The sequence below is a fragment of the Setaria viridis genome, chromosome 1 (assembly GCF_005286985.2).
Source record: "Setaria viridis chromosome 1, Setaria_viridis_v4.0, whole genome shotgun sequence".
NCBI lineage: Eukaryota > Viridiplantae > Streptophyta > Magnoliopsida > Poales > Poaceae > Setaria > Setaria viridis.
In genome coordinates, this window is record NC_048263.2 from 17,176,092 (window position 1) to 17,248,180 (window position 72,089).

General features: G+C 45.8%; 2 protein-coding genes across 2 annotated transcripts; one reads left to right on the plus strand and one right to left on the minus strand.

The window, feature by feature from the left end:
* The first annotated feature begins 21,685 nt into the window (after positions 1–21,685).
* On the plus strand, positions 21,686–29,279 carry LOC117852815 (probable 4-hydroxy-tetrahydrodipicolinate reductase 1, chloroplastic). Its single transcript, XM_034735094.2, has 8 exons — positions 21,686–21,958; positions 23,206–23,443; positions 23,829–23,962; positions 24,059–24,133; positions 27,986–28,087; positions 28,677–28,786; positions 28,883–28,970; positions 29,066–29,279. The coding sequence occupies exons 1-8, from the start codon at positions 21,746–21,748 to the stop codon at positions 29,132–29,134; spliced, it is 1,029 nt and encodes a 342-aa protein (XP_034590985.1). The 5' UTR covers positions 21,686–21,745; the 3' UTR covers positions 29,135–29,279.
* Positions 29,280–29,790: 511 nt separating this feature from the next.
* On the minus strand, positions 29,791–35,291 carry LOC117852802 (monocopper oxidase-like protein SKS1). The gene is made up of 6 exons (XM_072291361.1): positions 34,889–35,291; positions 34,495–34,789; positions 34,218–34,353; positions 32,366–33,092; positions 32,200–32,278; positions 29,791–30,195 (listed from the first exon to the last, which is right to left on the minus strand). The coding sequence occupies exons 1-6, from the start codon at positions 35,149–35,151 to the stop codon at positions 29,974–29,976; spliced, it is 1,722 nt and encodes a 573-aa protein (XP_072147462.1). The 5' UTR covers positions 35,152–35,291; the 3' UTR covers positions 29,791–29,973.
* Between the last annotated feature and the right edge of the window lie 36,798 nt (positions 35,292–72,089).

Here is a 72,089-nt window from a genome sequence, read left to right on the forward strand (position 1 = left end):
CATTTGAGGAACGTTGGTATTGCAGGTTCAATGGACATGATCTCTCGAAGGGCGAGCTTCTAGGACCGCTTAGTAGCAGTACCCGGTGTGCCACCAAAGATGAAGTTGATGGTGTTGTATGGGTTCTAGAATTTTCCATTGTCACCATCATCTTCGTCTTCCTTGGTATTGCCCTTGTCTTTAACACCGGATGGTTCGGCAGGTCATTCATAACTCTGCGTAGACTGAAACAATCTATCGCAGAGTGTTTGTGGTATGGATGGCATGAGCACCGCTTCTTTAGGAGCTCACTGAATCGGGTCCTGTCTTGATTCCTGCAGCCACCTTTCTTTGATGACTGTGACATTGCCGCGACAGTATTGTCTGGCTTTCGCTTGCGGTTTTGACCTCCCAAGTAGTTATTTCAGTTGTCATTGTTGGGGCGATCGTTGTTGTTCTTGTCATTGCGTTGGCTATTGTTCTGATTATTATTGTGCTGGCCCTTGTTGCGATTGGACTCAAACCTCTCGATCTCCCTATCTTCTTCATCTGCCTACGCCTGTACCATGATCTTGAGAGACTTGACATCAGCGGGGCGTCTTCTCCTGAAGTCCTGGAACATCCGGCGGTCATAGAGGCCATTCTAGAAGCAATCTATAATGTCGCGCTCCATGGTGTCCACAATTGTGGCTTTCTTGTCAAAGAAGCGACGTAAATAACTCCACAGGGTCTCGCCTTCTTGCTGTTTAACTTGAGACAAGTCGATCCTGTTGCCAGGATGCTGCATTGCCCCTGTGTAGTTGTTGGTCAACGCCACCTTGAGGTCCTTCCATGTGTCAATGGAGTTCTTATCCAATGATTTGAGCCATGTGAGTGGTGCCGCCTCCATGCAGATGGGGAAGTAGATGACTTTGGTGTCGTTGTTTCCCCCAGCTTTTTTGCATTGACAGCGAGTAGCACCAGAGCCATTGGACTGGGTCCTGCTTGTCATCGTACTTGGTGATACCCGGGGGTTTTAATTTTTTGGGTAGAATTATCCTCCTCACCCGCCTGGAAAAGGCGGGGAACCTATTGGAATCATCCCCTGGGTGTTCGACTTCTTGCTCACGCTCGCAGAACCGTTCGTCAATGATGGTACGGGCATTGTAACTGGCATTGATCTTGTTGCGAAGATCTTCTACTGGGTGTTCAAGCTCTGGGTTAGGCCCACGGTGGCCACGGCCTCCCGAGGGTCAGTACCGACTACCCTCTGCTCCAGCTTAGCTTGGTCTCACACCTCCAATTTGACTTGGTCTGGATGGAGTGCGTCTATGGCTACTGCCATGTTGACTAGACTAGGATGGGGAGCGTTGAACTGAATGTATCGGGTTCTATTGATCAAGTTGTTCGTACGCGCGCTCTGCTAGTTTAGCCAATTATCTAGTGTACTTATCCTGTGGCATTGCGCGGGTAATGAGATCAATGGACGCGATGGTGACAAGGGGAGTACAATGTTGACATGATTGAACTGCTTCAAATGCATTGTCCAGATTCATGGTTGGCAGGCTTGCTACAATGCGGTGGTGGCGCTCTGCTCTTGCAGCGTTTCTTGCTCACCGTTGAGTTCTTTGAGCTTCAGTATCCTCTTCGGCAATGTTGCGGTGATCTCATCCTGTAAGACATCATCCGGGTGACATTCATGCCGCGGATTTCTGTCCGGTTGCTCTTCTTCTTCACCCTCTTGTCCAGCGATAAGAACGAAGAGCTCTCATTCCGGAGAGTAGCTTCCCGAGCTTGAACTGATGATCTCCGTGGAGCTGCCTTCTTCGTAGATGGGCGATAGAGGAGCTCCTTCCGAGTATGGGAGGGTGTCGAGGTAGGCGATAAGGCATGAATCGTCGTCCTTAGCAAGAGTAGGTGGATTCATGTTAGGCCAGTAGATGAATCTGCCTTGTGGAGTGATGTGATTACCAGGCCCTGCTGTGGACCTGATAAAGGGGTCTCCTCATACGGGTCCGAGTAGTAGTTGAGGTCCGTGATTGTATCCATTTTGGATTGTGATCTGGATAGGACCGCTTGATAAGCAGTGCTCGCGTTGCGGAGTCCGAACGAGAATCGACTCGAGTAGTAGTCCAACTCGCACGATGGCTTATGCGTCGGCTCGTGAAAGTCAATCCGTCTAGAGGGAGAAGTCGAGTTGTACTCGGATTCATCCCCCAGCCTGTGACTAAGTCAGAAATTGAAAATTTGTTGAATTTATCGACGGGATCCTTCAGAGCTTGATGTTGGAGCTTGATGGCTTGTTGCTTCTTCTCTGACGCCGATGCAATGTGGCGGTGGAAGTTTCCAGTGCCTTTTGTGACGCAAACTCAGGAGCCGAGGATGAACGTCGTGCCCACTTCGAACACGACATTTGGCTTGATGATGACTTGGGTCATTGAGTTCATGGGACTCGCCGAGATCAGGAACTCGAAGGTAAACATAGACACACAATTTAGACAGGTTCGGGCTGCTAGATTGCGTAGTACCCTACATCCTGTGTGTTGGTTGGATTGAATTGCTTTGGAGGGGGTCCCTGCCTCATCTTATATTGGGGCAGGGTTACAGGGTTACAGGTCAGTTGATTTACAAGAATACTAGTCGGATTCAACTAGGCGAGTTCTATTCTAATTGCTACAAGTACTTTTCCTAATCCTCAACTAGTTCCTATCTTGCCACGTAGACTACGTTGTCGTGCGCCATAGCCTGCATGTTAGATACGTCTCAGTGTTTAGCCCTCTATTTATGACTGTCCAAACCTTCTGGTGGCCCATAGATGTATGTACGACACTAGCCCCCAACACTGCCAAACTGGTCCCGGCGGCACTAGAGCCATCTGAAGGCTACCGCCGTCTCGAGCTTGCCATCCCTGGACAAACGAGGTGGAGGTCAGAAGGACGATGCGTCCACCTACAATCTACACCGACACTGGCGACCCCTTCACCGGCCCCTACACCAACTAAGATGGCCGGATCCTCACACGCCATCACTGCCGGTTGATTACTCAACTCCATTACTTAATTGTGTTCATGTTAGAGGTGTAAAGATCCTGTTTAAGTTGAGTTTAAGCAATGTAAATTCCTACAGATACTCCCTCATGTCGTGTTTACTTGATGTTTCACCTTATGGAAACAGCTTGTTTTTTTGTTTAAACGTCAAGTTTAGTTAACTTGAGATAGTACTACTTAATACTCCAGCATTTTTGACTAGTCATTTGTTTAGCATTTAGGCTAATACTATTGTATAAGCATGATGGTTGCAGAAATATGTAAGTGTTTACAAATTGCTCTAAACATTGTTTGTTATTTTGCAAATACTAAGGATTTACTAAGCACAGCATTTATTTGTGTAGGCTGGTACGCTCGGATCATCAATGCGAGAGGAAACCCCAGCAGAATATTGAGTAGGATTGCTTATGGAGGATTTGGTGCCTGTGCAATTACAGGTGGTGGCGACAACGATGGTGGCCTTCTGAATGGAACTACAAGTACTGGCAACAATGATCATGGCTTGGCAAATGGAACTGCAAGTGGTGGTGGCAATTACTCTCCTCCTCAAGTGGACGTACTTTCCACACTTTTGGTCATGCATAGCCTGGCTTGTTTATTTGATGCACTATGATGTTGAACTCATGCATGTCTTGGGATGATTGTTTAGATGCATTGTAACACCAACTGAGCAAACAATTTGGTAACTTTTGGTATGCCCATGTGGCGCTAACTGTTTTTTTACATGTCTATGTAATTTTATGGTAGTAGTGCAGCAGTGATCAAAATGATGTTTGTTGAAAGAATTCTTTTTCCTGCAGTAGTGAATTCAGAATCTGAATTCAAATCTGAAGCAGCATTCTATTTCAATGTGAATTCTACTTCAAACAATTTCTCTAGAAAAAAAAAACCTAGGGCATTTCCTATTTCCCATCTAAAATTTCCCTAGGAACATTTCCCTACCAAAACCCCTAGGGAAACATGTTCCCTACCGTTTATAGGACATTTCCCTAGGATTTCAACCCTAGGCAAGTGTACTATTCCAGTAGTGTATACCATTTGGGTAAGAATCACTCAAGAATCAAGACAAGGAATATGATAAATTTAGGACCATGAAGTGCACTTGCAAAGATTTTTCTTGAAAATATATTAGACCTATTAAGTTTTTTTCTTGAAAAATATATTAAATCAATTGAACTGTATAGGTACAAGGTCAAAGGCTATCATTGTCGGTGAACTCAAAATATCATCTGGTTTTAGTTGTTTATTAGTGGGACCTGCTCATTTAGGTTCGATTACTTGACTTATGGGGCTTGCAATTATGGTTAATTATTCTTTAAATGGAAGATGACATGCAATTGATTGTAGGGATGTCTGTGTGGACTTTGTCAATGTCAAAATATGCCCTACATACTCTTATATGTGCTCATAAATATAAGGTGCATATGCACATGTTCTCTGATGACTGACTTTTCAATAATATGTTTTGAAGAAAAGCCATTCATCAAAGATTGCACAATATTATAGATTTATAGTAGAGTATAACCGTGGTTAATCATGTACAGTTCGGTTGAGTGTATAAGTGTGGCAGATCCACTTCGGATTACCTTGATTAAAGCACAGTTCGGTTGCCTGACATGCGACACTCATGCCTTAGTCAACATAATTCAAAGTGCCGTCGGATTTCATCCGATTAAACCACTTAACAGGACCGAGTTTAGCAAACTCACACGAAGGTGAGTGGTTCCAGAGAATACAACAGATCCACTGAGTTAAATAACTTTGACCATTTAGTTCGACATCACAACAAAAATCAGGGTTTTACAGGATTCAAAAGCAGCGAAAAGGTAAAGTATCGGAAGCTAGCGCCAGGGTCGGATGTCCCTGATGAGGCCGATCAAGACATCAGAGATCCCTCTCCTCGCCGTTCGAGGAAGGTCCCACTAAACCGTCCAACCCGGAGGGAGCTAGGACGACCAAGTGCCAACGGGAGCAAACTCAGGAGCTGCGGCTTCACCTGAAAAGAAAGCCACAAACAAGGCTGAGCTGCTAAGCTCAACAAGACTTAACCGACCGGTGGTAAAACTACTCCACCACGCCTAGACGTGCAAGGCTCGTTGGCTGTGGGGTTTATTTGCCAAAAGCGACTATGTTAGATCCTTGCTTTCAAGTTTTAGCTCAAATTCTTCGTTCATTAACCAGTCTACATTGGCATCTTATTCTAAGCAAACATGGATCCAACCTTATGTATATAAACTCATCATCAAGACCATGTCATCATCAAACTCCTTCATTACTTAGTGTAGCATAGCGATCAAGCAGTCTCAAACTGTGAGAGGCAGACAAATCGATTCGGGTTTCTTAACCATGCATACTGAACCTAACCTCACGACATCCACGCACCACAAGGGTCGCTTCCTGTGTCGGCCGTCCCCATCAATTCCCGGGCACGTGTCAGGTCCAAACTTCCCTTGGCATGCAATGCTCCACAGTCCCGGCCTCTACCGTACTGTGACCGCACTTGCACCCACATGATGCACCATGGGAACCTCATTCCAGGGACAGTAGGGGTATAAGCCACGCCCTAGTTCAATCAGGTACTAGGCTTCCCCATCCCATAATAGGTATGATATTAGTACTTTCAAATACTTGATCACGAACACCACCACTATCGGGCCTTAACAAGTTCCATAGACAGACGGGACGATCAGCCGACCACCAAAGAGTTAACCAAAACCCTGCCCAGTCCATCATCCTTATAGTTGTAACAGAAGGGAAACAATCAATTCCTATAACTCGCGAGTGACAGGAAATCACTCGACTTTTACCGCTTTCCTATTTAAGCATAGCGACTACTCGGTCCAACAGCTAGTGTTCAGATCAGGGAACTATGTCATGCATCTAAGGTTGCAAACAACTCCTATATGTAAATGCACAACCACAAGAAAGAAGGCATGCACAAGTTTGGGGAAAACTTTGGGATTCATGCTCCGGGGCTTGCCTTCAAGCGGAGGGGAGGGAAGCGGGTCTTCAGCTGGTGCGACTTCGGCTTCTGGAACTGGTAGCTCAGCTACAGCTTCGTCTTCTGGCACCGGGTGTAGTTCGTAGACGCCGTCAGCAAGACGAAACTCTACACGCATGCAATGTAGGGATTAGTGTTTAGACGGTTATTTCAACAGCAACACTTGCAAGTCTTAGCCCAAAAACTTGTAGCAAAGCTATGGAAAGAGTGTGGGGTTTCAAGCTTCAGTGGAGAGAGAACAAGACCAAGGGTTAGATTGGGAGAAACTTATGATCTGACCCTTAAACCTTAAGGAATAACTGTGTTTGGGGTCCTCAGATCTATTACAGAGAAGTCCCCGAAATCTTACACAGATACCCTCGGGTCAAGGAAAAAGATACATCCGAGTCCTCGGGTGAGGCAGATAGGGGTCGGCTAACAGACAGGGTCGGGTGAGACGGAAAGAGGGGTCGGGCGAACAGCTAGGGTCGGGCGAACCGGTAAGGGGTCGGTAGCTTACCTTCGGTTTATAGGTGAAGCCTTTTGGGGTCGGGAAGGAGTAGATGTGGGCGGAAGGTCTTAAGCACTAAGGCTTTGTTGGCGGCGATATCCGGCGGTGCTCCGGCGGCAGCGGAGCTTCTTGTGAACAACAAGGAAGCTCTAGCACAACACGGAGGAGCAGGCGGCTGGGTGGATTGGGGAGGTGCGGGTGTTGAGCGGGAAAGAGAGTTTGTCAAGAACTTAGGTGGCGGAGCTCAAGCACGAAACAGGGGAAACAAGGCAGCGAGGCAACAAAGATGAAGGGGACTCCAGTAGGATTCTGGCATTCCCTTTTATAGCTGCGCGGAGAGAGAGGGAGTTGGAGTAGCACGAAGACCGGAAGAAAAGGATGGAGTGCGCTACTATGGTGGCGACTGGGCGGCGATGGGCGGCGGAACAGGACTTCGGAGATAGCGTCCTCGGCTATTGGGCACTGGAGACAAGGCGGCGCAGGCACGGTTTTGCCGGTGGTTGAGATTTGGCGGAGGTGGGCGTCGTCGTGCGGCGGATCTGATGGGTGTGACAGGGGGGACGGCGCGGCAAGCGAGGTTGCACAGGTAACAAGACAGGCGGGCTGCGACTGTGCGGGCGAGCGCGAAGCAGCACTTTGCCGGGCACAGTTCTGGCAAGGCGGAAAAGAATTGTTACGGCCGGAGTCGGGGTTGGCGATGAAAGAATCGTCGCGTAGCGCATTCGGGGCGGCGCGACTGTGGAGAGGCGGCAGAAAAGCCGGAAGGCATCGGGCCTTGCAGCAGGGGATCCGGCGAGGTGATGATGGGCGCGAGCTGCGAGGCAGTTTGGACGCAGCAGGCGGCAAGCTCTGCCATAGCGGCGTCGGAGCACCAAGGCACGGTTGGCCAGGGCGCGAGCGAGACGAGGCGCTGCAGACAGGGGTGCAGAGGGGCATCTGCGGCGATTGGGGAGAAGGGCGCGGGAAACCATTCGGTCGCAACCGGTGACTGGGCGAAGCGGCGGGCGTCGGAAAAGCTGAGCCACGCAGCAGGAGAGCTCTGAAGCGATGCAGGCCGCTCGAGTGCGTCTGCCTCGGGGGATCTGGGAAAAAGATTTGTGGGTCCACCTGTCCGTCCTTTGGTCATTCTCGGTTTCTCCTCTGCTTAAGACTGAAGGGACACTGCCTTGGGGAACTCAGAAGGAATCGATGGGGTGGGTCGGGGTCTCAGGGGTCGGGACTTAGGAACGGAGGTGGAGCACTCCTGCTTGGGAAGAGCTGAGACAGAGGAATTTGGGGGACTCGGATTAAGATTTACTCGAAAGATTTGCCCAGGGTCGTTACAGCCTACCCCCCTTAAAAAGAATCTCGTCCCGAGATTCGGGTGTAAGAGCGACCAATGGGGGTGTGCAGTCCTTACCTCCTTGGCTGGGAACAAAAACCTTGGAATAGCTTGTTCAGATATTCTTCTATTTCCCATGTTGCTTCATCCTCTGTATGGTTATTCCATAGGATTTTGTACATTTTCACCACTTGTCGTCGGGTGCGTCTCTCCTTGTGATCAAGAATTTTGGCCGGGTACTCAGCATAGGTCAGGCCGGGTTCAATTTGAAGTTGCCCTTGCTCTAAGATCTCGGCTGGGACATGGACACATTTTCTTCAGTTGGGAGATATGGAAAACATCATGTATGGCCGAAAGCTGTTCTGAGAGTTGGATCCGGTAAGCAATGGGTCCGCAAATTTCCACAATCTCATAAGGGCCAATGTAACGGGGAGCCAATTTCCCTTTTACTCCAAACCGTTGCACTCCTTTGGTCGGGGAGACTCGAAGATACACATGATCACCAATATCAAATCGCAGGGGTCTTCTTCTCCGGTCGGAGTAACTCTTCTGTCGAGACTGGACGGCTTTGAGATTTGCTTGAATTATCTTTACTTGTTCTTCTGCTTCTACTATTAAGTCAGGGCCATAGGTCTGTCTTTCGCCAACTTGGGACCAATTCAACGGCGTCCGACATTTCTGACCATATAGGGCTTCAAATGGTGCCATTTTCAAGCTAGTCTGGTAGCTATTGTTATAGGAGAACTCTGCCAATGGTAAGCACTTATCCCAATTTTTGTCATAATGGATGACACAAGCTCTCAACATATCTTCAAGGATCTGATTTACCCTTTCGGTTTGACCATCGGTTTGAGGGTGATAGGTCGAGCTACGAATGAGCTTGGTGCCCATTGATGCGTGCAGCTATTCCCAAAAACGCGCTACAAACTGAGCTCCTCGATCAGATATGATCGTCCTAGGCACACCGTGCAGGGAAACAATGCGGTCAAGATACAACTCCGCATATTTCTTGGCCGTGTAGGTGGTGTGAACCGGAAGAAAGTGGGCAGTCTTGGTAAGACGATCCACGATCACCCAAATGGAATCATGCCGCTGAGATGTAAGGGGCAGTCCAACAATGAAGTCCATGCTGATGTCTTCCTATTTCCAAGAGGGAATGGGTAGGGGCTGCAGGGTACCTGCTACCCTTAAATGACTGGCCTTGACACGTTGACAGGTGTCGCATTCTAAAACAAACCGTGCAATCTCTGGTTTCATTCCACTCCACCAGAAGATTTGACGGAGATCATGATACATCTTATTGCTGTCGGGGTGGATTGAGAACTTGGAGAGATAGGCTTCATCTAGGATTTGCTTTCTCAGATTGGGGTCAGATGGTACAACCAATCGATTTCCATAATACACTCTCCCATTCTCGTCCTGTCGGAATTGCTTATGCCCTTCATCTTTCAAGGAAATCTTCCTTTTGATCCGCCTTACTCCCTCATCCTCTAACTGTGCCGTCCCAATTTGGTCCTCCAAAGCAGACTCAAGGGAGACGTGTCCGAGGGTTCCATGGGAAACAATTTCCAAATTAAGTTTTCCCACCTCATGGCATAGAGTTTCTGTGAAGTTGGTTGCTGACAAGCAATTGCAATGGGTCTTGCAGCTAAGAGCATCTGCTACTACGTTGGCCCTGCCAGGGTGATAGTGCACTTCCAAATCATAATCCTTAATCAGCTCTAACCATCTTCTTTGTCGCATATTGAGATCGGCTTGAGTGAAGATGTATTTGAGGCTCTTGTGATCAGTGTAGATGTTGCAGTGGGTGCCTATCAAATAGTGTCTCCATATTTTTAAGGCATGTATCACTGCTGCCAACTCAAGATCGTGGGTCGGGTAGTTCAGCTCATGAGGTCGTAACGCCCGTGAGGCATAGGCAATGACTCTGTTGTCTTGCATAAGAACACACCCAAGTCCAGTGCCAGAGGCATCACAGTACACGTTAAGCGGACTAGAAGGGTTAGGTTGAGCCAAAACCGGGGCTGAGGTCAGCAAGTGTTTCAAGGTGTGGAAGGCTTCTTCACACTTGTCGTTCCACACAAATTTGACCTCTTTCCTCAGCAGCTCAGTCATTGGCTTAGCTATCTTGAAGAAATCTGGAATGAAGCACCGATAGTAGCCTGCCAGTCCAAGAAAACTTCGGATCTGGTGAACTGAAGTGGGAGGCTTCCAATCCATGACCTCCTGTACCTTGCTTGGGTCAACGGCTATGCCATTCCGAGAGATAGTGTGTCCCAAGAACTTGACACTATCTAGCCAAAACTCACACTTTGAGAACTTAGCATAAAGCTGATGATCCTTCAACCGTTGAAGAACCATGTGAAGATGATCGGCATGTTCTTCTTCGTTCTTCGAGTACACTAGGATATCATCAATGAACACCACCACAAACTTGTCCAACTCGGGCATGAACACCGAGTTCATGAGATACATGAAGTAAGCGGGGGCATTGGTGAGTCCAAAAGACATAATCAGGTACTCATAGAGTCCATATCTTGTGGAGAAGGCAGTCTTGGGAATGTCACAGGGTTTGATCTTGATTTGGTGATAACCAGAATGAAGATCAATCTTGGAGAATACTCTTGCTCCAGCTAACTGATCAAACAGGTCATCAATGCGGGGAAGGGGATACTTGTTCTTGATAGTCACCGCATTGAGGGGTCGGTAGTCCACACACATGCGTAGACTCACATCCTTCTTCTTCACAAATAGGGCTGAGCAACCCCAAGGTGAAGTGCTAGGTCGGATAAAGCTTTTTTCCAACAGATCCTTCAGCTGGTCCTTTAACTCGGCCAGCTCAGTGGGTGGCATCCGATAAGGTCTTTTGGAGATAGGGGCGGTGCCGGGAATCAACTCTATGGAAAACTCCACATCTCTATCGGGAGGCATGCCCGGCAAAACATTGGGAAACACGTCGGGGTACTTACAGACTACAGGGATGTCCTTCAGTCGGGTTTCCATTGCGGGATACGCACAAGAAGTTACATCTTCTTGGTGAGGCAAAAGGACAACAAAGGGGCTTTGGTGGGGTGAGTTGACGTGGATAGCTCGGGCTGGGATATCTAACACAACCTGGTGCCTAGTCATCTAATCCATTCCTAGGATGACATCGATTCCCTCCAGATCGAGAATAACAAGATTCTCCTTAAAAAGGTTTAGGCCTAGCTGGATAGGCACATTGACACTCATCCTATCAGATGTGATTACCCCACCCGGGGTGGATTTCCTAAAAGATCCTCTTGTTTGGCATTCCTTTAGCCCATGTTTGTCACTAGTCTTTCTTCCAATAAAACTATGTGAGGCTCCTGAGTCAAACAAAACTAAAGCTGGAAGACTGTGAATAAGAAAGGTACCCGTCATTATCGGTGCACCTTCAGGAAGCTCTGCTGCAATGGTGAAGTTCAGCCGACCGTGGCGAACTTGCATCTTGGGCCTCTTCCCTTTATTGAGCATCGCATTGCTCTGCCCCGAGCGCTGATTCTGATTCCTGGGGCAATCCTTGGCAAAATGCCCCATATCGCCACAGGTAAAGCACCGGTTACCATTTGCTAGGCGCGGTGGCGACGGTAGGGTCGGCCGTGGTGCCTGAGGTTGATAACCCTGGAAACAAAGTGCTACCGAAGGCGGGGGTCGGGCAACCCATCTTCCCGGCTGCTGGGGTCGGCTGGGTGCCTGTGGTGGAACCATTCTGAAACGTTGTGGAGGTGGGCTGGGTGTTGGCAGTGGATCCTTCCTCTTCCTCTCGGCTGCCAGAGCCTTCATGCAGTCCTCTTGTGAGATGGTCAAGTTGACCAACTCGTTGTACGTATTCACCCTTATTGGGTTTAACCTTTCCCTGAGCTCCAAGCTTAGCCCTCTGTGGAACATGTCCCGCTTCTTCTCATCTATGTCCGCATGGTATCCAGCGTACCGGCACAGATCATTGAAGGCCTACGCATAGTACAGGACATCTCGATTTCCCTGGGTAAGGGACAGAAATTCGTTGAGCTTGCATTCCAGGAGACCTTCAGGGATATGATGGCTCCTGAACGCCGTCTTAAACTCTTCCCAGTTGTCGACGTGGTCGGCCGGCTGCATGGCATGGTATTGATCCCACCAAAGGAGGGTAGAACCACGCAGTTGCTGCGCGGTGAACCGAGCCTTGTTCTCCTCCGGGAAATAGGCGGTGAGGAGGGAGAATTTGGATTCGATGGCACGAATCCAGGCGTCAGTGTCGAGCGGGTCTTGTGTCTTCTGGAACAGAGGGGGTTGCGTGCTCAAGAAGTCCTCGTAACGAGCAATTTGGGGTGGTTGATGGGCTCTTCCCCCATGGGGCTGTTGTTGTTGTCCTTGTACAATGTGCCTTAGCAGCTCAGTTTGAGCCGCTAGGAGGGCTTCCAGCGAAGGTGGGGGCGGAGGTGGAGGTAGATCCTGCCTCTGCTCGCTACCGCTGGGCACCGAGCCAGATCAGGTGCGATACGCCATCTGCAAGAGTCAACGTTCCATTAATTTCATATCCTCACAAGTATTCCAATTAGGTGGGAACGTATAAGTTAAATCCTCGAATGCAACCCTTGCCGTCAAGGCAACACAACAACATGTCTTTACTAAAGAGATACACACTTTCTCTTGTCATCTTTAATTAGCAACTATCTTAGTTCTGCACACACTTCGGGTGAACCATAACCATGTTCCAGGAGTTCCATCATATCCGATCTTAGGCCAAGGGGTCGGGCTAAGCGAGATGGTGAAACCAGTGGTCGGTGAAGCAAACTGTTCCACACGGGGTCAGGCGAGGCGGAGTGCTGCCTCGAGGAGTCGAGCGCATCCGACCTTGCGACTCGGGGTCGGCCAAACTTTGAACAGACCCACCGAAAGGGGTGTGTAGTTACAGCAAAAACTCCCACAACTTGGCTTCGAAGGCGTGTCGAAAAAGGGTCAAAAGTCAAGTCAAGATCTGATTTCACTAAGAGCATTTCATTGTGTTTCCCCAAAGCACAGGAGGAATACTCAACTCAAGGCTAACCTATTACATCACTATCCAAAACTTAGGTTGCCGAGGAGTACAACAAAAGATTAGCTCCCTACAGCTCTCAATCTATGAGGGTACACTGTGAGTCGGGGAAGGGGCGTTGCCATCCTCAATGTCCATGTTGGCCGCTCCCATTACTTCCTCGGGATCTTCTTGTTCATCCAGCTGCATCTCAAGGGCGTGTATAGCATCAAGTTTCACGTGGTGCTCGTCCAGATGAGCATTAGCAACTGCTAGCTCCATCTCGACCTCCATTTTCTCTTCGGAAAGATCGATCATGCCATCCACAAGATCCGTCACTTCTCCCTCGAGTTCAGAGATTCGGTCTTGCATGTCATGGATCTGGATGCCTCTCTGGATGAGTTGATATGTCTGTCCCGCCAAGTCTCTCTTGGCGACGTTGAAGAGCCCTTGGGTATCTATGGCTATCCGAGCCAAGACAGCCATTGCTCGGCCCTGGAGCTCAATCAACCGATACAAGGCTGACATGCATCTGGTGGTGGTGGAGATGGTAACCATCGAATGGGAGGCTGCCAACACTTCCATGTTGTTGACACGATCCAGCCACGCCGGGTCTAGCCGATCCCTAGAGGGGAACAAGCCGATTGGGTCCAAGGTGACCTCCAACGGGTGTAGTTGACAGAATTGGGTGAGGATCTGCAGAGCAGCTGATTCCCACGTATCCTCCAGATTGTGCCCGCAAGTCGAGACTCCGAGCTGGGGCCACTCGGGCTGCACAGGGGGTGGAGGTACCACCACCTGCACGTTGCACCTCTGTACCCCGTGCTCCTGGTACATCCGTCCCACGTACAAAGGCGGGGACTGATACCCGAACCATCTTAAGGTGTCCCATAGAATAGCAGGAAAGCCCTCAAAGTGTAAGCACGCCGAATGGGAAATGCCGTCAGCGCCATACAGCACGTGTCCTGGAGCAGCCATCTGGAACCAAAATCGAACCGACGTGAGATAGAAACTCTAAGAAGAACAGGTCGGACAGAAAAAGTACTCGGATTTGACCAAGCACAAGCTGGAAGGAAGCTAGAAATCCTTAAAACCGAAGAAGGGCTTTAGCCAAGGCAAGGTTGCTTAGAGAGGTGGGTTCACAGATTTTAGCTCATGTCGCATGCACGACCTACTTCGCCCTCTCAACCCAAACAACTGCCAAAACCTTGGCCTTACGCAGTCAGTGCCGATGGCAAGGCAACCAGTACGTCTCTCCCTATAATATCTAGTCAGTTTCTAGTAGCGTCTCCTAGCGAGCGCAGTTAGTGTACCTGCAGAAAACACAACCACATGAACCTTTCGTGCCAGCACCCACGAAAGCGTCCCTAAGCATTACCGTTTACTATAGAAATGGCACCCATGCGTTTAAGGCTGCATGGACAACGCAACAACCGTGGAAATAGGTCCCTTTTGAATGGAACCATATAACCCTTCGCATACTCGAGATGCGGAATCAGCGCACATTTAATAGGCGTGGGCGAACAACCGTGATGATAGGCTCATTGGAATCGAACCACACCACCCTTCGTATGAATTAACACACGGAACCTGCACACGTGTGATAGACGTGGGCGAAACAACCGCGATGATAGGGTCCTTTGAATAGAACTCCCTATCAACCCTCGCATACTCGTGATGCGGAACTCGGCACACGTATGATACACGTGGCGAAGTGCTGGGGAGGGTTAGCAAGATAACCAATAAGTATTAGCCACCTAAAAACAACCCCAAAATCCCCTAGGGCCTCTCGTACTAAACACATCCTTAATGATCGTACGAGATTTTTCAACATTTTTCTTGCAACTTTTATTTAAAAGAAAGTGTTTAGAACCTATTGTTTTCTCTGTGCTAAACCAGCTCTGGTACCAGCTGTGGCAGATCCACTTCGGACTACCTTGATTAAAGCACAGTTCGGTTGCCTAACACGCGACACTCATGCCTTAGTCAAGATAATTCGAAGTGCCATCAGATTTCATCCGATTAAACCACTTAACAGGACTGAGTTTAGCAAACTCACACGAAGGTGAGTGGTTCCAGAGAATACAACAGATCCACTGAGTTAAACAAGTTTGACCATTTAGTTCGACATCACAACAAAAATCAAGGTTTTACAAGATTCAAAAGTAGCGGAAAGGTAAAGTAGCGGAAGCTAGCGCCGGAGTCGGATGTCCCTGATGAGGCCGATCGGGACATCAGAGATCCGTCTCCTCGCCATCCGAGGAAGGGTCCCACTCAACCGTCCAACCTGGAGAGAGCTGGGGCGGCCAAGTGCCAACGGGAGCAAACTCAGGAGCTGCGGCTTCACCTGAAAAGAAAGCCACAAACAAGGCTGAGCTGCTAAGCTCAACAAGACTTAACCGACCGGTGGTAAAACTACTCCACCACGCCTAGACGTGCAAGGCTCGTTGGCTGTGGGGTTTATTTGCCAAAAGCGACTATGTTAGATCCTTGCTTTCAAGTTTTAGCTCAAATTCTTCGTTCATTAACCAGTCTATGTTGGCATCTTATTCTAAGCAAACATGGATCCAACCTTATGTATATAAACTCATCATCAAGACCATGTCATCATCAGACTCCTTCATTACTCAGTGTAGCATAGCGATCAAGCAGTCTCAAACTGTGAGAGGCAGACAAATTGATTCGGGTTTCTTAACCATGCATAGTGAACCTAACCTCACGACATCCGCGCACCACAAGGGTCGCTTCCTGTGTCGACCGTCCCCATCAATTTCCAGGCACGTGTCAGGTCCAAACTTCCCTTGGCATGCAATGCTCCAGAGTCCCAGCCTCTACCGTACTGTGACCGTACTTGCACCCACATGATGCACCATGGGAACCTCGTTCCAGGGACAGTAGGGGTATAAGCCACGCCCTAGTTCAATCAGGTACTAGGCTTCCCCATCCCATAATAGGTATGAGATTAGTACTTTCAAACACTTGATCACGAACACCACCACTGTCGGGCCTTAACAAGTTCCATAGACAGACGGGACGATCAGCCGACCACCAAAGAGTTAACCAAAACCCTGCCCAGTCCATCGTCCTTATAGTTGTAACAGAAGGAAAACAATCAATTCCTATAACTCGCGAGTGACAGGAAATCACTCGACTTTTACCGCTTTCCTATTTAAGCATAGCGACTACTCGGTCCAACAGCTAGTGTTCAGATCAGGGAACTATGTCATGCATCTAAGGTTGCAAACAACTCCTATACGTAAATGCACAACCACAAGAAAGAAGGCATACGCAAGTTTGGGGAAAACTTTGGGATTCATGCTCCGGGGCTTGCCTTCAAGCGGAGGGGAGGGAAGCGGGTCTTCAGCTAGTGCGACTTCGGCTTCTGGAACTGGTAGCTTAGCTACAGCTTCGTCTTCTGGCACCGGGTGTAGTTCGTAGACGCCGTCAGCAAGACGAAACTCTACACGCATGCAATGTAGGGATTAGTGTTTAGACGGTTATTTCAACAGCAACACTTGCAAGTCTTAGCCCAAAAACTTGTAGCAAAGCTATGGAAAGAGTGTGGGGTTTCAAGCTTCAGTGGAGAGAGAACAAGACCAAGGGTTAGATTGGGAGAAACTTATGATCTGACCCTTAAACCTTAAGGAATAACTGTGTTTGGGGTCCTTAGATCTATTACAGAGAAGTCCCCGAAATCTTACACAGATACCCTCGGGTCAAGGAAAAAGATACATCCGCGTCCTCGAGTGAGGCAGATAGGGGTCGGCTAACAGACAGGGTCGGGCGAGATGGAAAGAGGGGTCGGGCGAACAGCTAGGGTCGGGCGAACTGGTAAGGGGTCGGTAGCTTACCTTCGGTTTATAGGTGAAGCCTTTTGGGGTCGGGAAGGAGTAGACGTGGGCGGAAGGTCTTAAGCACTAAGGCTTTGGTGGCGGTGATATCCGGCGGTGCTCCAGCGGCGGTGGAGCTTCTTGTGAACAACAAGGAAGCTCTAGCACAGCACGGAGGAGCAGGCGGCTGGGTGGATTGGGGAGGTGCGGGTGTTGAGCGGGAAAGAGAGTTTCTCAAGAACTTAGGTGGCGGCGCTCAAGCACGAAACAGGGGAAATAAGGCAGCGAGGCAACAAAGACGAAGGGGACTCCAGTAGGATTCTGGCATTCCCTTTTATAGCTGCGCGGAGAGAGAGGGAGTTGGAGTAGCACGAAGACCGGAAGAAAACGATGGAGTGCGCTGCTATGGCGGCGACTAGGCGGCGATGGGCGGCGGAACAGGACTTCGGAGATAGCGTCCTCGGCTATTGGGCACTGGAGACAAGGTGGCGCAGGCGCGGTTTTGCCGATGGTTGAGATTTGGCGGAGGTGGGCGTCGTCGTGCGGCGGATCTGATGGGTGTGACAGGGGGAACAGCGCGGCAAGCGAGGTTGCACAGGTAACAAGACAGGCGGGCTGCAGCTGCGCGGGCGAGCGCGAAGCAGCGGTTTGCCAGGCACAGTTCTGGCAAGACGGAAAAGAACTGTCGCGGCCGGAGTCGGGGTTGGCGATGAAGGAATCGTCGCGTAGCGTATTCGGGGCGGCGTGACTGTGGAGAGGCGGCGGAAAAGCCGGAAGGCATCGGGCCTTGCAGCAGGGGATCCGGCGAGGTGATGATGGGCGTGAGCTGCGAGGCAGTTTGGACGCAGCAGGCGGCAAGCTCTGCCATAGCGGCGTCGGAGCACCAAGGCGCGGTTGGCCAGGGCGCGAGCGAGACGAGGCACTGCAGAAAGGGGTGCAAAGGGGCTTCTGCAGCGATTGTGGAGAAGGGCGCGGGAAACCATTCGGTCGCGGCCGGTGACTGGGCGAAGTGGCGGGCATCGGAGAAGCTGAGCCACGCGGTGGGAGAGCTCTAAAGCGATGCAGGCCGCTCGAGTGTGTCTGCCTTGGGGGATGTGGGAAAAAGATTTGCAGGTCCATCCGTCCGTCCAGCGGTCATTCTTGGTTTCTCCTCTGCTTAAGACTGAAGGGACACTGCCTTGGGGAACTCAGAAGGAACTGACAGGTTGGGTCGGGGTCTCAGGGGTCGGGACTTCGGAACGGAGGTGGAGCACTCCTGCTCGGGAAGAGCTGAGACAGAGGAATTTGGGGGACTCGGATTAAGATTTACTCGAAAGATTTGCCGAGGGTTGTTACAATAAGTGGGCTAAGAACGGACACTACATGAAGAGCGTATGTGGGCTAAGAGTGTAAATTGCAATTATGCATGTTCAGAACCTTAAGGGGTACTAGGTTAATTCTAGAGTAAACAATTTGTTAGGTAGGTGCAAATTTCTCCAATAACTTGTGAAATGCTTAATTTGGTACAATAACTTGATCTTATAAAATACTCAATTTGGTGTAATATAACAGGGTAATTTAGTGCAGCCGCATTCCAAACTTTGATTAAATATATTCATGTTGGGACAAATTATTGAGCATTATTTGGCCATTGATATTCGCGTCACAATGGCAATGCATTTGGCATTTAAGAAATTGATGTTATGTCTTCATATTAATTTTTTTTAATACATCTACTTAATTTTGATTAAGAATATTTAATTTCATGTTGAATATTGATAAGTACGTCCTTGCTATTTCTACATGTTTGATTATATACATTGTTCAGCTAAAAAAAATAATATGTTAACAATATATTTTAGGAGCTTGGCATAATATTTTTTAATCTCTCGTGTACATGTCTAGAAAGGAAAAAGGAGCCAAAAGAACATAAACAAACATGATTCTATACATGATTCTATACAATTGTTGAATACATGAGAAAAACGTAAAACAAACCTAACGTTGACTTCAATCTTTCGGTAATGCCAATGGTGTAATTCTAGAATTTAATTAAATTTTAACTAATGAATAAATAAGTTCCATACAAGATTGAGAAACAACAAGCTGATCATAATTAACAACTTTTATGGACAAAGATCCAGAATTATTGACCCGAAGAAAATGCACTGGTTCTATCTACTTTTCTATCTACTTTGCTTAATACGTTGCCATTGTAACATTTGTACTGTAAATGCACAAATTTTTCAAGTTATTACACTAAATTGAGCTTTTTACAGCACATACTGTTAAGTTTTTTACTAAATTGAATATTTTACAAGTTGTTGGACCAATGTGCACCCATCTACCAAGTTATTGTACGGTGGGTGCAATTTACTCTTACCTCTAAGTGCTCAGCTGATAAATACTTCCTCTCAGTCCCTAAATATAACGAATTTTAGAAATTTCAGGACAATTTAAGGGAGATAGAAGAAGTCAAATATAGCACGTGTTTCACATATTTGAATTTTTTTATTAGCCTAGACCGGGGAAATTAGGAATTTATGCTCAATCTTTTATAGTTGGGGATAAATTTCAAACACTTGATCCTTTATATGTGAAGATGTGGGAGTATATAGTAGACAATGGGTTGTTTAGAAATTTTTTTGCACGATATAATTTGCATCCCATGTTTAAAACATGGATAAGGTGCTTATGCTCAAGAATCTCATCTCATGTTGCTTCTTCTGAAAATGTGTATAGAAATGGTGTGATGGAGAATAACGAGAGGAATCAATTGTTTAACCACAGCTGGAATGCGTTGAGAGGAATCAATTGTTTAACCAAGTGCTAATATTGTGATTGAGTCTATTGTGAACTTACTAATAGCTCAACTGGTTAGATTTTTTTTTAACGAGAGACTGTTCATCGGGTTCGAGTCCTCAACTAGTGTACCTAAACGAGTGCTTGCATATTTCGAGATTTGTTTTAGAATTAACAACTCTATGCTTTTTAAGTGGTTGGCAAGTGGCGGAGCTGACTCAGAAATCTAGGTGGGGCAGATTAGCATGCACTGATGCGCTGCCGCCGTCCACGCCGCCACCACAGGCACAGGGGGCGTTTGGTTCCCTTTGCTTATTTTTAGCACGTGTCACATCGAATGTTTAGATACTAATTAAGAGTATTAAACATAGACTATTTACAAAACCCATTACATAAGTGGAGGCTAAACGGCGAGACGAATCTATTAAGCCTATTTAATCCATCATTAGCAAATGTTTACTGTAGCAACATATTGTCAAATCATGGACTAATTAGGCTTAATAGATTTGTCTTGCCGTTTAGCATTCACTTATGTAATGGATTTTATAAATAATCTACGTTTAATATTCCTAATTAGTATCTAAACATTCAATGTGACGGTTGTAAAAATAAGCAGGAGGAGCCAACCAGGAACGGCGGACGGCCGCGCACTCGCCCCTGCGCCCGTGACCAACGTGTCGACCGCGTCACGTGCGTCGCGGCAGGAGGCAGGGAGACCGCAGAGCAGTTAGGATGGATGGATGGGCTGGCCAGTGAAATGTTTGATGGCTCGGCCCACAGTGAAGCCCAATTGTGAAGTACCGGTTCGCTGTCAGTGCCGTCCTATGGCTGTGTGTTTTCTCACTTCGATATCTATGGCGGACGGAGTCATGAGGACGGGCGGCTGGCAAATCATAACAGACATCCGCGGAGAAATCAAACAAAACGAGAGCGCCATACCTTGCCATACCAGCCTCTCCGCCCTTGAGTGCGGGGGTTCAGGTAGCTAGGCAAAATACCTATTTTGATCCCTATATTTTATATCGAGGGTCAAGTTCGTTCTTTAACTTTTAGATTGGTCAATTTAGTCCCTCAATTTTAAAAAAATCAAACTCGTCCTTATACTGATGTGGTACTCTATATTAGCATAAGACTAATGCAAAAAGTCCCTTTTACCCTACATATATGTGCTCATACTCCCTTAATACACACAACCAATATATTTTTTTTAACTAACACAAAATATGATTTCTAAAAAGTGTATCTACTCGTACTCTTTAAAGTCATTCATGTACTCATACGAATTTGATAGACAAAATGTATGTACTCGAATAAGTATTTACTCATATTCTTTTAGTATATATATAACTTCGTTAGATCATGCTTTTTTTTCTCAAGAGAATATCGTGCTATTTGTATATGCTGGACATCACGTGATTTCACCACCATCATGTATTCTCTGTACACAAACACATGTGGCAGATACGTTAGGTGCCTCCGATGAGGCCGTTAGATCATGCTGAGGATGTTATATATAAAACAGATCATGCTGGTATTAGACACAAGGCCGGTCTTGCGCTGCATGTAAATGTACGTGTGCCTCACCTGCACTTGCTTCCAGCCATGCATCAGCATTTGTCTTGCCCAACTGCCATTGGCCAAATCTTTTTTGTCCGGCTAAATTGTGCAGAAATGCACTGCTCAGCAGGAGCCCGATCAGGTGCCCAGGTTGCCAGTCCTTGGGTCCGCCCCTAGTACGTTATACATGCGTGATAGTATTCATACTCCTCTGACAAACATATATATCCTCATATTTATTTTGATCATACAACAAAAAATGAGAGAGAAAAGAACTAAGAGTAAAAAGGACCTTTTGTATTAATTTCATGTTAATATGGAGCCCCATATAAACACAAGGTCGAGTTTCACCTCAAAAATAAAAGTTGAAGGATTAAATTGGTCCTGAGGGATGAAGTTGACCCTCTGTGCAAAATTCAGGGAGCAGAATAGATATTTTGCCTTTTCTAAACACTCATGCACACGGTCACACAGAATTTACAGCAAAGGCGAAAAAAGTCACTAAAACAGTCAAAATCAAGTTTTTTTGTTCTAGAAGAGTCAAAATCGTGTAAAACCCTAGTCTGGACTCTCTGCTGCCCCACCAGGCCACCACCATCCTATAGGTTTGGCGTAGGACTCCTGGTGCCCCGCGCTCACCGCCGTCGCCGCCGCCGCCGCCGCCGCTCTCCCTCCCTCCCTCCCTCCCTCCCTCCCTCCCTCCCTCACTCTCCCATCCCATCACCAACCACAAGCCGCACTCGCAAATGCTCTCCGCTACCATCGCCGCGCACCCCGCCGCCGCCGCCACAACCCTGCGGCAACGGCACTCGCTCCGCCCTTGCCAGCCACTATGCGTTCCCATCGGCGTGGCGGCGCCGACGCGGGGGATGGCAACGGCGAGGCCCTCCGTGGTGAAGGCCCTCGCTAGAAAGAACATCAAGGGCGTCCCCGCCCCCAAGCTCTCCTTCCCGATACTGGTACCGTTGCTTGGTTTGTCTCTGCGTTGGTGCTGTGGGTTGATGGTTCTGATATGTTTCATTTAAGTATGTTATAATCTCGTGTTGGGATCGGAGGGGGAGGACAAAACGGTAAAATACTGGGCCAAATGATGACTATTGGAGTTTGTCATTGCGTTATAGGGGATGCTTTGCTCTAGTTCAGTCAATATATGATATAGTCACTGCTTGTTCTGATCATGTGTTTCAGTGAATTGATGGAGTAGGCAGAGGTGTTGTTAGTTTGATTTTTGGTACCTGACGTGATGGTAAATGGAACTAAATGCTAGGTGTATCTTATGCATTCTGAATTTCAGCACCATACATTGGGGAGGCAATGTTTCAGAGCCAATACAATCAATTTGAACTGTACATAGTCAGTTGAATTATATTTAATGCAATTATGCAAACATCCCATAGAAGTCTCGTCGCGAAGGATACCAAATCTTCACACTAATCATGTGTATTTAGTTTGATGGAACTTAGTTGCACCTCGAACTCTTTGGTTGATTGCTATTTATGTAAAAAAATTTATTGTGTCCCTAGCCACAATGGTTTAGCTATTGGTGATTACTATTTTGACCCTAGTCAGTAGGGGAAGCCCCAACCTATTTTTTTAATTTTTTTTTATTTCAGACCAATTTAATTTGCTCCCACAAGGAGTCGAACCCAGATCTATTGGATGCTACTCAGGTGCTCTAACCACTAGGCTAGAGGCCCTTTCACATTGATAATTACTATTGTATAGTTTATTTCGTTTCAGCCATTAGTTGGATGAAAAGTGCGGTACATGGATGATACCAGAGTTGTGTTAGTATCCCACTGAGCTACATAAAAAAGTTTGTCGATGCCATTGTTGGCCATATGGCTTCTATTTTGATCCTTCATGTTAATTTCCTACGTACAGTGCTGAATTTTGTTGAACCTATGCAGAAACCGTTTTTTGAATAAAAAATTGATGTACCTTACCAAGAATCTCTGGCCTTTAAGGTGTGGTATTATAAAATTTTATCATTATAAGGTTTCAAAAAGGAAATCATTAGTTTATCAAGAGATGCGTGGGTTTGCAGATAAACTGAAGATTAATTCTTCATCAGATCACTTCTGGTGATCAGGGTTTCAGTAAAGCCCGTTGTATTGCTATACATTCTACATGGCTTGAGATGCATATGTGTTACTGTGTTGTCGCAACTGTATCTCACTTAAAATAGCTCTATTTATCTGTACAGGTGAATAGTTGTACTGGAAAAATGGGGAAGGCTGTTGCTGAAGCAGCTGTATCCGCTGGTCTTCAGCTAGTTCCTGTATCATTCAGTGCCATGGAGGTCCCTGATGGAAAGTGTGAAATCTGCGATAGAGAAATTTGTATTCATGACCCATCTGAAAGTGAAAAAATTCTCCCTTCCATTGTTAAGGAGTACCCAGATCTCATAGTTGTCGATTACACTGTGCCTGATGCTGTCAATGGTGAGTGTATTAGTGATTGCTATTGACAATAGGTCTTTATCTTCTTTGGTTAATATGCTCTTGAACAATTTCTTTTATCCGTAGCCATTTCTAAAATTTCTTATGCTTAACAATGTTGCTATTAGCAAAAAAGAGTACTGTTTCATTAAATCTGATATTTACTGCCCAATTGTGATATTGTGAAAATCCTTGAGAAGTGCAATTTGTAACTATATGTTAAATAATTTTGGAAATGAATGAGGATCCAGGGAGCTTATATATTATTGTGTGGTAATGCCCACAGCCCATGAGTATATTTTGTTGCCATTGTGTGATAATGCTTAAATGTTTTTTGTTCATGTATGTTTGCTATTCTTCCTGCTGTTGATGTTTATTTGGTATGCAGCCAATGCTGATCTCTATTGCAAATTGGGTTTGCCATTTGTAATGGGCACAACGGGTGGAGATAGGCAACTGCTGCACAAAACCGTGCAGGATGCGAATATTTATGCTGTGATATCCCCGCAGATGGGGAAGCAGGTACAATTATTATGATCATGTGGTCAACACTTATTATCATCATCACGTGGTCAACACATTCGAACTGTTCTTGATATAACTTCTTTATTTTTTTAGGTTGTTGCTTTTCTTGCTGCCATGGAAATCATGGCAGAGCAATTCCCAGGTGCATTTTCAGGTTACAAACTGGAGGTAATAGTTTGATGTCTGCCTTGTAAAGATTACATTGTTAATTGTAATCATTCTGCTAAAATGATTTGATGTTTGCGTTCACTCTGCTAAAATGTTTTTTTGTTCCTTATGTGCACCGTAATTTGATTATAATAATGTGCAATGGTATCATCAAAGACCTACTATGATTCTTGGGTTTGTGACTGTCCAGATGATGCCGGTAATTCAAATGAATGTACTAAAAGAACCTAGTAGCCAATGCAGTGGAAAATGTACCAAAGGGAAAAAGGCCATTGTCTTAAAACTGGAGCACAATTGCGAGGGGAAGTAGACACGCTTATGCAGATTATTAGTGGAAGTTTGTAAATGCTAAACATTTAGTTCAATATTGTATGCTAAACCTAGCAGCCCGACCTCGCCGATGGCGGCAGCCGAACCACAAAGGCAGGGATAGAAGGGGCTAACCCTAATAGACTGATATTCTCAATGCTTGCCTTCCATTGGTACAACTCATCTCCTTACATAGAGAGGATTACTTAATGCCTAAGTAAGAAATCTAATCTTATCCTTAACCCTAATGGGCCTGGCCCAATCAGCCCAGCCGAACTGCCCATGACACTACTCCGCCCTTTTTCCAGCAGCTCGTCCTCGAGCTGCAGCATGAACACCGTGACAATAACTCGACTGAACACAAACCTATTACCTAAAATCAAACCTTTTACATCTCAGCTTGATTACTTATTTCTTTTTTTTTACTAAAAAGAGAAGCAGACAAGAACTTGAATTTTGTTGCTCTGTTATTTCATCCCGACGGCAGCTTGTGGGGCTCCATCTGGAAGAACATAGGTGCATAACACTTCCGCAGCTTACCAGCCCACAACCCTTGCCCTGCTCCTTTGGTCGGATGAGACGGCCGCCGCCGCCGTCAGTCGCACTCCACACCGGAAAGTGTGCCCCCTGCTGTAGCAAATTGACGCGCAGAGGGCAGTATCTTGCATCGAGCGTCGAGAGCCAGGAGTGACGTCTCCCGGAGAGAATGTCCTCAGCGGCCAACATGGATGCGAGCCTGCAGCGGACAACATCGCGTGCCGCTGCAGCTGATGTGCACGCTCGGCGACAGCCGCACCAGTGACCTAGTGCCGGAGGGCAGTGTCCGGCATCGAGAGCCTGAAGGCAGACGCAGGCAACCTTGCGGTGGCCAGTGCCAAGGTAGAAAGCTGCAGGGAGACAAGTCGCAGCGTAGCTCGAGCAGATGTGGAGTCGACGGAGAAGCTAGTGATTGGTCATCCCAACCTAGTTGTGGCGTTGCGTGAACGGGCGGTGATTGGTGCGGGTGGACTGGAGATGACCCCACGGTGAGCCAAGCCGGAGACGACTCCGAGCAGGGGGTCGATGGCTCGCCGATTTGAATGGGCAGTGCAGCAACATCTCGTGGCTGGACGCTCGCAAGATCTGCACCTGACATCAAGACCTACGATGCTCGCGCCTTCAATCTTGCCAGGAAGCCACGTGTTGCTGCCTGTAGCTGCACTGCGGCCATCTGCTGCTCACGCTCCATCATCTTCTTGGCTAACGCCGCCATCCGCTGCCACATTCTTCACCGCCGTGGTGATGTCGGGAAGCGTGGAGATGTTGGCGACGGTGGTGGTGAGGGAGGCCACATCTAGCGGTGAGGAATCCATGGACACGTAACCAAAGCTAACTGATACCAATTGTCACATGCAGATATCCAGATAACCCTGAACCCTAGCAGCCCGACCTCGCTGAGGGCGGCAGCCGGACCTCAAGGGGCTAACCCTAATAGACTGATATTCTCAATGCTTGCCTTCCATTGGTACAACTCCTCTCCTTATATAGAGAGGATTACTTAATGCCTAAGTAAGAGATCTAATCTTATCCTTAAGTTAATCCTAATGGGCCTGTCCCAATCAGCCGAGCCGAACTGCCCATGACAGTTAATCTTTGAAGTTAATTAGAGCTAAACATGCCGAAACTGTAGCCAGCTGGGTATGTTAAGCCCATGGTAACAAGTCTTTATGTTCTACTTGCTTATTCTAATAGAGTTAAATCCAGCAACAGAGCCAGAATTGTTGGGGTTGCTTCTCAGGTGCAAATGCCCTAGTTTTTCAAAACGGTTAAAATTCTTAAAAATAACATACTTGGACCTCTTAAAAAAATTATAACATATTCATAAGTTTCAGATGAGGTAATGTTATATCTCAGTAATGGGATCGATTTTGAATCTGAATTTTGTGTGGATATAGAACATGTCTTGATCTGCAACGCATGTTTTTTTCCATTTTTTTTTATAACTTTGGGTATGATATTTTAGGAATTTGCACTATTTTCAACCTTTAGCACATTGCACCTGAGATGCAGCCCGAACATGTTGTTGACTGATGGGGTCTGTTCTTTGCATACATAGATTTGTGGCCTCCTCTTTCTTCTGCCCTCCCACCCCATTGTCCCTTGTGTTGTTCCAAGTGCATATCTATCTCTCAACTAGAATATTATCTTTTCTTTTCTTTTCTTTTTCTGTATAGTACCATGATCATCTGGCCGTTGTCAAACCTGTTGACCCTTGTTAGAGTGGGAAATAAACCAGGCCCTCTACAAATATCTTTTTCCCCTTCATTTGCAAACATAAAAGTCTAGAAACCAACATGGCAAATGAACGTTACATGGACACGGGTGTCAGTGTCCAACTCCGGTGTATCTGATTTGGCCAGTTTTTTGGGAACACGCCAAATACCACTCAGAGTCCCAAACTCAGCAAAAAAATTTAGGACACGGGTGTCCGGGTAACAATACAAATGAACAATTTGTGGTTTGCACATGCCTGTGATATTGGCAAGATAGTATTTGTATTCAACGGCTGGTGTTTTTTTTTTGAGGCGATTCAACGGCTGGTGTTGTGGGAATCTTGCCATGAGACCCATGCTATGCACTGGCATGGCAGTAACTTCTTGCTGCCTCATTGGTGATGGCTTTGCCAGATAGGTTCAGATTTGGACATAATGTTATCAGGCAAAAGAAAAAAAATATTGTGGCAAAAATAAGATTCACTCTACTAATTGATGCTCGTGGCATGTCTTTCCCATTTTCTTTACTTGGATTACGAAACTGCTTTCTTATTGTGCAGGCTTAAAAATAAAACTTTTCCTTATACATTCTTATGATTCTTCAAATTGTTCATGAATATGTTCAAGGTTCTTTGTTTATGCTTTATCTAACTGCCGCTACAAGATGTTTAGGTCTTGGAACGAAAGTGCGAAAGTGCCACAAAATACAATCACATACAGACTTGTCCCCATCATATGGAGTGGTTAGGCTCTAAGGGAGTTTAAGCTGTAAAGCTTGAGCTCCTGCAGGTACAAATTTTCTTTGAAAAAGGATTCAATGTCTATGTTTGGCACTGGTTCATCAATGTCAAATGAAGTAATCATGGTGTGTGTTGGCTCTATTAATTCTGATTAATAAACTTGAAGCTCTTACTTGACAGAAGTTTACTATCGTTCGAATGCTTGAATTGTTTGTGACTGGTACACGTGTTGTCTTTTGTGCATTTTCTAAAACACTATTTCGACCTTCCATCACTCATAGCTCTTGTAGTTGCACATACTCAACCATTTGACCGTTTCCATGTAGTGGACAAAAGGTCAGTACCAACGGTTAATACCTTTTTAGCACAAAATGTCCTCTAGGATAAGATGCGCATTGTTTGAGATAACCCAGACTTTGATGGTTTTCTGATTAGTCTAATTCTCTCTATTTGTAATCGTAGTTATTTTTTTTTGAACAATGATGAATGTCGTAAGCGTCATATTAGAGTCTCTGGTTAATCATTTTTGCATGATTCACACACCTCCGCAGGTCATGGAGTCTCATCAAGCAACAAAATTGGATGTTTCTGGAACTGCCAAAGCTGTTGTCTCTTGCTTTCAGAAATTGGGCATATCATTTGACCTGGATGAGGTATTGTAAAGAACTTTTACGGTCAATGAAGTACCTCCAACAAAATTTGTGATGTTTCTCTTCAAACAAATTTATTATTAACCTTGGTGATTATCGTTTGTCTTTTCTGTTTATAGGATAGCTTCATAAAGTCCCTTTTTTAGACTGGAGCTGAATTAGACCTTTTGATCCATCAGTATCTATTACTTCCTCCATCCCAAATTATAGGTCGTTTTGACTTTTCTAGATTCGTAGATTTTTCTGTGCACTTAGATATACGCTATGTCTAGATGCATAGCAAAGCTATGAATCTAGAAAAGCCAAAACGACCCATAATTTGGGACGGAAGGAGTAGTAGTCACCATTATTGTATTCATGTTGTGTAATGCTGGTCATGGGCTAATGGCACGTACCAATCTCATTCTTGCTTTTCCATGTAGACTTCAAGTCGCATGAAGTTCCAATCAATAATTTAGGAAAATTGTAATTATGGTTTCGATTTAGTCCATCTTGTTAATCTAATAGGCTGGTGGTTGACTATCATCCTACATTCCTGTATGTTGCTCTTGCAGGTGTACTTTCTAACACTGGTCTCCTATCGATGTTGCAGGTAAAACTTGTAAGGGATCCTGAGGAGCAGGTTACTGTGGTTGGTGTCCCAGAAGAGCATCTCGCAGGTCATGCGTTCCACATGTACCATCTCACCTCACCTGATGGGACGTAAGTTCCTCATCCTTTTGCTAGAAAGCTATATTCAGTTCTGATGACCTTGCTTAGCACATCATGTACGGAGCTAAGTTACCCTTTTGGTTGCAGAGTTTCGTTTGAGTTTCAGCACAATGTATGTGGCCGTTCAATATACGCAGAAGGAACTGTTGATGCTGCTATGTTTCTCTACACAAAGGTGTGGATTCTTAACACTCTATGATAGCTTGGTGTCCTGATGCTCCCAGCTTTTCAGCTGAGGCAGGTAGAAATTGACTTCCCACTCGACTGCAGATACAATCTGGAGCGAGCAAGAAACTGTATGACATGATTGATGTCTTGAGAGAGGGCAACATGAGATGAGATCCATGGAGGCGGATAGATGAGTGCTTATGTAGCCCTGATTTGCAAGCTGAAATTCTACCATACCAATTTTTTGTGTTAAGCACTTCAATGTTTGGATTAGCAACTTCAGGGAACAAATTTAATGGTCAGGGGCTTGATTAAATTGGCTGTTTCTGCTCGAGTGGTATCCTTGCTGCGACTCCAATTTTGCATGGGCGCATGGCTGCTGCTCTGCTTGTTTCTTTTACCGAAGTAGCGATCATTCAACTCTCGGTGTTTCTCCTTGACGCTGTGCTGTCTCGTGGGTTCAATGAAGACTTGATGGGGGATTGTTGATCGAAGCTGAAATCCCATGATGCGGAAATGGCGAAATGCATTAACAGTATATGCCCTGGAACATATTTAGGGCATGTTTGTATCATATTTAGGGCATGTTTGGTACCGCTCCACTCGCTCCTGATTCTAATCGGGTAACGGGTAGCGTTAACAACAGAACAGGCGGTAGTGTGAGCTAATTTTTGGGGAGACGTGATTAAAGTGATTCTAAACGATTCTCTATAATTAACTTTATGAAGAAAGGTTTTTTTTGAGAAATGAATTAGGAGAAGCTACTTTTTTTTTCAACTTCCAATCTCTTATTTTAGAGAACCACCTCATATAATCGGTAAAGAATCATTTCTTTGGAAAACTATTTGGTAGAGCTCCTCTTGGATTCAACCTGCCAAACATGCTCTTAGTTGTGAGCAGTATGAATTTTGAAACAACTTGCTAGATATTTGTCACTTGTTACAAATAGGACAACATTTATGCCCAAATTCTAAAAGCTACATGTTGGTTTGGCAGGCAGGCCCAGCCTCTCATGCTCGCCCTAGCTTCAAAGACATGGCTTTTCCACACAAGAGAGCATTTGAAGGCATAGGTAATTCATCCCTAGGGTTAGGGACTTCTGAGCTGCCCTGGCTCACTCTTATGTAAATCTCCTGGCCCAGGTACCTCCTGTCGAGACTCTGGGACCTCAGGTTCCACATCCCCTCGTTGTCAAGAGACACCAACACCGCCGTCCATGATGCTGGGTACACCTGCGCAAGAACACATGCTGGATCGGTAAGACGAATAATCATTTTAAGGCATATGACAAAGTGAATTGGTCCTTGCAACAAACACTTAGACCGACAGGTTTCTCTTCATTTGGTGTTAGTAGATTGAAAATATTGTTAGTAAAGGAAGTGTGAGCGTTAAATTAAATGGTGAAATTGGCCATTACTTCCAAACAAGAAAAGATTTAGGACAGGGGAATCCTCTGTCTCCGTTCCTTTTTAATTTAGTGGCGGATATGCTTGCAATCCTCATCGCTAGAGAAAAGAAACATGGACAATTTCGTGGTGTTGTGCCTCATTTTGTAGATGGGGTCTTTTGATATTACAATACGATCCTTTTATGGAACATGATTTAGAAGAAGATGAAATCTTGAAGTTAGCACTATATGCTTTCGAAAAGCTATCAGGCCTCAAAATCAATTTCTATAAAAGTGAACTATTTTTATATGGTGAGGCGCAATTCTTTAGAAAAGAATATGCTGAGCTCTTTGGGTGTAAAGATGGATATTTTCCTTTTAGATACCTGGGTATCCCTATGCATCATCGAAAAATAACTAATAAAGATTGACTTTCGGTTGATTTAAAAAAACTTAGTAGTTGCAAAGTAAAACTTCTCTGAGTTCGGGGCATGTTGGTTTTAATTAATTCGGTCCTTTCTAGCCTACCAATGTTCATATTTTTGTCCTTCGAAGCCCTTAAAGGGGTGCTGAAGAAGTTGGATTACTACATGTCTAGGTTTTTTTTTGCAATGTGATGAGCATAAGAAAAAAACTATATAATCCAAGTGAAGTATCCTCTGTACACCAAAGAACATAGGAGGACTAGGTATATTAAACTTGGAGATTCAAAATAAGTGTCTCTTGAGCAAATGGCTTATGAAGTTGCTAAATGAAAATGGCTCATGGCAGGACTTACTTAAGAAGAAGTATTTATATAATAAGGCAATCACTAAGGTATCTAAGCAACCTAGGGATTTTCAATTTTGGTCTGGCCTCATGAAAGTAAAGGATGAATTTTTGTCTTTTGGCTCTTTCAAGATTCAAAATGGGAGACAAATTAGAATTTTGGGAGGATCTGTGGATTGGTGATAAACCTTTAATGTTAGCACATCCATGCTGTATAGAATTGTTAGAAAAAAATTTGTGACAGTGGCTAGTAAGCTGAATTCGATCCCTCTCAATGTTTCATTTCGGAGAGGTTTAGTAGGGGATAAGTTAATAGCATGGCATGAACTAGTTTCAAAGGTAGCTACTATTAGTTTGAATGAGGAGAATGATATCTTTAGGTGGGATCTACACAAGAATGGAAACTTTACAGTTCACTCAATGTATTCTGCACTAATACAAAACAGTACTTTACCAAGGAGGTGTGATTTTTGGAAATTAAGGATTCCTCTCAAGATTTTCCTTTCGTATTTAAAGAAAGGTGTGATCCTCACTAAAGATAACTTGGTGAAAAGGCGCAGGAAAGGTGACTAAATGTAGTTTCTGTACACATCACTTATTTGTTGATTGCCATATGGCAAGGTTCATTTGGAATACCATGCATATACATTGCTTTTAACATTCAACCACCTTCTAGTGTTTGGTTCTTGGATCAAGGATTTTTCTTCTAAGAATTTTGGTAGGTGCAGCAGCTATAATGATATGGTTTTCAAAAGAACTTCATGCAGGTTATTTTCAGGGGTCTTGCTGGATCCTAAGTTGGTCGTTATTATTTAAAGAGGAAGAGAGAAATAGCTTTAGAATGGGATGCAGGATGTTGGGAGATACCATCATGGTGCTCTCCAACATTTTCTATTGGAAGATTAGTAACAGGATTGAAGCTTAGTTTTCTTTCCATGTATCTTGTGCCTAGTACCACTTGATCTGTACCATTTGGCTATATATACACTCATGCGTGGGTGCAGTGGTCGGAACAATTTTCCTTTATTATTATAAAAAATTCAGGAACCCAAGCACATAGAACTTACGATCAGTGTTGTACCTGGACGGTAGAACGGTAAATGGCATCGATCAGATTGTACTTTAATCTTGCATCCGGGCTCCATTTGCCCCAACCCATCCTGCAAAATTCATCACGAACCACAATCGATTTTGTTAGCAGACATGGAAAAAAATCCTTTGAAAAATGAGCGCGCAGCAGACCGTACCCGGCGACGAAGAAGCTGTAGCCATCGAGGTGCCACGTCTGCAGCGACGGCAGCCTGTTCTCGAACACGATCTGCACGAAGTCCCTGTAGCGGGCGTCGATGACGGCCGTGCCGAGCGAGGGCTGCCTCCTCCTCTCGGGCCTGCCGGAGACGACCGCGAAGACGCCGGCCACGTCGAAGTGGTCGGCGAGCTTCAGCGGCGTGGCGGCGTCGGCGAACGAGACGCCGTTCACCGTGCACCGCCGCCGGCCGCCGACCTCGGCGTCGCCGTTCCGGAGCAGGATCGTGCGGGTCACGTTGATCCGGCCGTAGCGGAACGATCCCTGCGGGTTGGGCCGCGCCGCGCCGCAGGTCAGGTTCATTCGCACGGTCCGCGCCTGCTCCATGGACCTATCGTAGCCGTTGTGCGAAGACAGGTCCTCGAGCGGCGCGTCGCCGGGCGGCGGTGGGCGGCCGCCGGAGCCCGCGTAGAGGACGTTGCCGACGCCGAACAGCTCCGGTTTGATGAAGAGGGAGCTGACGACCATGTAGTAGGACGGCCTGGGCGGCTGGTCGGCGGCGACGAGCACCGAGAGCGACTGGCCGGGGTGCACATCCAGCGAGGCGTAGTGCTTCTGCAGCGTGTAGGTGCCCTCCGCCTCCACCAGCTGCAGCTTGTGGCCCTGGATCCGGAAGCTCAGCGACGTTCTCGTGCCCACGTTCGACACGCGCAGACGGTACGTGCGCCCTGGCGGGCCGGCATGGCAAGCGATTCAGCCAAGCAAGCAAATCATGCCTCTTATTCTTTGAACTTTCTAACATGTAGTAGAGCAGCTTGGGAAATGTAACTAAACTAACTGGCCCTTTTAGTACACTAGTAGAGAATTGGTCTTTAGTCCCAGTTGGTAAGGTGCAAATTTTCCGAAAATCCATCCGACAAAAGGGGGTCTTTTATCCTGGGCCACTCAACCGGGACAAAAGACCCCCATTTTATCCCGGTTGGTAATACCAACCGGGATAAAACGGGTCACCACGGTCGGCGCTGCCAAAAAAAAAATCCCAAGCTCCCAGGAGGCCCCCCACACGCACGCACGTCGCAAGTCACGCGATTTTTCACGTGAAATATGCGCGTGCGCGCTGCGTGGGATTCGAACCCACAACCTCCAGCCTCGCGCGTAGCTTCCTTGCCATCCCACCTACACACCATATCTAACTATGGAGGGGATGCTATCCTTTTGTATTAACTCGTGGGGGACCCTTTTATCCCGGTTGGAAACACCAACTGGGATAAAAGACCCCCTTTTATCCCGGTTGATATTACAAACCGGGATAAAAGGGTTCGAGGGATTTAGTCCTGTTCCAGTGACCTCGTTCGGGATCCTTTTATCCCGGTTTGAAACACCAACCGAGATAAATGACCCCCTTTTATCCCGGTTGGTATTACAAACTGGGATAAAAAGCTCTCGACCCTTTTATCCCGATTGGTGTTACCAACCGGGATAAAAGAGGGGGTCTTTTATCCCGGTTGGTGTTTCAAACCGGGATAAAATGCCTCTCAGGATCTTTTTTTCACACTAGCCTTTGCAACCGGGATAAAAGGTCCCGGTTGGTGAGCCCCCCACCAGTGACCGAGCTTTAGTCCCGGTTGGTGAACCTTTTATCCCGGACCAACTTTAAACCGGGATAAAATAGGGTGCATTGAAAGCCAATTCTCCACCAGACATATAATTGAGACTTCAAGAAAAATCGGGAACTTTTAAAGTCAATTTCTTTCTTCACACATGCATGATGTGTGTGTAAGTACTAAGTAGCTTAATTAACCTAAACAGGAATTTGAATTGAACGCGCACGTAAAGCAATTACACCTAGCTACCTGGCTTAAACGTGAAGTCCGCTGCATAAGGGCCCAGGCCATTGATGAGAATGCCATCCGGCGACGGCAGATCACGGCCTCTGTCCAGGTATCCTTTCATCTCCTGCTCCAGAAATAAAGACGAGCCAACGGCGAGCTGAGATGCATGGTTACAACGGCTCGTTTGTTAAGGGCTTTTGTATCCAGTTAAGGATGTTCGAGGCTGGAGGCTGGACAATGTTCCTTAATCTAAAAAAATGCATGGTTACATGGAGAGATGGAGTGGTGATAGTTACACATGAAGCACGCACGACGAACTAACCTTTACGTCCATGTTGTACCAGTCCCCGATGAGGACGTCGAACTCGCCGTCGGGCTGGTCGAACGGCACGGCAACGACAGGCCGGTTGTTGACGCGGATGGGGCCGTGGCCGCCCGCGGCGGCGTGCAGCCCCAGCGAGGGGCGGTAGAAGAAGCTGCCGACCTCGTCCTTGGCCTGGAACACGTACGTCCAGTTTTCCCCCGGCGGGATGGCGCAGTTGGTTCCCGCCACGCCGTCGTTCCACGAGTTCCTCCTCATCTGCAGGCCGTTCCTGCACGTATGGCACAGGTCACCGCAGTTCATCGATCACCACTGGCAATAATGGCAAGTAAAATATAAGTTGCAGGTGGACAGTGCGCCCACACAGTACCATGTGAGGAGGAACGGCTCGTCGAGGGTGTTGACAACGTTGACATGGGCGACGTCGTTGGTGGTGAGGTTCAGCATCGGGCCGGGGAGCCTGCCGTTGATGGCGATCACCCTCTTGGCCACGCCCAGCGGGGACCGTACGGCGTAGGACACCTCCCAGTCCAGGAAGACGTGCCGGTTCTCAGCGCCGGCCGTGTAGCACTGGCTGCTGCCTAGCAACACGAGAATGGCGGCGAGGATGGTGGCGAGGCGTTCGGCGTCCATGACAGGCGACAAACAGCGCGAGGTGACGTTGTGCAAATCTTTGTGGATTCTTAATTAGGAGAACGCGTGGTTGTTCTGAATCTGTTGGGAGTCTGGCCGGCCGTGTAGGTAGAGCTATATAGCTGCTCCTTTGAGAGTTGCTGGTGACCAAATTTACCTCTCGCTCGACAATTTATTAACTCTACAACGGTTAGGTCTAGTAAGATTTTGTTTCGTTAATGATTCCAAGTTATTACAAATATTTTTCGTCACTATTAACGTATCAAATTGGTTATTAGTGACAAAATATCACATAGCCATAGGATGGATGCACCTTCAGAGGCAAAAAGATTGTTTTTGCCACTGTTTAACATGTTAACTGTGACTAATTTTTTTTTCACTACTAGGTGTGTGCCCGTGCCTTGCTATGGTAGAATAAACATAGAAATTCTACCATATTGTTATGAGAGTAGAAAAAATAATGAAATAATGTAATAGAATGGATGAAACCAATACAAAAATCCTCTAGTAAAGTTCCTCAAATTAAAGATGTCTAAAGTTTCTCATCTGTAGCAGCTAAGATCTCATAGGCAGTTCCGCTGCTAGGATCTCACTGACAATTCCTATATGTTTGCAAAATAGATTTTGAGTTGGATTTTATTTAAAGAAATTTCATTACAGATTTACAGGGAGCATATTTGCAGTGTACGAGAATAAAAAGAATGTCCTTAGAGAGTTTCATTTCAATGCTGTACAAGATTTGTCAGTCTAAAACTATACTGAAGAGTGAAGACTGTAAATCTGAATATCCAATGTGACAAATCCAGCGGCAAATACTCCAAATACGAAAATTTTAAAAAACTGAATAAATTTTTAAAAATGAGAAAAATGCCATTTCTCTGGAAAAACAAGTTAACAGTGTCAAAGGATGGCTGAGATAGTGAACTCAGTATGTATTGGAGGCTGAGAGCTGAGGTACAATAGTCATATTTATAACAGTATCGAGCACTTTGATTGAACATGAACATAAAAAAAAAATCATACAACCGTTTCTTAGCCAAATGTAAATAGACAAATGATTTCCAATCAACCAGCAAATGAGCACAGTTTGCTTCAAGTGAGATCAATATATGGCTATTGCAACGAATAATTGAAGGACCCGTGATCATACCTTCTTATGGTAAGCAAAGATGGGGATTAGAACATCCCGATATATCTCAGGTTAGGAGTGCGAAATAGCATAGTTGTGCTGGATATCTGAAATAGGGAACATTGCGTGCTTTTTAAGCAACTTAAAGTGCATCTAGCAATTTTAAGAGTAAGATCATGGTACTTGCATGTGTATTGGATTTCAACATGATTCAGCAACAAAATAACCAGTGAGCAAATTATAGAATTCCAATACAAAAACTCAGAAAGTATAAACTACAAATTCAGAGAGTAGCTCCAGTTCGAAGCTGCGCACTACCTGTGACCTGTCTGCTCCACTCCTGCATTTACTAATTGTGACACCAAAATTTGTGTTAAGTCTGCTAAGAAAAATAAGAAAGAAGAGACTTAAACATCGGGCATTCCATGTTAACACAAATCAATTTCTAATGGGTTCGTAACATAGAACGAAAAGTCGAACCGGTCATTGAACTGGTTGGGCTGTCGGTTCACTGGTTTAGTGGTCTGACCAGTGAACCGGCCGGTCAGACTGCAGTTCGATAATGGTCATATTCACAAGCAAAACACTGTCCAGATGGTCAGTTAGGGTGGCTTCAGACCTGCAGAGCTGGTTAGAACCCCCTCTTCGCTTTGGGCTTCAAACTCAATATCGGGCCGCCTTGCAGGCCGACATGAAGCCCAGTTCGACGCAGAATATGCTCTAAGATTCCATTTTTTTCTATAACCAATCTTTTAACTATACCGAACCGTTGAGGTCATCGGTTCGTGGTTTTTCCGGTTTGACCGGCGGTCCGGTCCAGTTTTTCGTACTATGGTTCATAAACCTAATCAATGAGGCCGGGTGAAAAGAAGAGGAGCTTTGCGTAGCTTTCCGAAACTCTAGTAGTAGAATAGGACTGTAATCATGCAGGAATCGGAGTTACCAGGGAGGCGGGGCTTGGAGATCACAGCAGACACCACACCATCGTGCACGGTGGCACGCATCGGAGAGCTCGAATCAGAGGAAGTTGGCCTGGAGGCACGTTGCTCGCTCATATTAACACATATCCGTGCAGCGCAATATGCTCCCACCGGGAGAGAAGGATGGTGTTGATGCTTTTTTTATTCAACATACCGAACTGCACTAGATCACGTGCGGTGGAACTTCACCTCACGAGGCTCTTTCCTCAAACCGGACCCATTTGAGGAGCTGGTTAGACTTGTCGGCATAGGGGCAACGCGAAAACTTAAGATCACCTCTCCCGGAGGAATCCCATCAAGGATGGTGCGCCTAGGGTTGCTCTCAGATTGCTAGACCACTCAAAACTTTCTCAACTACCATCAAGACAAAGGAGGAAAGCAAAGGGGTTGGAAAATATTAGGGTTGGAGATAAAAAAATAGAAGTAATTGTATCGATCGATTGGGTAAATAACCTCAATTGGCTTTTTGACCATAGACAAGCTCAAAAGGAGTAACTTTAGTAGCACCATATCTAGAAATACGATGAGCCCACAAAGTTTAAGATAATACCTCATGCCATCCTCTAGGATGCTCCTCTATCTTCTTCTTGATGAGCTTAATCAAAGTCTTATTGCTAGACTCGGCTTGACCATTCACTTGAGCATAATATGGAGATTAATTGAGCAAACTTGTTGGGGGATTTGACTCTGCTAGACAGGAGAAAGAGAGATATAATGGAGAAGTGGAGTCATAACTTGAAGGGAAGTGTGGAGTGCTCCAGTTCAGTCCCTCCTCATTACCACATGAACCTTTATATAGAGCAAGAGGGCGGTCGCAATTAGCCCCCAAGCCCCTAATGGGTACAAGATTTACAACTAGGACTTCCGACCTTTACATGGGCCACCTTTTAGTCATGGGCTGGGCCATTTCCCTAACAGTAGCCCCTCAGCTACTTTGGTTTGGCTGGTACAATGAAGCGAAGTAGCTGAATTGATGGCGAAAGGCCTAGCTACATCTTTAACTTCAGCCATAAGGTCATGCCCCCCACTACCGTATCTGCTTCATCGCCAGCCTTTACTTTACTAGTCGTCTTCTATTTCCTGACTTGAGCTTTGCAGCTTCGCCTTTTAGCTTCCGCTTTAATAATGTAATTGAAGTAGCAAATTTAGTCGAAGTAGTGGAAGTAGAAGAAGTGGAGACATGCTTATTTCGCAAAGTCGATGTAGTCGAAGTAGATAGTCCATCTCTTACATAGTTGAAGAAGAAAGTCCATCTTTTTATAATGGTTGATGTAGCCAAAGTAGAGGAAGCAGAGAGCTGCTGCCTTTATCCTGCTGAATCTAGCAACGCCTTCGAATCTTTGCTCACACACGCCAGGCAAGACTTGAATCCCGGGGTGAATTGGTTCTCCATGATCCCGCCATAGCCCCTCTTGGCCGGTGCTTGAGGTGAAGATGGTAATGGAACTTTGCAGCGAAGACGAAGTCGGTGATGATGCCGATGGTGATGGCGATCCTTTGAGCTGAAGTAGCGGCGGAGGTGAAGTTGATGATGACGCCGATAGTGATGGCGAGTCCCTCGAGCTGAATGATGTCCTCGAGGATGAATATGACATGGTAGATGATGCCAAAGTTGATGGTAAGCCCCTCAAGCCGAATGATATCATTGGGGATGGAGTCAAAGTTGCTTAATAGCCCCTTTAGCCGAACGATGTTGTCGAGATTGATGTAGACAATGCCGAAGCTGATTGCAAGCCCTTGATGTACAATGTTTAACAAACAATCCCAAGTACAACATTTACTTACAAGCTTTTTAAGTACAATATTTCACATAGTTTTAGTTTGCTGGAGCCAAAAACTGAACCAATTGACTTCACAGAGGACCCTTCTTTTGAGTTCATATATAAATGCCCCGAGAATGAAAGTGTTTGTTTGCAATTTTTTATTCATTCTTTGTTTATTTATTTTTTATTTTTGTTTTAGTACTTGTAATTGACAAAGATTAACTCTGCATAACTGCATGCCAAATTGTTGATATTGCTGTAAAATGTGTAATTGATGAATGTTGTAATATTGTTTGTAACAAAGACTGAATTTTTCCCTTTTTGTTAAAATTAACTAGAACTGTTTATTGTAATACAAAGAGGAAATTGCACAGCTAGGGAAGCACTTCCCCCAGCTTTCTGTTCGTATTTCAACAAAAGTTTTTTCTAGGGTTAAGTTAACCTGTATGAGAATACACAAAGTGACTCGTCAATCTATCTTCGATTTTTGTGCAACATCCCGTTTCACGAGTTGACTTTTGCTTCTTCACCTTTTGTGAAGGTGCTTTTGTTTGTCTACATGAAAGCTTTTTCTTCATTAGTCTACACGAAGACTTTTTACTCCATTAGTCTACATGGAGTTTGCAACACTTCTACATTGCTTAAGTGAGTTTTGTGAACAGTGCGGCTTTCTACCTCACTCGTTCGCAAATTCAGTTATGTTGAGTCCTTGACTCCTTGATGCGGGGCGTTGCTGGATTTGCCCGATCTTCTCATCATAGGATTGTGGGGATAACTTGACCCATGCAACCTGACGAACCGATGGCTCCAACAGCTGCTCAAGCAGCCACCCATGACAAATGATTTCACCCAACAACATGATTTGGTCAGTGTCAACTAGAACCACAAGGTAGAAAAACAAGCGCTTGCGAATCAAGGAAACACAAGAACTAGTGGAAGAGAAAAACTCCCAATCCTCAAGGGGGCAGCTATGGCACAACTGTAAGGACAAGAGCACTTGGCTTCTCTTTTTTTCTAAGTGTAATTCATGGTTATGGTTTCAGGATGGAGTGGAGGTGCTATTTATACTTGAAACATCCCTCCTAGCTGGGCTGTGTTGGAGGTATGCCCTAGAGGCAAGAGATGATGATATTCCATTTGTATCCATGATTTATATTGTGTTCCTTGAATATTCATTAAAGGCTACTTGAATTGATTTGCAATTATGTGAATTGTATGTGAAACTCTTTACTTGTATGGTTATTCTAAAGTTGTCCCTAGTCGGAGTTCATGTGAGGACACACGTGAATATTAGACTAGCACATGTATTAGTTGATGACTATGTTTCAAAAGTTATGGGCATGGAGATGTTAAACTAATAATGTGGGCACATGTGGAGACATGTGCTAGGACTGACCCAACACGAGAAATAGTTCTCTCTTTACACAACATGTACGCTTTGTCCTTAGACCTGAGATTGTCGCATGTACTCAAGATATGGATCGACTTACTTAGGGGCTATCAAACGCTACACCATGACAGGGTAGTTAAAAGGGTAGATTTCAGGTTTGTCAAGAAGCATGCTGTGAGACATGGTCAATCAAGATGGGATTTGCCCCTCTCTGATTGAGAGTGATATCTCTAGGCCCCTCGAGTGATCAGATTCGAAAATGCATGGCCATGCTACATACGGTTAAGAGTTAACCTACAAAGGGATTCCAAATCACAGGATCGAAAAAGAGCGGTCGGCTTGAAGCTAGACCAAATATCATGAGGCAAAGGGAATAGCATGTATATAATGTTGTGATGGTTTTTCTGATATGATCTTCGTGTGCATATATGAGTTGGCACGTCTTGCTAGAGGCCGCTACCGACTATTGGGCTGAGTAGGAGTACTCGGGCCATGTCTATACGTATCCGAACCCATAGGGTCACACACTTAAGGGGCTGGAAGCCCAATTCAGATGTGATCCGAGTTGGATTAGGTTTACAAGTACTAATGGGCCTTGGACCCAGAGGCCAGTCAGGAACCTCTATAAATAGAGGGGTGGGGGCGCCCTAGGGTTCACACCTTTTTGGCGAAACACATCTGTCGCGCCTCCCACGCCCTCGCCTGTTGCAACTCGCAGACCTAGCAGTCCGGCTTGCGACGCTTCCTTCCTGCACGTGTGGATACCTTGGAGGTGTTGCGCTTGCAGCACTTGGACAAGCCCGGCGAGCCACGACGAGCCGATGACGAGCCGCGGCACGAGGGCGATCTTGCTGAATGTGGACGAGCTGCTGAGGAGCTGCTGGACGTCGACGTGATCGACTAGGTGTTCGACTATGCTGATCGACTTCGTTGCATCGACGCGAACCTACATCTTCCGCATCAGTGCGTCGAGTGGTTATCCCGTGATCCTTATACGACAGTTTTCCTGATTTACGCGGTAGAAATTTTTCGATTTTCGCTAGTGTAGCGTACCTCGTATCCCAACAAGCTGAATGGGTTGGTTTTGTCCTAGTTCGGCAGAAACAGAGTTCTAGACCAATATTCACCAAAATAAGCATAACTCGGCCCACAAAGCTCCAATTGACGTATCGGTTGTTCCATATGAATATAGACTTCCCCAGCTATCCATCCACATAATATTTCGTTTGGATCCACCGAGAGTGGTACAGAATTCACTGTGAAACTTGGAAGTCAAAATCTGGAATGTTAAAATGCCGTCTTTAAGTTGCTTTTCTTTAAGCGCTAAGTGGCCTATCTGTACATTGCATATTCTTCAAACCTAAGCACAAGTAATGCACTACTTTTAGGTAGTAAATAATTCTTAGAGATGCATGTTCATAAATAGTAAGGAGTGAGTTCACCTCTTGTTGCAATCGTTGCATTCTCGCTCAAGTCATTGGTCCCTTATTGACATTGTTGTCTTGTTCATCACATGGTTGTGTAGTGTAGCAAGAGTCATGCTCTTAAACATTGGTTTGTGGACTACCATTAGGGATGTCCTCATTATCCTCCCCTTCTGGAAAAGGAGTCGACCTCGATTATGATCCCTCCAGGCCAAAGAAAGGAGACAAATCAACAACATTGAACGTGTTGCTCACATCATAATAATCTCCCAGAAGTTCAATCTTGTAGGCTTTGTCATTTATCCTTGCAGGGACCATGAATGGTCCATCTCCTCGAGGCAGCAGCTTTGATTTTTGCTTCTTAGGAAATTTGTGCTTTTGGAGATGCGCCCATACTAAATCCCCAAGCTCAAAGATCATCATTTTGCAGTTCTTGTTTGCCTTAGTAGCACAATACTCAAATTTCTTCTCAATATCTTGCTTCATCTTTTTGGGATTCTTACTCTAAAGGTCCCGTGGATTACCTGCATCAATCCCTGGATTAGTAGCTGATGAAGTTCTCAACACAGATTAGTATCATAAAAAATGAAAGACGCATAAAATAATGGAACACAGCTTTCACCTATGTGTAGCATAGTGGCGATGTCGCCCATTCCCTAGGAAAAATGAACCATAGCACCAGAAACCTTAACCTGTACAAATGAAGGCAAGATTGAGTACAGTTATGGTTGCTACTCAGCAAATCTTACCGTTGAAAATTATATTAAATATAGGGAAAATCAAGGAAAGAGTATGAGGTTTGATTTTATAAATAAACCTATTTCACGCAAGGTGAGGTGAGTTTGGAAAAGGAGGAAAAGAAACAATCACTTTTATTATGTTTTTGGCCCTAGAGGGGGAATGTTACTTCCCCTAGAATTTCCCAAGTTTTAAAAAGCACAAGAGCTCATCAGGGTCCTTCTGGGCCGGCTTACGCCTCATTCATAAATTACTCTTTCGGGGCCTCGGCCCCATCTCACCAACACCCAAGCTATGAGAACACATGGTTGCTAATCGATGGGAGCTTTAACTATGTGGGCTCGTGACCGTGAGCCTCAGCTATCCAGGTAGGTTTATAACTCTATGCAGAGGTGTACACTTTACCCATACGTCCGATTAGCACATACCTTCATGAAAGGTGGTACTGACCTACGAGATCCATACTCGCCAGTGCCTATCTCTAGGCAACATTCCCTAGGTCCATCCACGGATACACTAGGTTCTAAACAAGGGCGACTATCATCCGCTATGTGGATATGACCCTAGATATCAAACCGAGAAAGTGTGCAAAAAGCAAATATACAAGGCTTCTTCCCTCAGGGTCTCCGACCCTCTCATTCAACCCATGCCAACCAAACCTAGGACTTTGGGAAGGTCCTGCTCCAGCATATCTGTTGCCCACCGTGGCCCCTTGGGATAGATTTCTAGGTTCAGCTAGCAGGGTGTGAACCAAGGCCTCACATAAACAGGCACTCCCGAAGGCTGTACCTTTTTGGCATGTATGGTTGCACGTTTCAAAAGAAAGACTTGCACGTGAACCAGTCCTTATTTGACCAAAGTAAGCTCTTGGGACAGGATCCTCCACTGAGGCTCCCTGTTGACGGCGGATTTTGAGATGTTTTGGATCGGCGTCAAGAGAGGAAAGGATTGGCCGATGCGGTGTATTAAAAGGTTACGATTGGGAATCAGCTGATTGGTGCTACAGTTGGGAATCGGCCGATTGGTGCTATAACGTTTCGAGCAATTGGCAGACGGAGTCGGCCGATTGGAAGGTTGGAGCGTTTGGGCCAATACGGGCTTAAGATGGGTCAGAAAAAGAAGATAGAGAAAGTTTGGCCCGTGGGAGTATGATAACCATCTCCGATACGAGTTGTGTTTGTAAATATTCATTTTCATTTAAAATTGGAGATAGATCCTAGTCGGTTAGGAAATCAGTTATAATAGGCTATAAATAGCCATCTTTAGAGATTTGTAAAACAACACATCAATCAATACAAACAATCTACTTTTTCATCGTACTTTACTTTCAAGTCAGTGACTTCGCCAATATACCTTTTTCTTTGGCGAGTTCGTACGGGTTGGTAGGGCTGCATCGACACGATCTCCGGCCGATTCTGTAAGTTCCATCTATCGAGTAATATCTAAGCTTTAACTTCGGGCGTATCGCTGTAGTTTCATTTAGATTTATTCACAAATTATCGATATTAACTAGAACTATAGGTTTTATCTATTGTTTTAGTTTTATCACCAGTTATCCAGCTTGAGATTTGAACTATCGGCTTTATTACTGATATTTTTATTTATCATTATACAGCCGATTAGATCTATTTCAAGTGTTGCTTCGTAGCATTGTCTAGTCCGCTCTGGTAGATTCTTCACAATCGCTACGTGATTGTCGGCTGTTCTATAGCCGGTCATCTTTATAGCAAATTGGCCAATTTGCTGATACGCTTTTCGAGACAGATTGGAACTTTAGCCGATCGAAACCCCTGGGATTTAATACGTTTCTGTTGACGCCAAATTTTGACACGTATGTAATCGGCGTCAAGGGAAGAAAAGATTGGCTGATGCGGCAGATTAAAAGGTCACGACTGGGAATCGGCCGATTGGTGCTACAGTAGGGGATCAGCCGATTGGCGCTACAATGTTTGGACGGACATAGTTGGTGGAGATCGGCCAATTGGAAGGGTGGAGCGATTGGGCCAATGTGGGCTTAAAGTGGGTCTGAGAAAGGAAAGAGAGAAAGATTGGCCCGTGGGAGTACAATAACCAACTCCGATACGAGTTGTGTTTGTAAATATTCATTTTCGTTAAAAATTAGAGATAGATCCTAGTCGGTTAGGAAATCAGTTGTAATAGGCTATAAATAGCCATCTTCAGAGATTTGTAAAGAACACATCAATCAATACAACACTATTTCCTCGTACTTTAGTTTCAAGTCGGCGACTTCACCAATACTTTTCTTCTTTCACGAGTTCGTACGGGTTGGCAGGGCTGCATCGACACGATCTCCGGCCGATTCTGTAAGTTCTGTTTATCGAGTAACATCTAAGCTTTAACTTCGGGCGCATCGCTATTGTTTCGTTTAGATTTATTCACCAGTTATCGATATTTGCTAGAATTATAGGTTTCATCTACTGTTCCAGTTTTATCGCTAGTTATCCAGCTTGAGATTTGAACTATCGGCTCTATTGTTGTTATTTTTCATTCATTATTATCACATAGCCGATTAGATCTATTTCAAGTGTTGCTTTTGTAGCGTTGTCTAGTTTACTCTAGTAGTTTTCTTCGCAATCGCTACATGATTGTCGGCTGTATCATAGCCGATTATGTTTATATAGCAAATCGGCCGATTCGCTGTTACGCTTTTCGAGATTGGAACCTTAGCCGATCGGAACCCCTGGAATTTGACACGTTTCCTTCCTTGCCAATCAACAGGTCAGATTGGCTGGCACGCCGCGCAAACTGCACCAGGGCGATTACCTGAACAGGAGCTAAGCAGATTCTCCCGGGTCGTGTGTCCGACGCTAAGGGTCAATCGGCTGACTTTTAGCGCCAACACACTTTTGGCACGCCCGGTGGGACAACCTCAACATCCAACATGTCAAAGGCAGCCGAAGTCTCCAAAGACAATATCATCGAGGTTACAGAGGCAGATCTCAAGGACGACCAGAAAGAGGAATTGGCAAAACACCTAAAGACTACAAGAAGTTATACCTGCAATCTTTCAGTCGTACCAGGAGCGGGGAAGCCATCAAGAAAACTCCTTTTCCAACTCCTCGCCAGATCACCATTGCTGAAGACTCGGGCAAGATGTCCGACATGATCCAACAGTCTGTCTACCAGGCCTTCATCGACCAATCCCCGGTGATGACCAACACGGTGTACAATGCCATCATCAGCTTCCTGGCCAACGACGTATCTCAAGGTTATCAGCGGCCAGCATACACCCCACCCATTGCAGCCCCAGTCAGGAGCTTACTGGGCACATCGCAATCGGCTCCTCAGCCGATGCTGACACAACATGGAGGACACAACACTTCACTGCCTCCAATGCATCAGGGATACAACGGTGTGCCATGCTTTCAATCACAAGCACCCCCTCAGCCTGCTCAAATTTCCTCCGTGCAATCATTGCCATCAAACTCAGTGCCTTAGGGGGCACCAGCAACAGCGGCCGTTCTGGATCAATCGGCCAGCTATGGAGGTTCTCCGATCCAAGCACCATTCCAATCGGTCACTCGGTCGACGGTCCCATAGTATCAACCGGCCATGTTAGAAATCGGCCGGGGGGCAGATGCTACAAAAACTCTCAGGAGTACGGCACCTATGATGCTGTACGATGGAACGGCCGATGCAATATGCCACCAACTATCAACTGCTCAGCTGGCCACGTTACCGCAGAATCCGCCGCACGTTTTGATTCATCACCCAGTCATCCTGCCCCCGATCCACCAACATGTGCCAATTCCCCAACCAGTTGTTCATCAGCAGCAACTGGATTGGACAGCAAAGATAGCGGAGGTGATTCAAGATCAATTCGGGTTAAAGCCAAAGGTACAAACCTACACATACAAAATGCCATACCCACCTGCCTACGATCTGCTGCCGTTTCCCCATCGGTACAAAGTTCCTGACTTCACCAAGTTTTCGGGGCTGGATGATACCTCAACTGTGGAGCACGTAAATAGATTCATCATCCAATGCGGGGAGGCCGCTACACAGGATGCTTTGCGGGTATGTCTGTTCTCATCGTCCCTATCCGGGTCGGCTTTCCAGTGGTTCACTACGCTACCGCCTAATTCCATAGTTACTTGGGCCGACCTGGAGAAGCAGTTCCACAAATACTTCTACGCGGGTGTCCACAAGATGAAGCTTTCAAATTTGACCAGCCTCAGGCAGAGGAGCGACGAGCCAGTGACCAATTATGTGTAAAGGTTCAGAGAGGTCAGAAACAAATGCTACACCCTAGTTCTGACCGACGCGCAGCTCGCCGATATCGCCTTCCAAGGCCTCCTCCCACACATCAAAGAGAAGTACGCTTCCCAGGAGTTCGAGAGCCTGAGTCAGATCGTTCACTGATTGGCCGGTCAGGAAGTACGCCCTTTTGACCAGCGGAGAAATTTTCAGAAGAAGGTGGCATACTTGGAGGGATCTGAATCTGAAGAGGAAGCGGAAATCGGCCTAGCAGAATGGGTCAAAGGGAAGAAGCCTATATTGTGTCCTTTTGGGAAGAAAGAGCCAGAAGCATTTGGCTTTGACACCTCCAAGGCCGACAAAATTTTTGACTTCTCCAAGAGGGGCAGATCAAACTCTCGCCTTATCATACGATTTTGTCGGCCGAGCAGCTAAACAAGATGACGTATTGCAAATGGCACACTGCCACGTCCCACGACACAAACGAGTGCAAGATCTTCCATCAGCAGATACAATCGGCTCTCGAGCAAGGCAGGCTCAAGTTCGAGGTCCCAACAAAGCCAGTAAAGCCAATGAAGATTGATCAGCACCCTTTCCCCACTAACATGGTTGATACGGGAAGGAACACGCTTCAAACCAAAGTGCTGACGTCGAAATCGGCCAAGAAAAGTGGAGCGGTGGACCCCAGAAACGAGGCTACAGTTGAAGATGTCAAGGGGAAGAGACAGGTTGACGATGAGGGTGAAGGATCAGAAAGGCCACATAGACCTATTACCTCCTAATTCTTACTCAACAAATATCAGCGGCAGCAGGAAAGTTCAAGATATCGCGACGAAATAATGCGACGACACAAAGATCATTGGCGATGTCCGTTCTTCATCCATTGCTGGGAGAATAACCTCAGGTTGCCATTGGCCGATAATAGCCCCGAGTGCAGCGGTCCATATCGCGGCAATCGCCCGTTCAAGAGGTCACGCTCCAGAGACAGAGGATGAGAGCCGATCAGCAGAAACTGGCATGAGGAAGAGGATTGGTGCCTTTCAGTGCATGATCGGCCGGGGGGCAAAGTTGACCGGTATGATCGGCCAAGGGGTAGACTTGAACAATATGATTGGCCGGGAGGCAGGGTTGACCAACACAAGCGACTGGGGGGCAAGGCCGGCACGCACGATCGGCTAGAGGAGATGGCTGACGCCAGGGTGTCAGATGAAAACCCCCTAGGACGGGAACCGGACTGGGAGTGCGCCAGACCGCCGGCCAAATTGGTGAACCCCAGGTGGTGCCCTGATGGATTGACCAAATCCCAAAAATGAAGATCCAATGTCTGCACCAATGGGAACAACAGGAAGAAGAGCAGAGGCAGATGGTGGATAAGAAGGATCACAGGTCTCGAGTCTGGCACCCCAAAAGAAATAATAATAAAGAAGGCAACAATCAGGAATTGGCAGTTGACATCAGCATGGTGTTCATCTTGCCGATGGAGTTCATGGCTCCCTCCGATCGGGACGACACGACGAAGATGGAGGAACAGATGGCACAATTGGCTTTGGAGCCAATGACAGCCACTTTTGAGAAACCCAAAGATGAAAAACGGCAACACCTCAAGGCACTGTTTCTCAAAGGACACGTCAACGATCGACCTATCACCAGGCTACTAGTAGATGGAGGCGCTGTAGTCAACATCATGTCGTATGCCATGTTCCGGAAACTGGGTAAAAGCGATGAAGATCTGACCAAGATGAACATGATGCTCAAGGACTTTGAAGGCAACGTGTCTCCTGCCCACTGAGCACTTTGCGTCGACCTCACCATCGGCAGTAAGACCCTTCCCACTACTTTCTTTATTATTAATGGCAAAGGGTCCTACAATATGTTGCTCGGTCACGATTGGATATACACAAATTGCTTCGTCCCGTCTACAATGCATCAGTGCCTCGTACAATGGGTTGGCGACAACATCGAGATAGTCACCGACGATTCCGCCTACAATGTTGCTGCGGCCGACATGCAGCAGTGGAGCTGCGAACACGTCAAGTGCATATCCAGAAGAACTTGGGACACCAATTTCCTGAGAGTGTCTGATTTTGGCCTACAGCCGATCCGAGCAGTCGGCTCTAAAGATTCAGATTAGATGGATCGGTTCATCTGAGAAGATGGGAAGCTGGGGCATGGGTTTACATCGATCGATTCATTAGAGATGATAGATTTAGGTGATGGCACCAAACCAAGGCCGACGTACATTAGTGCTAACCTGGATCCCGAATACAAGTGTAAATTGACAAATTTATTTAAAGAATTTAAAGATTTTTTTGCTTGGGAATACCATGAGATGCCTGGTCTAGATCGGTCCATTGTTGAACACTGGTTGCCTATAAAACCAGGATATCGGCCGTATCAGCAGCCCGCACGACGATGCAATCCTTAAATTATACCTGATATAAAGGCCGAGATTACAAGACTGATTGAAGCGAAATTTATTCGGCAGTGCCGTTATGCCGAGTGGATCTCTAATATTGTACCCGTATACAAGAAAAACGGAAAGCTGCGCGTATGCATTGACTTCAGGAACCTTAATCAAACTACACCGATGGATGGGTATCCAATGCCGACAGCCGATGTGTTGATAGATGCCGCCGCAGGACATAAAGTCATCAGTTTTATGGACGGTAATGCTGGGTACAATCAAATATTAATGGCCAAAGAAGATATTTCGAAAACAGCTTTCATGTGTCTGGGCCACCTCGATTTATTCAAGTGGGTGGTAATGACCTTTGGATTAAAGAACACCGGCGCTACGTATCAACGGGCTATGAATTACATCTTCCACAAGCTCATTGGCGTCCTAATGGAAATCTACATCGACGACGTCGTAGTCAAATTAAAAGGGCATCAAGAGCATCTGGCTGATCTGCAAGAAGTGTTGGAGTGCACGAGGAAGCACGGGTTGAAAATGAACCTGAACAAGTGTGCGTTCGGCGTATTGGCCGGGAAATTCCTTGGATTCATGGTTCATGAACGCGTGATTGAAGTCAACCGGAAAATCATAACGGCCATCAATAAAGTCGTGGCCCCACAGAACAAAACTGAGTTGCAGCCTCTAATCGGCAAAGTCAACTTTATCAGAAGATTCATATCCAACTTGTCCGGGCATATTCAAGCCTTCACGCCGTTATTGAAGTTGAAGCCCGACCAAGAGTTCGTGTGGGGAGAAGAACAGCGAAAAGCGCTGGAAGACATCAAGCAATATCTGATCTCGCCACCTGTATTAGTCCCACCACAAGCGGACAAGCCGTTCAGACTGTACTTATCGGCCGATGAAATGGCTATCGGATCAGCACTGGTACAGGAGTTCGAAGGGAAGGAACGGGTAATATACTATGTTAGCAGAAGACTTCTGGACGCCAAAACAAGATATTCCCTGGTAGAGCGGCTATGCCTATGTCTGTATTTCTCATGTACCAAACTCAGGCACTACATGTTATCAGCAGAATGCATAGTCGTGTGCAAAGATGACGTAGTGAAATACATGCTATCATTACCAATTTTGAAAGGATGGATTGGGAAGTGGATCCTAGCTCTGTCAGAGTTTGACCTAAGGTACGAATCGACCAAAGCTGTCAAGGGTCAAGTCATGGCCGATTTCGTGGCTCAGCACTGCAGACCGGAAATCGCTGTCGTTGAGCCAGTTCCATGGACTCTATACTTTGATGGTTTGTCATGTGGGGCTGGATCAGGAATTGGCATCGTTCTCATATCGCCTCGGGGGGCAAGTTATGATTTCTCTCTGTCGATAGAAGCATCCGTGACCAATAATCAGGCGGAATACTGAGCTGTCCTAAAAGGCATTCAATTATTGAGAGAGATCAAAGCCAACGCTGTGGAGATTTTTGGGGATTCCATGCTCATCATAGACCAATTGACGGGAAGATCTGAATGCAAAGATGATGTCTTGAAAATTTACTACGAGGATTGCCTCCAACTTTTAAAGGAATTCAAGTCCGCGGTTATCGAGCATATTCCCAGAGACTATAATGAAGAGGCCAATAGGCTTGCCCAACACGCGTCCGGATATCGGCCGATTCAAGGTGCCATGACTCTGGAACTCGCGGCCGACGATTGCCAAAAGGAGATCGCCAATTACTTGAAGGATTTGTCCAAGAAAGTGGATCGGCGAGTGCGTTTTCAAGCCACAAAGTATGTACTACTCGAAGATGATTTGTTTTACCGGACGATTGATGGAGTTCTGCTCAAATGCCTGGGGACGGAAGAAGCAAAGATCCTGATGGGAGAAATCCACGAAGGCATGTGCGGAGCTCACCAATCGGCTCATAAAATGAAGTGGATGATTAGGAATAACGGAGATTATTGGCCGACGATACTCGAAGACTAATTTAAATATTATAAAGGTTGTCAAGACTGTCAGAAGTTTGGCAGCGTGCAACGTGCGCCAGCATCGGCTATGAATCCAATAATCAAGCCATGGCTGTTCAGGGGTTGGGGAATAGACCTCATCGGACAGATTTATCCTCCATCAAGCAAGGGACACAAGTTCATATTAGTAGCCACTGATTATTTCACCAAGTGGGTGGAGGCAATCCCATTGAAGGCCGTAACATCGGCCGCTATGGTCGATTTCGTAAGGGACCACATTGTTTATCGTTTTGGTATCCCTCAAACCATCACAATTAATCAAGGGATGATGTTCACTTCAGGAGAGTTTGAGGAGTTCACTGCCGATATGGGAATCAAGTTGTTGAATTCTTCTCCGTATTATGCTCAAGCTAACGGCCAAGCCGAATCGTCCAATATGGGGATAATCAAGTTGATAAAGAGGAAGATTGAGGAACAACCTAAAAAGTGGCACTTATGTTTGACCGAGGCTTTATGGGCTTACAGGATGGCCTGTCACGGGGCCACTAAAATATCTCCTTATCAATTGGTATATGGTCACGAGGCAGTGTTGCCTTGGGAATGAAGGATAGGATCAAGACGCACATCGCTTCAAGATCAGTTGACGGCCGATGACTATTCCCTCCTCATGAAAGGAGAGCTCGACGATTTGGCAGGCCCTTGATCAGCATTGAGGAGAACAAGAAGAGGGTGGCCAGGTGGTACGAAAAGAAGGTCAAGGTCAAGCAATTCTCCCAAGGAGATTTGGTATGGAAGTTGGTACTGCCGATAGGGTCCAAGGATCCCAAGTTCGGTAAATGGTCGCCCACTTGGGAAGGGCCGTATAAAATCAGCCGATGCGCCCCGGGAAACGCATATATACTGGAAACGATCGAAGGAAAGGAGTTCACAAGGGCCTTGAACCGAAGATATCTGAAGAGGTACTATCCTAGTATATGGGTCGATGCTTAACTGATGATGGAGTGTATCGAGATGGCGCAGCCAACTCCTATTAGATCTTATAGCCGATGCAAAGATAACATCGCCTTAAGAACAAAACATTCGTCTGATCTGGCCGATTTATTATTCGGTACGCACGACAGGGTACATGGCCGACACGGCACAAGTCACCCTTAGAACAAAAGTACCAACACATCTATTGACCATGCTTTTTCTTAATCTCCCTCTCTACCCGACCTAATTCTATCAAGAGGCGGATGCTCTTTTCCTCCAAGTCCTTCATCGCGGCTTCAGCCTCAACTTGATGAGGAAGGGGGTGGCTCCGATCAAGTGGTGGTTGAGACGTTCCCGCTGCAGCATCTTCAAGGGCGACTGGGCGAGGGAGTGGATGACTCCTTTTGATTGGCGGCCGCCTGGAGCAGTTGGCGTCGATGTGATCCCAGATCTTCTGGACTTCAGCAGGAACGTGATCCCTGAGTTCTTCGCGATGAGCTCTGATCAGATCTTTGTCCGCTTGCGATAATGATTCATCGGAGTGCATGATCTCACCCGTTCTAGTTCAGGACTAAGGCATCTCGGCTGAGAATCAACAAATAACCGCTCGACGTCAGATCGATCAAAATGTTAGACGGGGGAACGGAGGACGAAGGAAGATTTCGTACCTGGTTGACGAAAAAGGAAGAGAAGGAGGAAGACAAAGAAGACATCTTGGTGAATAGTCCGATGGTATGAACTACTAGAGGAGAAGAGGATGAACGGTGCGAATGCCTTTGAAAACAATACGGGGCCTCATACTTATAGAAGGAAAAAGGGGCAAGAGTTTAGTAAGACACGTCCCATCGGAGTAAAAATGGGTAATAAATGAAAGGCCACCACGAAGGACGGGTCAGGATTGGATCCACACATCAACGGTCAAAAGACATTAATGTTTTTACAGAGCAGTTAATACTTTTACAGTTCATCCAAGGAGGGCATTAATAGCCGCAATCGCTTGCTGCCTAACCTGATCGGCCGAGTCTAAGGTTCGCTGGTCATCGTTGGCCGATCCTGGGACTTCTGGCATGTGGCAATGGAGCTTTATTGCTTCGTGGGCCAGACTTTGTCTCTCTTGCTTCAGCTCGGCGATGACAGAAGGGAGGTCTTGGAGTCTTTTCTCTTCAATGGCTATGTCCTTGGTCACCTGCTCCATCTCCTTGGCGAGCTCTGCCCTTTGGCGTTTAAGGTGATCTATTGCACCGACAATATCCAGGCGGGAGCTTTCGAGGAAGTTGATTTGATGATGTACCTCTTAGGCTCGATGTTTGTAGGAATCTTCCTCCTCGCGAGCTTTAGCCAGCTTGGCGCAATCGACCATGTGGCGCAAAGCTCTGAACACTGGGATCCGCATTGATTCAATGTATGCTGTAGGCACCAGAGCTTCTTCCGCCTCTTCTGGGACTCAACCTCTAATATCGCTGTAGAGCTGCCGAATCGGCGAGGCGTCCTCCACCAATCGGCCGATATCATCTTGGAGGAGGGTCCGTATGCTCTCGAGCTTGGCGCGGACATCATCGGGGATTGAGCTCAGAATGACTTGATGTGAAGCAACCTCCTCGTCATCAGAAAGTGCGACCACGAAAGAGAAAAGACTATTATTGGGAGTATCTTGTTCATGTGGAAGAGTAAAAAATAATAAATACAGATTAGCCGATGGCATTGGGAAATCGGCTGATTTGGGTGATAAGTCTCTTACCTCTTTGAGGCGGATTTCTTCTGCTTGCACCGACGGGAGTGCTACCCTCGGCTCAGGAACTGGTGCGACCGGCTCATCAGAGGTGGAAGATTCGATGATTATTGGTGCCTTGCTCGGACCAGCCTCCTGGGAAGGTGCGAGAAGCAGATTTTTATCAGTATAATACGAATGATTAAGTCTGATGATATGTGATGATTGCCGTACCTCCATGGGTCACCTAGCCGATGGCTAATGGAAAGGTACAATTGACGTGCCAAGGGTAGCCTACATCAGAATCGATCAAGTTTTTGATTAAGTATCGAAAAATTGAGTTAAAGGATTCTCTACCTCGGTGGGAGGAATTACTGGCGCTCCGATTTCTGCTTGGGGTGTGGCCGATTGCTACGGAGATTGCACCAGGGCAACTTGTGTAGCCTAATATAAAGAAGAAGTCAGTATCAGGAGAATACTCAAGAGGATGTGAACATGAGGTTACCTGAATGGCTTCTACTTGCAATGATGCAGCGGCCGCTCCGGCTTCTGTAGCAGCTTGGGGGTCAACTTCTTTGATGACCCGGAGAATCGGCGTAGCTAAAGATTCAGCCAATGCCGCCGCCGACTGATCGGCCGATTCCGTGCGGGCGCGCACTCGGCGGGTCGTCTTCTTTAAGGTTTTCTTCAGCGTCTGTTTCAGTCGGCCGTTGGTGATGTCATCAATGGTTGGGGCATGATGGCCGATGACTGGGAATTCCGTATATGGATCATGATTCTCGATCGGCCTGCCACTCCGGCTGCGTGTTGGAGGAAGTCGACTCTCGGACTGTAAAAGAAAGTAAGAGTTAGCGACAAAATTTGTAGCATAAGAAAGAAAATGACATCGAAATCAGTTGAGAGAAAAGCAGTACCGCTGCATTCGGGTCGAGGTTGTCAGGATCTAGAATGTTGCAGTATATCGTGGGAGATGCATAAAAGAGATGCTGCTTCCATTTTGCCCACCATAATTTGAATGGTTGGACAACAAAAGGAGCTACTATCCAGTTGTTCAAATTGATGGTACTGGAATCGGGCACTCGGTCGCACAACTGACTGTAGTCAAGACCCTTCATGAGCTCGTCTCGGAATTTCACGCGGCCAGCGAATGAGACTTGAATCGGCAGGTGACCTAAGTTGAACTGCGTGTCGTAACTGATGGATTATAAAACTCATAAGTAGGGGCATCCTTCCTTGAGAAAAAGTTCTCTGGTAAGATCCCTGGCTTGATGAAGACGTCTGTGAGATCATTGTCAAAGGTGTTGGACGTCAAATCATAACAAAAGGGGAGCTCAAAAAGTGGCTCTGATCTCTGGTACGGGTACCAGTTGGTAGTTTCTTTGCTAAAGCCATTGTAAAAACATCTGAAGTATTTGGCTACTTTGGTGGTGGTGAGCTAGCAACCAGGGAAGACTAACGCTGCTTCGCCGAAGGAGGTGCATCGGCGCCGTACGGTGGGGTTTTCTTCTGACTCAATATTGGGGAATGTCATGTGCTCTACCCGCTGCTGGGAGATCTTGCTCATATACAAATTGAGCCAGAGATTGATGAACCACCAAGGGCCACCTGGATTTCCAATCGGCTCTCCCTTTGATAGTTTGGCGCCGATTTGGTGCAACATGTGATAGGCCGATCCTAGTAGATGCTTCCCGAGGGGGACGACGGCTCCTCTTGATAGTGCTTCGGCCAGAGCTTGTGTATTGGAAGAAGGGCCGACTGCCCCGCCGCAGAGAAGATGTTTCTCCAGCCACATCATCAAGAAGGGTCCCGATCTTCATGTTGTTTTTAATGTACCCCTTCCACCCGCCGATTCCTTTTGTCTCCAGCCGATGGGTCGGCTTGACCAGATAATGGAAGGGAGTATCGCGGGAAGAAATGTCAAAGCCGGTCAACATCACAACATCAGCCAGAGTGGGGGTCATGGGCCCATGTCCGAAAAGGAACGCGTTGAGAGCGTCAGACCAGAAATAGGAGGCTATTATCACCAAGGGTTCATTTCTCTCCATCTGGGACAGAGAAAGATTGATGCACTGGCTGATTTTTCGCTCATCCCATTGAACTCTCTTGGAGTTGGCTAGTCTTTGGTACCACTCTTTCCAACCGGGGGTTTCTTTCGGCCAAGATCTAAAGGTGCCCGACCACTGGTCCAAATCCATGGGTGATTGTTTAAACGAAATCCTCTAGGTTTCTAAATTAATCATATTGGTTGGGTTTGGATTCCCCATGGGACCTAAACAGATGAGACCAGAGGCTTCGAAAAGACGGATGGTTATTTGGTGTCTGACTGCCTAAAAAAGGAAAAAAAAGGGAAGAACTAAGAATGGATCTATAAAGATGTGTGGATGGTAAAAGTAAAAAGGAAAAGTTCCAGATGAGTACATCTGGAATGAAAGTCATCATTGCCGATGAGGCTGCTGGTGGAGTTGCCGCTACTGATGGAGTCGGCGGTGGAACCTCTGTCGCCGATAGAGCTGCTGCCGCCGCTGATGGAGCTGCCAGCGGAGCCTCCGTTGCTGGTGGAGTTGCTGATGGTGCCGCCATTGGGAAGATGAAGCGGAATGCAGATGAAAGGGGGATCGCCGGAGAATGCGGTTGGAAGCCAAAAGGGCGTCGGAAGAAGATGGAAACTAATGCGTCAGGAAGGAAGTTACTGGCTTGTGAAGAAGAAGTGCAGGGCATGCCAGTATTTAAAAGGCGGTCCGAGAGGGGTAAAGGCAGGATTTTTACCGCGCCATCTACACGAAGTTTGGGGGAGCGGTTGTCTCAAGCGCCTATTTTGAAAAGATTGCAATCATTAGGTAGGAGATCGCGAAACGGAAGGAGATTTTTTGACGTGTTTGTTTCGGAGGAGAAGTTAAAAAAAAAGAATTTCAAAGTAAAAGTTACGTTTTACTCCGAAACTGGGGGGCATGTGTGTGTTGGAGGTATGCCCTAGAGGCAATCATAGAGATGATGATATTCCATTTGTATCCATGATTTGTATATTGTGTTCATTGAATATCCATTAAAGGCTACTTGAATTGATTTGCAATTATTTGAATTGTATGTGAAACTCTTTACTTGTATGGTTATTCTAAAGTTGTCCCTAGTCGGAGTTCATGTGAGGACACACATGAATATTAGACTAGCACATGTATTAGTTGATGACTATGTTTCACAAGTCATGGACATGGAGATGTTAAACTAATAATGTGGACACATGTGGAGACATGTGCTAGGACTGACCCAACACGAGAAGTAGTTCTCTCTTTAAACAACATATACGCTTTGTCCTTAGACCTGAGATTGTCGCATGTATTCTAGATGTGGATCGACCTACTTAGGGGCTATCAAACGCTACGCCGTAACAGGGTAGTTATAAAGGTAGCTTTCGGATTTATCAAGAACCATGCTATGAGACATGGTCAATCAAGATGGGATTTGCCCCTCTCTGATTGAGAGTGATATCTCTGGGCCCCTCGAGTGATCGGATCCGAAAATGCATGGCTATGCTACGTACGGTTAAGAGTTAACCTACAAAGGGATTCCGAATCACAGGATCGAGAAAGAGCGGTCGGCTTGAAGCTAGACCAAATATCGTGAGGCAAAGGGAATAGCATGTATATTATGTTTTGATGGTTCGTCTGATATGATCTTCGTGTGCGTATAGGAGTTGGCACGTCTTGCTAGAGACCGCTACCGACTATTGGGCCGAGTAGGAGTACTCGGGCCATGTCTATACGTATCCGAACCCATAGGGTCACACACTTAAGGGGTTGGAAGCCCAATTCGGATCTGATCCGAGTTGGATTAGGTTTAGAAGTACTAATGGGCCTCGGACCCAGAGGCCCGTTAGGAACCTCTATAAATAGAGGGGTGTGGGCGCCCTAGGGTTTACACCTTTTTGGCGAAACACACCTGCCGCGCCTCCCACGGCCTCGCCTGTTGCAACTTGCGGATCTAGCAGTCCGGCTTGCGACGCTTCCTCCCTGCACGTGTGGATACCTTGGAGGTGTTGCGCTTGCAGCACTTGGACGAGCCGCCGACGAGCCGCCGACGAGCCACGACGAGCTGACGACGAGCGGCGGCACCGGGGGCGATCTTGTTGCACGTGGACGAGCTGCTGGACGTTGACGTGATCGACTACGTACGACTACGTTGATCAACTACGTACGACTACGTGATCGTCTTCACTGCATCGACGCATATCTACATCTTCCGCACCAGTAGTGCGTCGAGTGGTAATCCCGTGATCCTTATACGGCAGTTCTTCCTGGTTTTACGCGGTAGAAATTTTGATTTACGCTAGCGTAGCCTACCTCGTATCCCAACAGTGTGGACGCCAGATTTTGACACGTATGGAATCGGCGTCAAGGGAAGAAAAGATTTGCCGATGCGCCAGATTCAAAGGTCATGACTGGGAATCGGCCGATTGGTGCTACAGTTGGGGATCGGCCGATTGGCGCTACAATGTTTTGACGGACAGAGTTGGTGGAGATCGGCCGATTGGAAGGTTGGAGCGATTGGGCCAATGTGGGCATAAAGTGGGTCTGAGAAAGGAAAGAGAGAAAGATTGGCCCGTGGGAGTACAATAACCAACTCCGGTACGAGTTGTGTTTGTAAATATTCGTTTTCGTTTAAAATTAGAGATAGATCCTAGTCGGTTAGGAAATCGGTTGTAATAGGCTATAAATAGCCATCTTCAGAGATTTGTAAAGAACACATCAATCAATACAACAATCTACTATTTCCTCATACTTTACTTTGAAGTCGGCAACTTCGCCAATACTTTCCTTCTTTCACGAGTTCGTACGGGTTGGCAGGGCTGCATCGACACGATCTCCGGCCGATTTTGTAAGTTCCGTTTATCGAGTAACATCTAAGCTTTAACTTCGAGCGCATCGCTGTCATTTTGTTTAGATTTATTCACCAGTTATCGATATTTGCTAGAATTATAGGTGTCATCTACTATTCTAGTTTTATCGCCAGTTATCCAGCTTGAGATTTGAACTATCGGCTCTATTGTTGTTATTTTTCATTCATTATTATCGCATAGCTAATTAGATCCATTTCAAGTGTTGCTTTCGTAGCATTGTCTAGTTTACTCTAGTAGTTTTCTTCGCAATCGCTACACGATTGTTGGCTGTATCATAGCCGATTATCTTTATATAGCAAATCGGCCGATTCGCTGATACGCTTTTCGAGATTGGAACCTTAGCCGATCGGAACCCCTAGAATTTGACACGTTTCTTTCCTTGCCAATCAACAGGTCAGATTGGCTGGCACACCACGTGAACTGCACCAGGGCGATTACCCGAACAGGAACTAAGCAGATTCTCTCGGGTCGTGTGTCCGACGCTGAGGGTCAATCGGCTGACTTTTAGCACCAACAGTTTCTTTCCTTATCAATCAACAGGTCAGATTGACTGGCACGTCGCGAGAACCGCACCAGGGCGATCACCCGAACAGGAGCTAAGCAGATTCTCCCGGGTCGTGTGTCCGACGCTGAAGGTCATCGGCTGACTTTTAGCGCCAACACTCCCCTCTTACTTCCATGTCTTGGCCTTAATGGTTTCTATCTCTTTAGTTGGTTCATTTTATATTTATCCTAAAACTCATGCATTTAGGGTTTTCCATAAAAAACATTGTATTGGTGATAATCCCAAGAAACCTATTTCTAAATGACGCTCAATCATCGACCTAGTCATGACTAGGGTCGTTAATAGGATTTTTTGTTAGAGATGGCTTCAAGTCAAGGCGAGGAAGAAAATAGAGCTAGGTTGTCCTTGTCGTTGTATAAAATATGCAAGTCAATTCATTATCTTGGTATATTTTATTATCTATAAAAATAGGATGAAAATATGATTAAGGAGGTTGGTGGTAGGAGTTGCCTTCATTGACGCTTCCTTAACGTTTCCAAGGTTGACCAGGGTCTTGACCTCATGTCTTCTGGATATTCAACTTCGGAGGAAAGTCTAGTCATCTACTGGCTACAAATGCCACATAAAATAACAATCAATTCTAACAATACATCAATCAAATACCTAAGAAATGGGAAGGAAAAAGGATGATGGGCATTTTGGGAATAACCTGGCATTTAAAGGTGAATTTTCGGATATTCGATGGATAGTTCATTAATCACTTAGAAATAGATTTTAAAATAATTAATGAATTAGATGGCTTGATTTTAAGGAAAATCCTAGGAAAATAATGAATAGTTTTCTAGGGGTTTATGAGGTTTTGGTTAGACGGCACAATGGCTAGGTTTGGACGAGCATTGGGGTTTCAATCAGACAGCGTAACAGTTGTGCTTGGACGAGGGTTGGGTTTCTGGTTGGGCGGTATAACGACTAGGTTTGGTCAACGTATGAGGTTTGAATTGGGTAGCATATCGACTAGGTTTTGGAATGGACCCTAAGTATGATTCGGGTGCTAGGTGGTGTGAATGGATTTCAAGGCTAGGAAACTTGCATGACAAGCTTAGCTTCGACCCTACAGCGTGTGGAGCTGGTCAAGTTTCCTTGGGCTAGGGTTCGGCTAATTGGGTGTTGTTTTGATGTCAGGCTTAAGAGCTTGCACGACGAGCATCACTTCAACCTGACCTGGTGGTAGAGGTTAGCTACTCAATGACAGGTGGAGCCGAGCAAGGTCAAGTGGAAGCCAGAGAGCTTGCACGACGAACTCACTTCGACCACTAGGGTGGAGCTTGGACAAGATCAGATGGATGGAAGTCAAAGCTTGCTCGACAAACTCACTTTAGCCATTAGGGCGGAGCCTGGGCAAAGTGACAAAGGATGGGCATGGGAATAGGCTTGGATGGATCTAAGATATTTTTTTGAAATTTTTGTAGGGTTTTTGGAAGTGAAAGAAATGATAATGCGATTTTTGGTGTACACTAACTAGGGTTTTTCTATCATGTGTAGCATGGACAATTTAGAAATGGGTCTATATGAAGTGAACAATGGAAAAGGAGGGCATGGACAGGTTTAGAATATTTTTTAGTAGTTTTGGAGAAATTTTGGGAATTTTTGGAGTTTGGGAAGGGGTTGAAATAAGGTTTGGGGTGCACTAAATTGGGTGTACCTAGCAATTACACAACGACTGACGGAGAGGGGGGGGGAGGGCTGCTAGCGCACTGTGCCAAGAGCTGGCTTGGTGGACTTTGTGGACTGGTGGAGGAGGACGTGCAGTCCACTAGACCGTGTCCAGGGAGGAGTGGGCGTTGGTCGCAGGCCCGCACGTTAGGTCGGGTGGAAGGGAGAGTACCCGGATGGAAGGGTGAAGGTGGGAGATGGCACACAGCCGGTTCATGCCGGGGTTAGGTGGTGCCACCGGGACGCCATAGGCGCCACTGTGCGGCTCGCCGGGAGCACGTTGGAAAGGCGCTCCCTATCACCGCCAGCCTCGAGGCTAGTTCCAAAATGGAGATGGGAATGAGTTGAATGTTGGTATTTCTTAATGTTATGAATAAATCCACAAGCGCACGGATATACCGTTGTAGCATTTCACCTGGAGAGTATTCAGGGTATCGTTATTTATATTTTCCCAAAGGATGGCATTGGTGTAAATTTATCAGATACATATTCAGGATAATATGCTTAAGTAATAGACCAAAGTTCATACAGGGGTAAGCCATGATATAGATATATGGGTAATGTGACACACACACAAGTCAATCTCATGAATAAATAATAAATGAATAAACCTAAGGTTAGCAGGAGCAAGGCATACAAGAGGTCCTAGTAGCATCTACCTATACTAGCAAGGGTCATACAGGTACATGATTAGAACTATATCTAAGCATACAAAATTACGGGGAGAATATCCCTCCTTGGTATGATAGGGTAAGATATCTTTCAGAACTCCTACATCATACCCGAACATGGGGGACTACAAGGGATGGCCAGGGCTGTCACCACTTGCCGCCTACCCCGACAGACCATGGGGCATAATCATATTCGATGGATCCCAACATGCTTGAGCACCATGCACGTATATGTGATCACTACTCTAGCTCCTCCGAAACTCCGACCATGATGATCGAGAGGCATAGAACTAGAGCAAGCCCGAAGGCACAACGAACCGATGTGGTAACATAGATTAAGCCTAAGCATTTGAGTATAACTTAATAGAGCACAAGACATGGCATAACATACTACCAAAATAGCATAAAAACTATACTTTTTATAGATAGAATACCAACAAGTCGAGTACAAAGCCATACCGAAAGCCGGAAGTTACATCCCCAACCAACCCAAAGACTAGCTTAGCACTACAAGAGTTTCAACTCTAGCCTAGCTCCACTAGACTAAGGATTAGAAGTGTAACTAGAGAGAGGGAGATGGAGGCTTCAAGTGTGGTGTGTGTTGTGAGGTGGTCTCGTCTTCTTATAGCTAGTAGAGGGCAGTTCCCAGGCGAATATTCTATGGGATCCCTCTCCACCGCCCTAGGGAGTCAACCAGCGAGCGCCACGTGGAGGATGAGGATGAGCAGGGCCTGTCCAGGTTCAGTCGATCCCTGACTGGGCCGCCTTGCTACAACCTTTGTCTACTGGGCTACTGGATGGGCCTTGGTACTTTCCTTTGTGGGTTGCTTTTGAGTTGGGCTAATTTGCCTTGGCATGTGGATCCTTTGGTATTTGTGCTTCCCGGAGAATGATCTTCGATGTGTTTCTCTAGCGTTTGCGCACGTTTATCTATTTAGGTAGACTTGTGTCCCTAAAATCACTTATTTGCCAATACATGTGGAAGTAGGTTATAGATAACAAATATGCGAGTAAGAAATGTTAGTTTTCCTTATTTCTTTGAGTAGTGTGACGGTCGGATTTCTATCATGAGGACCGTCAACAAACTCCCCGAAGCTTGCCCTTTCCTCATCCCGAGTAAAGGCTAAGACTTAGGTTGTTGATCAGGAGTTGCTACAATACCTTCTTTCTTCCCTGTACCATGTGTACAAGACAAAGGATTCTTCCTTGAATTGTATAAGTTGGCATTGTCCACCCTTTTTACCTTAGTCCCATGGGGCTTTTGGCTTTTTCCTTGTCTTGGGCGGTTGCAAGATAGAATGGTTGTATAAATTGATCATTTTTTGGGAAATTGTAAATTCACCATTCACTTATTCCTTGTTTAACTATCTTTTAGAAGGTTTTTGATATGTTTTTGAAATGAAAACAAGTTCCTCATATGATGCTCTTGATCACTCAATGTGTATAGTCCTCACCAAGGCATGGCGTCCATCTAGATAGCGGAGGCTTGATGCTCGGCCCATCTCCTAAGAAAAAAGAGACAAGCCGAATCGGTAGAATCGTCACCTAGGCCTAGCAAGGTGATAGGCACCTCTCGCTGCCTCCAATCAAATAACCAGCAGGGCAATACACGAGTAGTGAGGAGAAGGTCCCCAAAGGACCAACCACTTCTATGCTCTTTCTCACCATCCTTGAGATGCATAAATAGCATAAGAAGATGAGCGACCAGGTGGCGGAACTTAGCCTTGAGCTCGCGAATCTCAAGGATGAGTACAACACTCACCGCCGTGGTGTTTACTCCAAGGTAAAACGCTTGGAGAAAACCATAGGGAAGGACAACACCTAGATTGATCTTAAGCCTTCCCCGCTTTATCCTTAGGGCTCTTTTATTTCCCTTCATTTATTTTAAAATTTTAATTCAGTTGTAATGCGCCCTCCATTTGAATTCAATAAATATTTGAACTCCCCGAGATTCAAACTCCACTTGTTGTCTTTTGTCTTTGAATAAGAAGTAGGTACATAAATAAGTGTGGGGGGTGGCCTCCCCCAACACACTGCACAGACTAGAACAGAGCAGCACGTCGAAGCCTAGGGTTTGGGGGCCCACCAGTGGATTGGCCGAACCACCCTAAGTCCCACAAGGCCCCGACTTTCTCCTATGCACTGGTTTGCGCAGTCCTCTCACACACCTCTCATATTCAAATAAAGATTTAAAACTATTCTCAAATAAAATGTCTTATGCACTCCATACTCTTTATTCCTTGACTTTTCTTCGTGCTCTTGTGAACAATTCATTCATAGGGAACGCATGCTTATCTCAGTAATTGACTGATGTTATATGATTGGCTGAATGGAACCATGCTCTTCCTTGCAAAGTACTTGGGATTTTCTTTTCACAAAATCAAAAATACAATAGCTTGACTCCTCAAATTAAAACAAATTCCTACCAGAGCCAAAGTATGAGCATCTTACAAAACCTTATGAACATGCAACTTGTCTTTGCTTTGAGGTTTGTCAAATTCTGTGGCCCTTGGAAGAAACCTTTCATGCTTCCATGATCAAGATCATGTACACTCCACCAACATATGCTGGCTTCTACATTGGAAGTTGCGCAAAAAAACATGCCATCCATCCATTTATCAAATAAATACTCCATACACTTTAAGACTCTCTCAAAACACCTTTTTAAAAAGATATGGGCTATACAAAAGAAAATAAACAAAGACATAAAAGCATGTTCAAAAGCATGGTTTGGACATATGCAAGTCCAAGGAAAAGAAAAGAAAAAGAAAGATAGCCCATATCCAAAATATCAAAAGCAAAGAGAGAGTCATACAAAAGAGGAGTTCGTACAAAAAGTTCACAAAATTTCCACACACTTGCACATCTTGATCAAATTGCATGACTTGTTTCTTCTTGGATCCAGTCTTTGACTTGGCAACATATGCAAAGCAAGTATGCCTCTTTACTCCTACCCTGAGCTCCATATAAGCCTGTTTAGATGATAGGAGAAAAGATGGCAACAACTTTGCCTTGGTGAGGATTCAAAATACAAAAAAATGATCCGAGAGAATAATTTGAGGAGCAAGTCTATTCATTGTTTTGAAAATAAATCAAAACCAAAGTTTCTAAGCAGAAAGAGCTAGGAGCCTAAAGTCTGCATTGTTCCATTCTTCAATTACCCAAGATAAGCATGGTAGACACTCAAAAGTTCACAAGATTGGGATAAGCTTGGAATAACTTGTATGTAGGTTCACCTTCAAGGAGTTGCAACCACCTTAGTCCTCAACGTTTACTCGAAGACGAGCAAAGGGCTAAGTGTGGGGGTGTTGTTGACAGCCCTTATCACCAAATCCAACCATCAACTTATGTATCAAACAACATTGTTATGATTGATGTAGATATAGATGTTTTACTCTAACTATTTCCACAAGCTTTGGTGAAATGTTGTATGTAGGAACCCATAGGTGCATGAAGGGAGAAAATGGGCTTAAATGAAGAAGAAACACACTACACAACAATCTACACAAGTCCAAGGGGAAGAAAGGTCCACAAGACAGAACAAATTGGCCCAAACCAGGGTAGGAACCAATGTGATGAGGACATTGCCATGCTAGACAACATGAGTCATGGTCTTCCCCAAGTTACAAATCTTCACCAACTCGGTCGTTGTGTTCAGTTCGGATTTAGCCGACACCCCTGCACGGTTTCGGCCATATCTTCCTCATACGACATCAAAATGAGTCGTTCTTTGATGCGTTGGAATAGGGACGACAACGCCATTCTTTTGGTTCTGGTCCTAGCTAAGGTTCATGGATCATTCTATGTGACCATGACAAGGTGCTGCGTCCCAATTTTGGGCCAACTTGGCCTTGTATCGTGTTGGGCCTTAAGCCCAAGTTGTGGGCGCCCCCTCCCTGGTCGCCCCCAACCCTAGTTTTGCCCCTTTTGATATAAACAAACTTAGTAACCACCATCTTAGAAACTCGGGTTTTGTTTAGTTCTAGTTTTCCTCCGAGAAATTGAGATTGATTCGTTGTAACTGTGGCGACAAGTCCTTTTACAGTGATCCAGGGCCCCTGTTCTTGTTCTTCTCGATTGTGTCGATTAGTTCTTTTGAATTGAGAGGTTGAACCTTTCTTTACTTTATTCATATTTGCAATTTTAGATTGCGTGTTTATACTTTCTTGCTTGTGTCCTTCAATTCGCTTGCAGGGAAAGCCTTCTCAGTGAGGTCAATCAAGTTGTGGTTGGTTGATAACCAACGGAGCAACGATATAGCGGTTGCAAGGATTAGAATCATGTCTGATTAGAAGCCCAGATTATCAACGTGGAGTCTCCACCAATCGAATTTATCACTACCTTTCGGAAGATCGGGCTAGTGCTTCATCAAGTGGTATCAGGATTCCAGATTATCTGTGAGGTATACTATCATGTTTCCCCTTTAGATTCAGTTCGTGTCATCACCTATAGTCCACAAAAAGTCCAAAAATATTTACACTTTCCGCTATCCTATTGCCTTTTTAGCCTTTGCAATTTTCGTTTTAGATTCGCTTTGTTGAGTTTGTGTCCGTAGTTGAGTCTTGTTGCTGGTTTAGGTTGTTCGTGGTCGTAGTTTCAACCGCCCGCTGCTGTTTGATTATTTTTGCCGCTATCCCATCCACCTTTACCCAAACAACAAGTCAAGCCCCTACATTACTTGACTTGCCCCACTAGCCGCCTTGTGTGAACTCTCGCCGCACAAACCCTAGATAGGTTGCAAGCCGCATTGTGTCGCCTTTGCATCACAACCCTTCTTGATTCATCTGGCCAATACCTATTGCTGCATACCAGGGAAGTTTGTGCCCCTATATTGCTTGCTGAGAAGTTTTGCTCAGCCATGATTGGCATTGCAAGGATGGGGAAGCTTTGCCCTAGCCGCCGCCACCCTACCAGCCGTGTTGTGCCTCTCCGAAAACCCTGATTTGGGCGACCTTCCTTAAAACAGGCATAACTTTTTGCTCAGCACTCCGATTGAGGTGATTTTTTTTTCAATTTTTCAGAATAAAAAGTTACACATTCAATTGAACCCCTTCAGCATTTTTGCAATTCTCAGCTTTCCAAAAAAATATCAGGAAGTGGGAGTTTCAAGCCTCTAAGTTGTTGCACGGTTTTCAACAAACGTGCTTGTTGTTCTGTAGACCACATCACACCTCTATTTAAGGTGCAAATTTTTGTGGTTCCATCTTGTGTGATCCCTATCTAGAGAAAAATATAAAAAAATAGTTGAGACAAATAAAAAAGTGGATTCCTAATTGTCCTGGAGGGAAAATCAAGGAAAAGAATTAAAACAATTGCATGAGTTGCTGGTTGCTTGTTCTTTGAGTTCTATCCACCGTCTTTCATTCCAACTTGTTGTGCTACGTCTAGGGACATGTCTTAGCCAGCAATTGTGACTTGTAATTTGGATACTTATTGAACTTTGCTAATTTGCTTTTGCTATTGTTTTAAATTGCTACCATATTGTCCTTGCAACTATTACACCCAAGCTTGATAATGGATTGTACCACCCGGTTGGCTTTGGTAAGAACACTTGCAAGACGGTAGTAAGCTGTTTGAGATATTGCTTTCCACTTTCACCACCACCCAGTAGTTGCTAGTTGATAGGGATACTTTTGTGTTGTCTTTTGCTGTCTTCTAACCATGTTAGGGAAAGGGAAAGGAGTGGAGTCCCCTTCGGCCTTCAATGAGTGTGTGTCCAAGGATGAGCTTATGAAACTTCTTGCTGACCAGCGCACCTACATCGATGGGAAGTTTGATGACTTGATGCGCAACATTAACATTCTAGTTACGCGGATTGAACATGTTGAGCAACGACCTCCTCCAGTACTGCCATGCCGACCCACCCCTCATGATGATTGTCTGGAGGATGATGATGACACTGTTCTTAATGATCATGCATGTGACATGGACCGTCTTCGGCGTAATCGTCGCGGTATGGGAGGTAATAATCATCACCGTGGTAATAATGATCCTTTTGCTAAAACTAAATTTACCATGATTTCTTTTGCGGGTAATGTTGATCCTGAGGCTTATTTCGATTGGGAACTTGCTGTTGAACAAAAATTTAATTCTCATTTAGTTCCTGTTGAGCATAGAGTTAGGCTTGCTACTAGTGAGTTTACTGGTTTTGCTCTCTTTTGGTAGAATGATCTTTGCAATAATAATAATGCCAATGTTGTACCTCAGACTTGGAATGTTTTAAAATAACATATGAATCTCATTTTGTTCCTCCTTATTACCAATGTGATTTGCATATGAAACTGCAAACTTTAAAACAAGGTGAAAAAAGAGTAGAAGAATATTATTAGGAATTGCTCATTGGTCTAGCACGTTGTGATATTGTTGGTGCTAGAAATCGGCTGATCGAATTCCCAGCGTCGGACACACGACCCGGGAGAATCTACTTAGCTCCTATTCGGGTGATTGCCCTGGTGCGGTTCGCGTGGCGTGCCAGCCAATCTGACCTGTTGATTGGCAAGGAAAGAAACGTGTCAGTTCCCAGAGATTGCGATCGGCTAAGGTTCCGATCTCGAGAAAGCTTATCAGCGAATCGACCGATTTGCCGTAATAAAGAAATCGGCTATGATGCAGCCGATTATCGGGCAACGTTAATGAAGAAGACTGCTAGAGTAATCTAAACAACGCTATAGTAGCAACACTAGGAACAGATCTAATCGGCTATGCGTAAAATAGATTAAACAACGAAGTACAAGAAAAACCGAAATTGCCGATTCCTAGCTGGATAACTAGTGATAAAACTAGAACAACAGGTAAAACCTAGAATTCTAGTAAATATCGATAACTGATGAATAAATCTAAACGAAACGATAGTGATGCGCCCGAAGTTAAAGCTTAGAATTTACTCGATAAGCGGAACTTACAAGATCGGCCGGAGGTCAAGTTGATGCAGCCCCGCCAACCCGTACGAACTCGTGAAAAGAGAAGAAAAGTGTTGGCGAAGTCGCCTGCTTGAAAGTAAGTACGAGGAAATAGTAGTTTGTTGTATTGAGTTGATGATGATTACAGATCTACAAGGGTGGCTATTTATAGCCCCGTACAAACGCCTTATTATCCGACTAGAACTCTATCCCTAAACTTAAACAAAAAACGAATATTTACATGTACGATTCGTACTAGGTCGATTATCACGCGCTTCATGGGCTGATTCCCTCTTCATCTTCATAATCCTTTTTAGGCCCACACCGACCCAACTATTCCAGCCTCCTAATCGGCCGATCATCTCATCAGCAAGGGACAACCGATTAGGACCCACACGTCAGGGCTCAGACTACTCCGACCCTGGAAACTAAGATCGGGCGAGGCGGAGCTCCAAGGGTCAATCGGCCGATCCTGGACTGTAGCATTAATCGGTCGATCCTCAACTGTAGCATCAATCAACCGACCCTTGACTGTAGCACCAATCGGCCGATTTCCAATCGTCACCTTTGCATCTCGCCACATCTTCTAATTTCTTCCTTTCCTAACGCCGATTTTACTCGTGTTGAAATCTGGCGTCAACACATGCCCCCCAGTTTCGGAGTAAAACATAGTCTTTACTTCGAAATTCTTTTCAACTTCCCTTCCGAAACAAACGCAATGAAAATATCCTTCCGTTTCACGGTCTCTAACCTGATGATTGCAATCTTTTTGAAACGGGCGCCCACGACAACCACTACTCCCGAAAAACTTGAAACGTCGGCGCGGTAAAAATTACACCTTTACCCCTTCTCAGACCTCCTTCAAATATCAACACATCCCGTACTTCCCTTACGAGCTCACGTCCTTCTTCCTCAGCGCACAGGATTTCTTCTCCCTCCAACACTTTCCTTAGTCCTCCAGCTCTCCGGCGCCTCCTTCCTTTCGCATTCCCTCCTACTTCTCCAATGGCGGCACCTTCAGGCACTTCACCAACGTCCGAATGTTGGGATACGAGGTAGGCTACGCTAGCGCAAATCAAAATTTCTACCGCGTAAAACCAGGAATAACTGCCGTATAAGGATCACGGGATTACCACTCGACGCACTACTGGTGCGGAAGATGTAGATATGCGTCGATGCAGTGAAGACGATCACGTAGTCGTACGTAGTCGATCAACGTAGTCGTACGTAGTCGATCACATCAACGTCCAGCAGCTCCTCAGCAGCTCGTCCACGTGCAGCAAGATCGCCCCCGGTGCCGCGGCTCGTCGTCGGCTCGTCGTGGCTCATCGGCGGCTCGTCCAAGTGCTGCAGGAGCAACACCTCCAAGGTATCCACACGTGCAGGGAGGAAGCGTCGCAAGCCAGACTGCTAGATCCGCGAGTTGCAACAGGCGAGGGCGTGGGAGGCGCGACAGGTGTGTTTCGCCAAAAAGGTGTAAACCCTAGGGTGCCCCCACCCCTCTATTTATAGAGGTTCCTAACGGGCCTCTGGGTCCGAGGCCCATTAGTACTTCTGAACCTAATCCAACTCGGATCAGATCCGAATTGGGCTTCCAGCCCCTTAAGTGTGTGACCCTATGGGTTCGGATACGTATAGACATGGCCCGAGTACTCCTACTCGGCCCAATAGTCGGTAGCGGCCTCTAGCAAGACATGCCAACTCCTATACGCACACGAAGATCATATCAGACGAACCATCACAACATAATATACATGCTATTCCCTTTGCCTCACGATATTTGGTCTAGCTTCAAGCCGACCGCTCTTTCTCGATCCTGTGATTCGGAATCCCTTTGTAGGTTAACTCTTAACCGTACGTAGCATGGCCATGCATTTTCAGATCCGATCACTCAAGGGCCCCAGAGATATCACTCTCAATCAGAGAGGGGCAAATCCCATCTTGATTGACCATGTCTCATAGCATGCTTCTTGACAAACCCGAAAGCTACCTTTATAACTACCCTGTTATGGCGTAGCGTTTGATAGCCCCTAAGTAGGTCGATCCACATCTAAAATACATGCGACAATCTCAGGTCTAAGGACAAAGCGTATATGTTGTTTAAAGAGAGAACTACTTCTCGTGTTGGGTCAGTCGTAGCACATGTCTCCACATGTGTCCACATTATTAGTTCAACATCTCCATGTCCATGACTTGTGAAACATAGTCATCAACTAATACATGTGCTAGTCTAATATTCATGTGTGTCCTCACATGAACTCCAACTAGGGACAACTTTAGAATAACCATACAAGTAAAGAGTTTCACATACAATTCACATAATTGCAAATCAATTCAAGTAGCCTTCAATGGATATTCAATGAACACAACATACAAATCATGGATACAAATGGAATATCATCATCTCTATGATTGCCTCTGGGGCATACCTCCAACAGTCTCCCACTTGCACTAGAGTCAATCTAGAAGGTACCTAATACCCATAGCTCTTACATGTGCATCATGCTTAGCCTGCGGGAGTGGTTTTGTCAACGGATCAGAAATGTTCAGATCCGTGTGTATTTTGCATATCTTGATCTCAACCCTGTTAACGAAGTCTCGAATGAGATGAAATCGCCGCATTGTGTGTTTGTTCTTCTGGTGGTTCCTTGGCTCCTTTGCTTGCGCAATTGCCCCATTATTATCACAGTAGAGATTCAATGGGCTGGACGCATTTGGGAACACACCAAGCTCAATGAGGAAATTCCTTATCCAAACACCTGCCTCGGCTATTGGATCTATCATGTATGCAATGATAAGTACTCGCTCAGATGTTTCATATGCGCTAAGTATAACAAGCAGACACCAATCTGATCCAGGTGAGAGTCACTGGACAGCGGTGAAAAACATTCTTAAGTACTTGAGAAGGACTAAAGATATGTTCCTCGTCTATGGAGGTGAGGAGGAGCTCGTTGTAACAAGTTACACCGATGCTAGTTTCCAAACCGACAGAGATGATTCAAAGTCACAATCAGGATTTGTGTTCACGCTAAATGGTGGTGCTGTTAGTTGGAAGAGTTCCAAGCAGGAGACGGTGGTCGATTCTACGACAGAAGCCGAGTACATCGTGGCTGCACTCTACTCATGCGATCCCGCTCATCAGCAGTCGAAGGACACTGAGTCTTGCTGAGATGTATGCCATGTGACATAGGCAAGAACCCTTTCTTTGCCTCTTCCATGCTGAACCGCTTCAACACTTTGTCAATGTAAGTATCTTGGCTTAAACCTATAAGCCTTCTCGATCTATCTCTATAGATCTTAATGCCCAGAATATATGCCGCTTCTCCTAAGTCCTTCATCGAAAAACTATTTTTCAGTGAAGTCTTTATGGACTCAAGCATAGGAATGTTATTTCCAATCAGTAATATGTCATCCACATATAAGATTAGAAATACTATAGAGCTCCCACTAACCTTCTTGTAAACACAAGACTCTTCTTCGTTCTTGGTGAAGTCAAACCCTTTGACCACTTCATCAAAACGAATGTTCCAACTCCTAGATGCTTGCTTCAATCCATAAATGGA

Bases quoted from the DNA above. Each gene is read 5' to 3' on its own strand.
- LOC117852815 (XM_034735094.2), top strand. From the start codon at position 21,746: ATGCTCTCCGCTACCATCGCCGCGCACCCCGCCGCCGCCGCCACAACC. The intron at 21,959-23,205 runs GTACCGTTGCTT...TTATCTGTACAG, and splicing joins AGCTCTCCTTCCCGATACTG to GTGAATAGTTGTACTGGAAA. The intron at 28,787-28,882 runs GTAAGTTCCTCA...TTTTGGTTGCAG, and splicing joins CTCACCTCACCTGATGGGAC to AGTTTCGTTTGAGTTTCAGC.
- LOC117852802 (XM_072291361.1), bottom strand. From the start codon at position 35,151: ATGGACGCCGAACGCCTCGCCACCATCCTCGCCGCCATTCTCGTGTTG. The intron at 33,093-34,217 runs GTAGCTAGGTGT...CCGGCCCGCCAG, and splicing joins GGACTTCACGTTTAAGCCAG to GGCGCACGTACCGTCTGCGC. The intron at 30,196-32,199 runs GTACAACACTGA...GTTCTTGCGCAG, and splicing joins TTTACCGTTCTACCGTCCAG to GTGTACCCAGCATCATGGAC.